Source organism: Mustela erminea, chromosome X (genome assembly GCF_009829155.1).
Source record: "Mustela erminea isolate mMusErm1 chromosome X, mMusErm1.Pri, whole genome shotgun sequence".
NCBI lineage: Eukaryota > Metazoa > Chordata > Mammalia > Carnivora > Mustelidae > Mustela > Mustela erminea.
In genome coordinates this window covers 45,790,296-45,846,507 of record NC_045635.1, presented here as the reverse complement: position 1 = coordinate 45,846,507, position 56,212 = coordinate 45,790,296, and the positions used below count along the sequence as shown (strand labels likewise).

The window sequence follows — 56,212 nt, the reverse complement described above, 5'->3', positions numbered from 1 at the left end:
AGGGTAGACAAGGGTGTGGAGGGAGGTATGTGAGTATGTGATTGTTAGTGGCATAGTGAGAAGGAATGGGAGAGGGAAGCCCAGGCGGCAGGCATGGCATATTCTCGAAGCCCAGAGGCTGGCAGGCAGTGTGCCCTCTTTCCTCTGTTGCCAACAGGTTTTTTTTCCCCCTAGTCTCCTGAGGACCTAAAGTATGACGTGGTGACACATTGAGCTACACAGCGTTCCCCACTGTAAAGTTACTGTTTTTCCCCTTATAATAAATGAGCATCTCATGGAGAGCAACATTGAGATTGTATAAATATCCCATTCTCCTCAAACTTTCACCCACCAGGATTCACTGATGCTTATCCAGATTGCCAAATGGTGATTTTCAATTCTTTTTAAAAAATATTTTATTTATTTATTTGACGGACAGAGATCACAAGTAGGCAGAGAGCCAGGCAGAGAAAGGGGAAGCAGGCTCTCTGCCGAGCAGAGAGCCTGATGCAGGGCTCTATCCCAGGACCTTGGGACCATGACCTGAGCCGAAGGCAGAGGCTTTAACCAACTGAGTCACCCAGGCGCCCCCAAATGGTGATTTTCAAATGCTATCATACTTTTGACATGGATTAGTTGACTTTCCACTGTAAGGGAGAGCTTTCCCCTCTTCTACAGGTATTTGTTTGTATCCTCATGGACTCTTGATTGTCTGTTGTATTTGATGGTTATAACACATTAGTATCATTCTTTATTATGGTGTTCAAAATGTCCCAGATTTGGCCAGCAGGAGGCTCTCTGGGAGCTGGCTTCTATGGCCTTTGGGCAAGTCTCCATTTTTTATTTTATTTTTTTTTTTTAATTTTTTTTTTATTTTAGCACTTCCTTGTTTTCTGGCACCACAAGATGCTCCAGGCCCATCATGCACTTTCTCTGCCCCAGACTTGGAATCAGCCACTTTTCCCAAGGACCCCTGGTTCTTTTTAGTAGAGAATAGCATTTAGGAAGCAAGATTTGGGCCAAAATTTCAGTGTTAGAGCTATGTTTTAAGAATTTACTTTTTTGCTTGGAAAAATTCTGAGCATCTGTTGATGATCATCTTACTCCATCCTTCCTTTAAGGACAACTTTCCCCTTTTCTCTCTTTTTATATATGTATATCAGTGTGGAGTCATGGATTTTTATTTCATTCTTCAATGAGTTAGAAATCCATTATAGTAATTCTTTTGGAATTATCGCTATTTTGAACATACTTTATTGTTCTGCATATAGATATATTCATGAATTCACACAGACACCTTGATACTTCGAAGAGGCTCTTTTAATAATCCAGGCTAGAGATAGTAAATGGCTCTCAGGGGAAGAGAAGATTAGAAAATGGTAGGGGGAGGAGGGGATGGATTTCAGAGCTATTCAGGAGTTAGAACTCACAGCTCATACTTACTTCAGAACTAGAGGGGACCCTATTTTGCAAATCAAAAAGTAAGGTACAGAGTCACTCTCATCCTGCCCGTTCAGAAGACATAGATGGGGGTGAATGTTGTGGAGAGGCCAGCTGAAGCTTCCAGTCACTGTTTTGCCTCGGCTCCATGCCAGACTCACTCTCCCAGGTGGGTGGGTGAAGCCAACCTAGCCCCCAGCCCATGGTGAGCTCCCTGGTGCTTTCCAATTCTTAACCAACCAACTGAGCCACCCAAGTGCCCCGGTGCTTTCCAATTCTTAACTCAGCAGTGCCCGGATCTAGGTTGATCTCCAGCAAGACCCAAGGGTTGGGAAAGGAGCCCGCTCCCTGAGCACCGCACTGGGGTTGGGGGGTGGGAGCGGGAAGCACCATCTGAGACTTTTACAGGCAGAATTGCGTAGCTGTCAGACAGACCTGGGTTTGAACTCCAGCTCTGCCCCTTACTAGCCATATGGTTCATACTTCTCTGAGCTTCAGTCCCCTTATGTGTAAAAGAGGGATAATCATACCTGTTTCATAGCTTTTGGTCCTTGATGAGTGGCAGTTATGGTTATCTCTAATCTTCATAACTACCCTGTAAGAAAGGGATTACAGAGCCTCTTTGGATAAATGAGAAAATCAAGGCTAAGGAAGAAGAGGTACTTGGCAGATCTCTGTTGGTGAATGTCAGCTTCAGGAAAGTGGGGACCATATCTGTCTTGGTCGCCATCATATTCCAGGGCTCAGAAAAGTGCCTGGTGCATAAGAGGAGTTTAATAAATATTTGTGAGTGAATGAATTAGATCTGACTGGCTTCAAAGACTCCGTGCAATTTACCTTTGCGCTTCCAAGATGGTGGGGCTGGTGTCTGGGCTAAGGCCATCAGAGAAGGCTATGGGATGTGTGGGCTGACCTGAGCCCCCAAACCTGGTCTTCTGACTCCTGATTCTTTGCTCTTCACTGAGCTGCATTTGATGGAGATGCTGAGCTGCCTTCAGCCTAGTATTTGGCAAATCTCCCACTTTCTGCATTCTCCTCACCCTTCTGCCTGGTCCTATTCCTGGTGAGAGCAAATGACAGGAAGAGCATTTGACCTGGAGGTAGCAACTTCCTGTGTAACAGTAGGGAAGTTGTTTAATCTTTCTATAATATAGTTCCTTGCCTACAGAATGGGTAAGTTAACCTACATCTTTCCTAAGACAAAGGTTAAGGGAAATTGCAAAGATTAATAAGGATTAAAGTAATTAGGCCTATCTGACACTAAGATGTGGGCTCCTACTGGTGTGTACTGCTCTATCAGATAAGATGTCTTCAGCTCCATCCCAAAGTAGGCAGAATGATGGACCTAACTGGGACATGTAGGTACAGTTATCTGTTCCTAATTCAAATGCACTCAAGCTTGTCACAGATGCTTAATATATACAGGAAGTATTTGCAAAATCAGATAGTGTATTTTCAGTCACTATATACTAAAGATGCTCAAAAATATACATTCATTTTTTCTTTTGTTTACTCAACATTTACTGCTTATGGTGACAAGTGCAAGGGATGTATAAAGCCACATGGTCCCTGCCCTTAAGGAATTCAGTCTGATGCACACAAAATAAGCATTTAATCAGCATGTATACATGTACTCTAATATGTGCACAGTAGGTGTTCAAATTGTATGCAATGGGCCCACAACCAAAGAATAACATCTTCGTCAAATGCTTCAGATGCCTGATGTCTGTGTGGGCAAAGTACTGGTCTGATACTCAAAGTAGTTGCAATAAAACTATTCAGAAACTGCTCAATGACCATACACACAATAGGAATAGATGTACACAAACTAGGTACTCAAATGCATATGACAGGGGTTATGCACAATAAATACAGCTCATGTACACATACGTTTTGTAAGTATGCTATAGGCTCACAAATGGTAGGTGTTTCATACAGTAGGCACTAGTAGGCAATAGGTAAATATGCTGTTGTTAAAACATCCAACAATCAAAATATATATACACTGAGGCCTGTTTTATAGGAGTCCGTTCTACAAATGTGCCCACAATAAAAGCTTCATACAGAAGAATTCAAAGTGTTCATTTTTTTAAAATGCTGACAATGACTTTTTGCGGAGTATGAATGGAAGCCCGACCTCTGAGAGGCCTCTACACATAACCTTGGATGAAATATGTATTTCCTTCTTCTCCTTGGGACCCAGAATTCTAAAAATCCATAATCCCCAGGGTTGGGGCAGCATCTTGCTTTCCTCCTTTCAAAGCCCCAGAGGTGTCAGCACCTAGAGCTGGGAGCTCCCTAAGTCTTTCCCAACATGCTTGCCAGCATAAGAGGTCCCTAGCAATCAGGCACCCAAAGCCATTTTTTGCATCCCACACCGGAAAGACCCAGAAGAAGAAAATGTTGGGGCGGGGCCCGCGCCAGAGCTGAGGTCATAGTGGGGGGAGCCAGTTTGGGCCCACCACCCACCAACGCCAGCTCCTCTTCCGGTCTGTCTTCATAACGCGCATGCGCACCACTGGCCTTTAAACGTGCGCCGCCGGTCCATCCGGAAAGAGGATCCGGCAGTTTAATTACAATTTTGCTCCTCCGCCGCCGAAGCGGACTATTTGCTCTCAGTCTGGGAGGTGCTTTTGAGTTCCCGCTTTCAAATAGGGAGCCTACACTTGCAGATTCAGCTCTCCCTACGGGATGAAAGTTTCCTAGGGCTTGGCCTCACGCAAGGTATACGACGCTCGGAGGGACACGCCGCGGAGGGATTCGGTTTGTTGTGGTGAGGGGAGGGGGGGGAGACGCTGACAAACCAAGATGGCGGCGGCGGCGATGAAGGCCGCGGCAGCTGGGAGGTAACTGGTGGTGGAGGCTGCGGTAGCTGGGAGGCAGCGGCAGAGTTTGGAAGAAACGGAGCAGGACGAAGAGGCGGTAGCAGTAGCGCCAGCCTGAGCCTTCCAGAGCGCGACAGCTACACGCCCCCCAAGGCCCTCGGCGGGCGGCGGCCGCCCCGCTTAGGGCCTAGTCCCCGAGCAGTGCCTCGGCTTCATACAGTGGCGTCCGCCATGAGTCCGTAAGGGTGGTCCGAGCCCTCCAGTCCTAGGGCCCACCATGGAGCCGGGGTCAGACGACTTCCTGCCGCCGCCGGAGTGCCCGGTGTTCGAGCCTAGCTGGGCCGAGTTTCGAGACCCTCTAGGCTACATCGCGAAAATCAGACCCATCGCTGAGAAGTCGGGCATTTGCAAGATCCGCCCACCCGCGGTAAGGCCCGGGGTTTGTGGTCTCCCCCGCGAGGCTGGGGATGAAGAAGTAGGGTAGCTGGCTGAGAGCTCTGGGGCGGAGGGCATCTCGAGGTGTGGGGAAATGGGGTGGCTGGGACCGCGGTGGATGTGTTGCGGGGTCGGAGAAAGGATGATGGGGCCAGGGGCCCTCGCGTGGTGTAAGGCCCCCTAGGCACTTGGGGGTCAAAGACCCACCCTCACTTCCATTCCGCCTTTTAGATTCATCCCTGGTAAGGTTCAAAACAGGGATGCCTGGTGGGCCTGGTTGAGTTTAGAGAGGTACCTGCACATCTCCTAGTTACTCCGGACCACCCAGGTCAAGGCTGCACTGAATAAGGCCATTTTTCCGTTTATTGTCATCACTTTCCTTAAGGCAGGCCATGTGGTGTAGTGGAAAGATCATAGCTGTAAAAGGAGACAGACTTGAGTTCAAAATTCCACTGTGCAGCTTACCACTTGTGTGACCTTGGACCAGTAACTTAATCTTTCTGAGCCTGTGAAATGAGTCCCATGAATGGTTATTTTGAGAATTGGATTAAACTAGGTAGAGTCTGTGTGTGGTAGGCGCTAGGTAAGTGGTAATTATTGTGACTGCGAAGGTGTTTGATGTGGTCATTGGTTTGCTTCTCTGTGGGTTGACTCATATTTACTCACACCCTGCCAGAACAATCCATCTATGATAATGTCATGGCAGATCAGTCAGGAAATCAGGCTCACAGGGAATGCTCTATCTGGCTCCCCTGAGATAGGTTTAGGGAATTGTCCCCTTCTTTTCCTAGTTGAAGGCAATATCTTTCCCTACAAATCACCCCTCAGACTTGACTTCTGTGGATAGGCTTAAGCCAGTCAGCTTGTCAGCGGGGTATGAGTCCTACTCAGAAGATTTGTACTGTGTTCTGTCCCAGGATGTAGCCGGTCCTGGAGGATAGGGGTTCTTGGACTCCCAGAAACAGAATGGAGCTATGGAAGTCTGTCTCCTTTAGAACACTTGATTCCCAGAGGTCAATGACAAAGGGCATATCTTTGTTCCTATGCCTGGCTTCAGGCCGCAGGAACTCCCCCCAAGGGCTAGGATAGGCTGCCACCTTGCTGGCATGGAGGAGAAATGATGATATGCGTTGTTCCGTCACCACTTGGGGTTCCAAAGGCAGGAATTGAGTTTGAAACAGGGTGTTTTTGAGTGGGTGTCTCCTGTCTGAAGAGGGATGGGAGGCCTTACTGCCACCTGAGGAGGGCACCGCAGGCCTCCTTTATCCAGCTTGGTGTTTTCCGGTGTTCAGTCACAGATGTAGGCTAGTTTCAAATGGATCTCCTCAGAGGTGTTGGGTAAGCTCATTTTTTCCTAGTTGGAGCCTGGCCACAAATTTCTGAGGTAACGTTGTTCATAATGAAGGAGTGAAATTAGGTAATGAGAAGTCAAGAAGGCTAGCAGAAAGGAGAGGCTGGAGTCCTGGGCAGCCTCAAGGAGGTACTCCCTGGAGTGGTCTAGGAGGCCTCTGGAACAGAAGTGTATCTGACATAGGGGGTGGCTGAGGCCTGTATTTCCATGTTTCTGTCTTGGACTTAATGGGCAGGCTTTGTGTAGGTGTTGTTACCCTTCCTTGTGGGACCAGGAAGGGGAACAGTGACATGTCCCAAGCACATGAGTGTGTGTGTGTGTGTGTGTGTGTGTGTGTGTGTGTGTGTTAGTGTTAGAGAGAGAGAGAGACCTGCAGGGGGCCATCTTTTGTTGTGCTTCTTGTCTCTACCTCAATAGTGTGCTTCCCTCCAATACAGGAGAGCTGGTCTCTGGTTTTGTTGTTTTTTTTCCTCCTGTAGGGCTGCTCCTACGCCACCTTTAGGCAGCCAGGCCTTCTAGCTGGAATTTGAAGCACTTGCCCAAATGATCCTTGGGCCCAGAATGGGAAAGTGTGTGTATGGGTGGGTGCTTGGAAATTGGAGGTTTGCCAGAGGAAGGTCGATTTGGGTTTTGAGTTGTTAGACGGTTTACTGCTAGTCTTGGAGAAAATGGGTGGGAGGAGAGTGTTGGTACCCTGGAGGAGACCCAGGGGATCTTGGAAGGGCCTTGCTTCAGGCATCAGGTAGCCAACTTTTTAAAATCACCATCCTGATAATACTGGTGTATTTGGCACACAGGTGTATGATGAGAGAGCTCGCAGGTCCTGGGGAGGTGTGCTGGACCTTCCCCAGCTATCTGTTGCACCCACAGCTCCTGCTCTAGGTTTTATTGTTTCTTGTCACATTGCTTGATGATATACTTATCTAGAACTTGATTCAGCAGGAAAGAAGGGTGCCTGGAATTTTGGGTTTGAGTACCTTTCCACCTGCACTAAGGGGTGTGCGCTACTCCTGGGTGGCAAGAGGGCACAGGGAGCTTGTCTGAGCTTGAGCCATACCATTTTAGTCTTTTCTCTCTCTCTCTCTCTCTCTCTCTCTCCTTTTTTTAATTTACCCGTGCTCCACTGAGCCTCAGGTGTTTGTTGCAAACCTGCTTCAGCTGGGGGTTAGCGGGGAGTATGTGTGCATGCAAGTATGAATCCTCTGGCCCTTTTCTAAAAGTGTGTGTGCAGAAGAGGCCAACAGCTTTTTCTTTTCTTTTATTACTGCCCGCTTCCATATGTATGCATGTGTGTGTGTATGAATACTGGTGTTGTGCAAAGAGCTTTGGACTGGAGGTCAGAAGACATGGGTTCTTGGCTGTGCCACTAAATCAGCATGTGATTTTAGAGAAATCACATTTCTTTGGGCCTCACTTTCCCCATTCGTAAAATGAGGGCATTGGTCTGGGTTACTCTAGGTTCTTTTTACCACTCCAGCAGGAACCGGGGCTCTGAGGAGGAGGGGACTGCATAGGAGGTTCTGGGGGAAAGGGCATCAGTGAGGGGCTCCCCACAGCCACCCTTTGGGTAGGACACAACAAGCGCCAACCTGGCAGAGCAGAGTCACCCCCCCCACTTCCATTATTTTTCCCTGACTTCCTTCCTCCTCCCCACATTCTCCCATTCTTTGCCACTACAGTTGGCTGTTCCATCACTAACCCTACCCCCACCCACCCCCACCTCTTCCTGTACTGGGCAGGTATTTGAGAGAGGAACCACAGGAAGCCTTCCAGACTGGGTGAGTGATGCAGATTCTTGCTTTTCCCTGCAGTGTTTATCTCTGGCCCTTTAAACTGAGAGAACAGACATTAAAGGCTCAAGCCTTTAAATCTTGTTGAAATCAGAGCCACCCAGTGTGTGCGGGGTCAGCTTAAGATACCAAGTCTTAAGGACAACTCCTTTGGATAGCATTTCCATTTGAAAACGAGTTTAATTTTTCATCTCAGTCTTATGAGGAGGAAGCTACAACAGGTGTTCATATTCCCACCTTACAGATGAGAGAACAAGCTTAGAAGGGTAAAAATCCCATAGCTCATAAGTAGCAGAGCTGGAACATGAACCAAAGTCGTCTTCTTTTTTTTTTTAAAGGTTTTATTTATTTATTTGACAGACAGAAATCACAAGTAGGCAGAGAGGCAGGCAGAGAGACGGGGGGAGGCAGGCTCCCTGCTGAGCAGAGAGCCCGATGCGGGGCTCGATCCCAGGACCCTGAGATCATGACCCGAGCCGAAGGCGGAGGCTTTAACCCACTGAACCACCCAGCCGCCCCAAACCAAAGTCTTCTGACTCCAGATCCTTTGTGCTTAACAGTACCTCCAGCCTGTGTCCTATAGCACATGCCTGGGGGACGAGGAATTAATGTGGATGTAGGGAGAGTTTGGAGCCAACTGTTTTGGGCTCCATACCTCTCTTTCTTGAAATCCTGGCACTGTACTGTTGGGAGGGACTTGGGAGAAATTTCCCAGGACATGTGCTTGTGGCATTGAGTGTGGGCTTGAGGGGCGGGTAGTGCCCTGTTGTGAGTTCTGGGGAGTGGGTAGTGCGTTGGGTGTTTGCCAGGTTAAAGGGTCTGAGGTGACCAGAGGTCTCATGGTCTGATGGGATGCTGAGCTGCTTGTGGTACCCTCAGGTCTTACACTGTGCTGGAATAACCCAACTCCCTCTCCCCTCTGTAACCTCCCAGGACTGGCAGCCACCATTTGCTGTAGAAGTGGACAACTTCAGGTTTACTCCCCGAATCCAGAGGCTGAATGAACTAGAGGTGAGAAGACTAGCAGCTAGTGGCGGGGTTGGGTGAATGGATACCTGAGCTCTGATCCCACTTCCCCATTCCTTCTCGGGCTAAGGTACTTTACCCAACCGATCTTTATTCTCTCTTCTGTGAAGTTGCATGGAGGTCATAGAGGAAGCTTTAGAGCTCTGAATATAACCCAAGAGCAGGAGCATTTAGCATCTCCAGTTTGATAGCTCAAAGACTGGGCATGTCCGTTTCCCTAAAGGTTTGTTACTTCTGAAGCTCTCCTGCCAGCTAACCTACTGTACCTGAGTCAACAAAGGGAAACAGGTTGGCTAGGCCTTTCTTGGCCAGCTGAATGTGGCCTCATGATCCATTTCATCCACAGCCCTGTGCTTCCTACCTTCCTTCTATGCGGCTTGATAAGGTGGGATGTGAGGTGGATGGGCAGGAACAACACAAGAACTGGTCTGTATGGAGGCTAAAATGGTTATAAATTTGAACCGGGGTCAGGCAGGTAGGCTTTTCCCTCTCCCTTTTGTTCTGTACAGGAAGTCCTGGCCCTTCGCATGGATAAATGAGGTTCTCCACTAAAGGCCTGAGAATGCTCTAGGGTCATAAGAGTGGGTCTTTTGAAGCCAATTCCAGGGAAGATCCTGGAGTTTCCTACAGAAGATGTAGTTTAGAAGTTTGCTTCCGCCTTTCTGCCTTATTGTTACATATCCACGAACCCTACCAGATGTCCTGGGGAGGGGGCATATTAGGCCAAACTGGAAACCCATGACCTTGAGGCTTACTTGTTTCTAGACCACTGTTCCTCAGCCTTGATACTATTGACATTTTGGCCCAGATAATTCTTTGTCATGGAGGGGCTGTCCTGTGCATTTTAGGATGTGTATCAGTATCCCTGGCTTCCTTCCACCTATTTGATGCCCGTAATACCTTTTCCCAGTAATGGCAACCAAAAATGTCTCCAGGCATTGCTAAATGCCCCTGTGGGGGTGGGGTGGGGTGGACACAATTGTTCCCCTCATTGAGAACCACTGTTTTAGAGTCAGTCTATGTGCTGCCCTGGTCAGAGCAAAAATCTTCTCATGAAGAGGGTATAAGTTTCTTGAAATGGATCTGACCAGATCTGTGGGGTTACAGCCAGTGCAAGATGTCACCTAGCATGGGACAAGAACAGGTTTTCTAGAGATACTGTGCTGGCTAATGATGGGGAAGAGCAGGGATGAGGCCGAGATTGGAAAGCTAAGGGGTTAAAGTAGAGGGAGTAGAGTTCTTGGCCTCTTCCAGGTTCTGACAGCTAAATAGCCATAGGTTGTTTTTTCTACATACAGACCTTAGTTTTCCCAATCTATGATCTAAAATTGTTTCTGTTCCTCTCATAGGATCTGAGCAAGGTAGTGAACGGTAATGACTTCCTCTCGTTCTTCCTAGAATCAGGCCCTCTGACCCGTGCAAGGTGGTTCTAGACTTGGGACCTTGGGGAGCCTTTCTTGGGTCAGTGAAGTTTGAGGGAAGCATGATACATGCCTTGTTCCCAGGATCCTCGGCCCACATTGGGTCCTGGGTTGGCCAGGTGCTAGTGCTGCTCTGGTACACTTATCTCTTAGTTCTTTAGTAGGTACTCAGCCTTCAGCTACCATGGGACAAGTTTCGTGGTGCGTAAGAAGAGGTAAATGTGCTTTTTTGGACCTTCAATCTCTGAAACATGCCTAGAGCTTAGATGCAGTTTTGGAGGTTCCAGAGGACCTTCACTGTCTCTCTTGTAAGTTCACCCTTCTGGAGTAAGCAGTTATTTCATTTCCTTTTTATAATCAGAAGATGGAGGTCCAGAGGCTGTACAGCAAATCAGTAGTAGGAAATAGCCAAAACTTAAGTTATTTGACATTCAGATCTCTTGGTATCTGCTCTGTGACTTAAGAAAGCAGAGGCTCTCTGTAAAAGAGATGATGATACTCATACAGCCCTGTCAGAGAGCTTGAGAGGGTGTGCATGTAAGGTCCCAACCTTCTCTGTGTTGGGACCTTGGGCTTATACTGTTGACTAGAAGGTGGCAGAGATGAGAGGTAGGCAGGCTAAGCACTGTCTAGAGTTTGGGACCCGTTTCACTGGGAGAGGCCCTGGATGGTGGGCTGCTCTGTACCCTTTCTCCTCTCCTAAGAATAGGCCAGAAGACAAGGGTTACGTGGAGGGGGAGGCCAGCATCTTTGAGCCATTTCTTTTCCAGGCCCAGACAAGAGTGAAGCTGAACTACTTGGACCAGATTGCCAAATTCTGGGAAATCCAGGGCTCCTCCTTAAAGATTCCCAATGTAGAACGACGGATCTTAGATCTCTACAGCCTCAGCAAAGTAAGAAAAGGCTTTTCTCAAGCCCCTCCCCACCCCTTAATGTGTTTTGTACTCTGGGGGCTCCCTTGGTTTGGATATTAGAGCTCTACACTGCAGTGGAAGGGGCACACACAGCCTCATAACACATGAGATGTCATCGGAACTTCTTGGCATCTCTTACTGCAGTGGTGGTGGTAGGAGGAGGGGATAGCCTCCAGTGAGGTGAGGGGCTGGAATTGTCCTCATCACCCTTTCCTCGGGCCTTCACCCTTACGTACATACACACAGCACATCCACATCCCTTCCTCCTTGTCCCTGCAGATCGTGGTGGAGGAAGGTGGCTATGAAGCCATCTGCAAAGACCGTCGGTGGGCCCGGGTAGCCCAGCGCCTCAACTACCCACCAGGCAAAAACATTGGCTCCCTGCTACGCTCCCACTATGAACGCATCGTTTACCCCTATGAGATGTACCAGTCTGGAGCCAACCTGGTGGTAAGGATGCCAGGCTGGGATGGAAGAAGGCTTTCCCCCAGACCAGATGCAGATCTCTCATACTTGCTCTTAATGGAACTGGTTCAGTGGGCCGGAGACCTGGGAGCTAGACTCTATCCTTTTCTAGTAGTGCTTATTCTCTTTCCATGCTGCCCAGGGTCAGAGGTCCTAGAGTTACCTGCAGGGCCAGCCTACTATCCAGTATGTGACAAGGTCATAACTGATAAGGAATTCCAAGGAGGGAGAGACATTCTGGGCTACAGAGGTCTGGAAAGAGATGGCATCTGATTTAGTTATGAAGATGCTTGGGAGGAGGTGGTTTGAAGGTGGAATGACATAAGCAAAGGCAAGAAGAATTCTCAAAGTGTGTGCTGGTATCCCTGGTAATGACCAGTGGAACAGGGCCTCTTGTTGTGGGTCAGGTGAGTGCAGCCACAGCTTTTTTTGCCATTGGTTAGGGTTAGAGGGATGGCATCGTTGGGGGCTGTGGCCCCATATCCTGAGCCTTACTCCTCACTTGTCTCCAGCAGTGCAACACGCGTCCATTTGATAATGAGGAAAAGGACAAGGAATACAAACCCCACAGTATCCCCCTTCGACAGTCTGTGCAGCCTTCCAAGTTCAATAGCTATGGCCGGCGGGCAAAGAGGCTGCAGCCTGATGTGAGTACTTCTTACTCAGAGCTTTGAGGGTGGGAGTCCACGAAGTTCTGACCAAAGTTCTTTAACCTGTTTCACTCTCCCTTCTGTTCTCTGAGTTCTGAGCAGTAGTGTGCCCCCTCTTGCTTCACTCTTGCTCTTTCCTTCACCCTCAGCTGAGTTTCTGAGTTGGATCTTGATCTGCTCATACAGTATCTTTTGTGTGTCTGCCCTTTTTTGCCTTTCTTGTTCTTTCTGGACTCACTCTGCTTCTGGGGTAGACCTCTTTCTCCCTATACCTATATCCTAACTTCAGGTAGAAGCTTATGTGCGAGGCATTGTTCTAGGCACTGGGGATGCAACAGAGAACAAGATAGACATTGTCCCTGGGCTCACCAAAGCATGTCATTTAGTAGATCGTATTAGTCACTGCCATTTATTGGTAGTGCCACACACTATTAGATGTCTTTCTATATGTTATTCCCAAAATGCTCTGTAAACTTTGTAAGGGAGGAGTTAATATTCTTATGTTACAGTTGGTAAAACTGAAATTCCACCTTAATTTCTTTCCAAGAGGGCTAATGGGGGAGCTCACTTAACCCTAATCTCCAAAAGGAGCTCTGAATTCTTGCCCAGGCCTGCCTCTGCCTCCTGGCATGAGCCCAAGTGGTATATAGTCCAAGCTATTGTTCTTTTAATATGGGGCAGTTTGCATCAGATAGCAGATTTGATTCATTTCCTTTTTCCCTCCCAGCCGGAACCCACGGAGGAAGACATTGAAAAGAATCCAGAGCTGAAGAAGCTGCAGATCTATGGGGCAGGCCCCAAGATGATGGGCCTGGGCCTCATGGCCAAGGATAAGACCCTGCGGAAGAAAGGTAAGGCCTGACAGGCTGGGGCAGTGTGAAGGATGGCCTCACCTGGGGAGAGGAGGCGGGGCCCTGACTGTTCTAGACCTGTGCTTTAGAGCCCCTCTTCCCTCTCCCAGATAAGGAAGGGCCTGAGTGTCCCCCCACCGTAGTGGTGAAGGAGGAGTCAGGCGGGGATGTGAAGGTGGAGTCAACCTCACCTAAGACCTTCCTGGAGAGCAAGGAGGAGCTGAGTCACAGCCCAGAGCCCTGCACCAAGATGACCATGAGACTGCGGAGGAACCACAGCAATGCCCAGTTTGTAAGGACCCAGCCCTGACTTCTTAATGCTCTGCTTCTCATCCCTTCAGCGAGCATTTCCCCAGCATGGCTCTGGACCAGGTTGCATTAAGCAGAAAAGTGGGCCTGCTGGGCCCTGCCCTCAGGTAGCTCACTTAATTGGGGAAACAAGGCCAACTCACAAGGAAAATGGAACAAAGGACAAGAAAGGGTGATCAAGTGCTGTCAACAGGAAGTGCTGGAAGGGTCCAGAGAAGGAGGCTCCCTCCATTGCTTCAGGATAAAGGCTAAGCTCCTCATTACCATGCATGATCCAGTCCCTGCTGACCTCTAGCCTCATTCCCCAGCACTGCCCACCTCACTCCTCTGCTATAGCCACACTGAACTACTTGTAGGTATGTTCATTTTTTCCCCTGAGATGCGCCATGCTCTTTCTTTCCCCAGTCCCTTTGCACCTGCTGTTTCTTCCACCTGGAAGACTTTTCCCAGTGCTCTGCCCCATTGCCAAACTCAGTTGGCCTTCAGATTCCAGTCAGTTTCAGATGTCATTGTCAAGTGTCAAATTTTCAGTGAAGTTCTTCCTCAAGGCTGTCCCTCCTTATCTCCAGCTGATTTGAGTGCTCTCTTCTCTAGGCTCCCCTAGTACCCTCTGCGAGCTGGTATTGGCAGTTTCCATGTTACCTTTTAATTTTTATGAATATGTATCTCTGGAGTACTTTGTGCTTTTTGAAGGCAGATGCGTCTTATTCATTGCTGTACTTCAGAGTCTAGCATAGCGTTGAACACATAAGTGCTCAGTGTTTATTGAATGAATAAAAATGGGAGATTTCATGACTGCATGATAAAGACTGCTCTCACAGCTCTACCAGTTTATTTGGGGAGATGGTACATGCATACAGTTAAGCTCCCGAAAAAGCACGACTCACCCATAATGGGGCTGTGAATGATCTAGCCAGCAAGCTTGATGGGTTTCTGACAGAAAGCTCTGTGGACTAGGGTACTGCTTGGAGGACAGTTTGAAGGCTGGACAGAGCTTCAGTTGATGAACTGTTGCCTCCTTTTCCTGGCAGATCGAGTCATATGTGTGCCGGATGTGTTCCCGAGGGGATGAAGATGACAAGCTTCTGCTGTGTGATGGCTGTGATGATAACTACCACATCTTCTGCCTGCTGCCTCCTTTGCCTGAGATTCCCAAGGGTGTCTGGCGGTGCCCGAAGTGTGTCATGGCGGTAAGCCCTTCCTAGCCCTAGTTCATGGCTACCTCAGAGGATATTCTTGCCTGCCTCCATGAGGCCTTACTGACAGCAACTTCCCAGCTCAGCCCTGGTTTATGTTTTGGGTCCCTGGAGTGGGGCTAGGCTAGGCAGAGTTTAGGGAGAAAGAATAGGAGACATAGCCTTTATTTATGTCCCCTGGGAGACCCCAGATTACCTGGGGAGGTGAGAGTCATTGAACAGATTGTATGCCGACGTGTAGTCAGATGCTAAATTATGTGTTAGAAATTCTGAGGCATAGAAGTTCAGAGGAGAGGAAAATGATTAAGGGTAGTAATCAGGGAAGGTGTCAGGAATGAGATTTGGAGGATTGGAATAGGGAGAAAAATCGTTCTTTTGATTTCCAAGTTTTTTATTCTTTGTTTTATTTAGAAAGCTTGGAAAAGAGACAAATCACCTATCATTTCATCACCTAGAGACAACTGTTGTTAATAGTCTGGTGTATTTTCTTCTCATCTTTTTGTTGTTGCATATATATAACAATCTTTAACCAGTTTAGGCTTTTACTTTGTATTTTCATTTGCTATTTTATAATTATTTTTGTCTATCATTGCATTTATTCATGGGTAGTGATTCGTTTTTCTTGGGGGGACTATCATACGAGTATAATACTTAGTTTTCCTTTTGTTTTGATTATTTGATTAAGTTTGCAGTGGTGCAGGCTTTAACTAGAAGAGTGGGCAGACCTTGTAACCTTGGGGATGGGGCATGCTGGAGCAGGGGTATTTTGGGAGGACATACTTAGGGCAAGAGGGGCAGTCGGGAGAGCATCTGAAGTTTCAACAGCGAGGGATAAGAGGCTCCGTAAGTCTGCCAGGTCCGATTCATGAGCTTCCTTCCCTCCTTCATCCAAATTCTGGTGCTCATTTGCATTTCTCTGGAGAACAGATGTTGATGGTCTCTTGTCTTATGTTAGGGACTCATCTGTGGTCCTAGAGACCAGCTGCGTGCACATGCGTGCACATGCACACACACACACACGGCTGAGGAAAGAGATCAGGGTGGTGCATAATGGCCTTGGAAGTGGTGGAAATCCCTTCAGGGAGGAGTGTGGACACTAACAGTATGATAGACAGTGAAGGCTGTCAGCTGTACTTGGCTCTCTGTAAGTGGTTGAGGGCCAGTGAACCAGATCGACATTGATTTTATTCAGACATGAGTGAGTCTGTCTAACTCTGGGATACATAAAGCTCTCCTCTAAAACCATGAACCTCAGTGTAGTCTCACATTCTGCCTTCCGAGACCATCTAAAGAACAGGAATAGTGTAGGATTTAACAGTGTAGAAGCTGATGCCTTTGACTACCATTCTCTGAGCTATTAGAATATTCAGTGCCATTTCCCCAGGCTTGTAGTTGCAGTCTGGGCATAAGAAAACTTTCTTAGGCATTTTAAACTTTTGGGGGCATAAGAAAACATTCCGTAGGCAGTTTAAACTCCCAGTTTTAGCTCAAGAGGAAACAACAGTGGCAGAAGAGCATAGCATAGCATATTTAAGTCAGAGGTCACGGTTTTGATAGTAAAGTCCTAAAGGAAGAGAAGAGCAAAAGAATGACAGCAGTGCATGTGGGGAATGAAAAGACTAATTAAGCTGAAGCGCTGGGAGAAAAAGGTGGAGCTATAGTGAGGCCTGCTTCCAGGGCCTTGAGTGCAGACCTTGGGCTGTTCTTCCTCCCCGCTTCCCCATATTCCAGCTTTGTTTTTAAGGATTCTCCACCTCTGTGCCCTCTGTCTTGGTGATGTGTTCTCCTTTGGGTTTCAGGAGTGTAAGCGGCCCCCTGAAGCCTTTGGCTTTGAGCAGGCTACCCGGGAATACACTCTGCAGAGCTTTGGCGAGATGGCTGACTCCTTTAAAGCTGATTACTTCAACATGCCCGTGCACGTAGGTGATGGAGGGCTGGGGTAGCATCAGGGCTAGGGTCATAGGTGTTGGTGCCTGATGGGCTTAGCTCTTCTGGGTCACTGGAGCCAGGATGTGATGGGCCACGGTCATCTGCTACCCCTGTTCCTCAGATGGTGCCTACAGAACTCGTGGAGAAGGAGTTCTGGCGGCTGGTGAACAGCATTGAGGAAGATGTGACTGTTGAATATGGGGCTGACATCCATTCTAAAGAATTTGGCAGTGGTTTCCCTGTCAGTGACAGTAAGCGGCACCTAACCCCCGAGGAGGAGGTGAGTGGATGATTCGTGGTTATATGTCAGCTGTGTGCACTTTGGCAGGTCATTTAGTATCTCTGTTGGGTTGGGGTAATTATGCCCTCTTCCCACAGCTGCTCTGAGATTTAGATAAGATGGTATATGTAAAAAAACACGGTCTGGTATCTGGCATGGCATCTCTAGCCACGAGATTGGCTATTTCTTTGTAGGGTGGGGTTAGTATCTACCTTACAAATTTGTTGTTAAGCGTTAAATGAGTAGGTGTATGAAATACTTGCCAGGGAGCCTGGTTTATTCATAAGAAGTAGACTAGTATTGTATGTGCAGGAAAAAATGAGGGTCCAGGCCTACCTCCAGAGAAGGGGGCATTTTGGTCCAGAGCAGGGCTTATAGCTTGCAGGTATTTTGGTGAGTTGAGATCTGTAAAACTCCCTAAAATTGAAGGGAATTGGAATTTTGTGTGTATGCATTTGGTGGGTGGGGGTGGGTAGGAGGTGGAGAACATCTGTAATATTTCTCAGATGTGTGAAAGGTCTGGGACCTCAAAATTAAGGTTCCCTGGGCCAAAGATCTCAGCTTCTTAACATAACCTTCATCCCCTTTCCACAAATACCCAACCTGACAGGAGTATGCCACCAGTGGTTGGAACCTGAATGTGATGCCAGTGTTGGAGCAGTCTGTACTGTGCCATATCAATGCGGATATTTCTGGCATGAAGGTGCCCTGGCTGTATGTGGGCATGGTGTTCTCAGCCTTTTGCTGGCATATTGAGGATCACTGGAGTTACTCCATTAACTACCTCCATTGGTGAGCGGGGCCCTGGGAAGCCAGGGAGGCAGGGTAGGCTCCCTCAGGGCCACATGTGTGACCACTCTGTATGTCCCCTTTCCACGTGGCCAGGGGTGAGCCGAAGACCTGGTATGGGGTACCCTCCCTTGCGGCAGAACATTTGGAAGAGGTGATGAAGAAGTTGACACCTGAGCTCTTTGATAGCCAGCCTGACCTCCTGCACCAACTTGTCACCCTCATGAATCCCAACACCCTCATGTCCCATGGTGTGCCGGTGAGTGCTCAGGAAATAGGGACAAAGGGTAGGAATGATGTAGCATGTCCTTTGTGCCGGTGGTTGTGGTGGTCATGGTCATTGTCATGGTGGTCATCATGTGGAATCTACTCCTGCCTCTTTCTCATTCCTGTTCCATTTTATTTTGACAACTGTAATAGAGACTCTCATAGTGGTTAGATACGCAATGTGATGGTGAGCCCACTAGGCCATGCATTTGAGGGTGACACCTCAGGATGGCTTCTTTTCATGTCTGTATTCTACCCAGTGGAAGAGGGAAATGGGAGAAGGACAGGGCAAGACAAGTCTCCTTATTTTTAAAGACCTACATCGTTTCCATTCATCTCCTGTTAGTCACAAGGCCACATCCAGCTGCAGAGAAGACTGGAAAATGTGATTCTTACCCTGGATGGTAATGTACCAGTTACAAATTCATACTGTTGTGAAAGAGGGTGAGAATGAATAATGGGTAATTAGCCCAGTCTGACTTGTTCTATATAGTAGCCCTTCTGGGAGTGATGGGTAGGTTTTTTACTTATGTAACAGATGGTAAGTTCTATGGTAGTAATTCTTCTGCAAAATGTAAGTGTATCAAGTCAACATGTTATACACTTACATAGTTGTATGTCATATTTCAAGTTTTAGGAGGTACATAATCTCTTTTTAAAAAGTGCTAATATCCATCAACATTTAAAATTTTAAAAGTTGAGGGGTGCCTGGGTGGTGCAGTCGTTAAGCATCTGCCTTTGGCTCAGGTCATAATCCCAGGACCCTGGGATCAAGCCCCACGTCAGGTTCCTAGCTCAGCAGGAAGCCTGCTTCTCCCTCTCCCCATGCTTGTATTCCCTCTCTCACTGTGTCTCCCTCTGTCAAATAAATAAAATCTTTAAATAAATAAAAATAAATAAACAAAGTTGAACCCAGAGTCCTAGACTGAACCTATTCTCCTCCTCTGTGGACTCCTCTCCCACTCCATAAAATGTTTCGTTGCTATACAGTCTGGCTTGCCTATAAGGGAATTTCTGGCGTTAGCTGATCAGCCAGTTTTCTGGTGTGGATCTTAAGACAGCCTGATCAGTTCTTTAGGAACAGTAGTTAGTACATCCTCCACCTGTGTTTTGAGTCTTATTGTGTGCTGCTCCTCCTCCCCACTTCCTTCGACTCCCCTCCCCATGTGTCCCCCCGCCGCTACCACCTTGGCTGCCCTGTCATTTAGTCTAATGGACACGATATGGCAGGCAGTCACTACATACTGAATTAATATCTCCTTGAGATCCCCAATCATCTGTACAGTAGAGCTTTGGACTAGGTCAGTAGTTCTCACCCACACTTCTTCTTGCCTTCAACCTGTTTTGATATACTACATACCCTACAGTATTTTTTATTGTATACTTTAGTGATACTTAACTAATCATTGAGGGATCTAGGGAATTAGAGGAAGTGTATCCCACAGCAGTTCAGGCAGCCTTCCTCTACTGGAGGCAGTGGGGGCTAGGGTATCCTTTTCCCTCACAGCCTCACTCCGTTTAAGAACGACTGGACTCGAGACGTAGAGGTGATCAAGGGCCCTTCCACTTCTGCTCTTCATAAGTAGGTGTCAGGTCTGAGTTTTCCTCACATTCCTTTCTTCCTGACCCACAGCACAGCCTTAGTCCTTGCCTACAGTGTCAAGAAAAATTACAAGAGTGGAAGAGGATCGTTAAGGATTTAGGCAGCTAAGATATATAGCTGTTTAATTCTTCCTCTTTTTAAGAAAACTTTAATACAGATTTTTTAAACATGTGCTCTTTGCTTCCACCTCCACAGCATTTGTCCTGGTCATGGCTCACCAGCTTTTCTGGCCAGCTGCTGCTTCACCCCCCACCCCCACCCCCGGCCTTGCCCCCCCTGTAGGTGGTTCCCACCAGCTCCAGGCTCTCTGGACTTGGCAGTATCCCTTCAATCCAAGGCATTTGATTTTCATATTCTCATGCTGGCAGGCTGTAGTTGGGCCAGCTGAAGCTCCCCAAGGAGCTATCTTTAGTCCACTCCCTCCCCCTTTCCCCTAGGGTGGAAGGCAGCCATTTCTTTTTATAGCTATATAGAGTAAGTATTATTTTCATTATAAAAGAAATCTGTTCCCTTTCCAGAAAATGGAAATTTAGAGTGGTCATCCCTATTTCCTCCACACTTCATTATGTTTCTGTTATTTTTCTACATGAATTTTGACATAACAATAATCAGTGTATGGATATTGTCATTTCTTTTTAAGTCTAAATGATCTAGAACAGCACTGTCCAATTTGGTAGCCACTAGCCACATGTGGCTGCTGAGCACTTGAAACATGGCTAATCTCATTTGAAGTGTGCTGAAAGTATAAAACACATGTTGGATGTCAAGGCTTAGTATGAAAATATCTCACTATTAGTACTTTTATATACCATTTACACATTGAAATGGTAATATTATAGATATATTAAAATACATTGAAGTTAGTTTCACCTGTTTCTACTTTTTTAATGTGGCTACTAGAGTATTTAAAATATATATATGGTTGGCGTTATATTTCTATTGGATCATGCTGGTCTAGAATGATTTTTGCTTCCTTACTGTGAACTCTGTAACCGTCTTTAAAAAAAAAAAAAACAACACTGCAACTTTAGTGCAATATAATTTACATACCATAAAATTCACCCATTTTAAGTGCACATAGTTCATTGAATTTATAGAGTTGTGCTACCATCACCACAATCCAGTTTTAGAACATTTGTCACCCCAGAAAGATCCTTTGTGCCCTTTTGTAGTCAGTCTCCATTCCAATCCCTAGTCCCAGGCAACCACTCATCTGCCTTCTGTCTCTAGAGATTTTCCTTTTCTAGACAGTTCACATACACAGGATAATATGTAGTCTTTCGCATGAAACTTACTTCAGTTCGCATATGTTTTCGAGGTTCATCCATGTTGTAGCATGTGTCAGAACTTTGTTCCTAAATTTATGATTGAATACTACATTTTATGGAAGTACCACATTTTGTTTATCCATTCACCATTCGATGGACATTGGGTCATTTTTAATGACTGCAGAATGTAAGGAGAGCCTTTTTAGATAACTGCATAGGAAATAGTAAAGGGACATGGCCAAAGTGAGGGTGGAAGAGTTAGGAGCCTTAAATTCTATTTCTGGCTCTGCTGCTTAAAGCTTCTCTGAGACTCAGCTTTCGCATCTATAAAATTAACTGGGTCTAGATAGTTCAGCAAGTATTGCTACAACTCCCCCTCTGTGTACAAAGCCTCTGGCCAACACCTTGAAGACAAATAAACTGGTCCCTGCCTTTGGGTATGTGCAGTTGAGTGGAGAATAAAGGTGAGTAAATGTTAGAGGTGCTTCAAAAGGACAACAGACTGGGTCATTAGAAACCAGGGGGTCAGGAAAGCATTTGTAGAAGTGGTGATCCTTGAGGGAAGATAAGAGTTTGCCTGTTGGAACCTTGGAGCCTTGGCTACATCATGTGGACATGGGGTTTCAAGTAAGGGGTTCTCAGCCATGGGCTTGCCGGTCAGATTTGCGTTTTTTGGAAGATCATTCTAGTGCTTAGTAATGGGAACCAGTTCAATAATCCGAGCAGAAATTCTGGTGTTGCCTGCCCTTAAGTAGGGATAGATTTGCAAAGAAGAAAATGTATTGGAGGTGGGAACTGATGTATGACCTGAATAATGTGGAGATGTGTTCATGAATGGGCAGATTCAGTATTGTGAGGATGTTAATTCTCTCCATAGTAATCTAGAATCCTCACAGAGGAATTGTTGGGTTGAAGGGTATAAACATTTTAGGTTCTTGATCTGTATCAACAATTTGGTTTTCCAGAGAGTAGAAGTTACTGGTACCATTACCAGCAGTATACCTATTTCACTGTGTATTCATCAGCACCAAATGTTCATCCTAAAAACCTTTGTGGGATTCCTCCTATAGACTGCAAATTAAACATGCATGTGGCTGCTTCCATTCCTTTCTGAAACTCTGCTCAAATGACACGAGGTTTTTTGGGGTTTTTTGTTCGTTTGTTTGTTATTTTAAGGTTTAAAAAATGACTAAAATGGAGAAAACGAGAGGATACAGCGATAAAATTCTTGAAGCTAGAAAATAAATGAGGTAACTGAGTCTTAGGCCAGTATTGAGACATCTGAGAACCAACCAACCTGATTTATACCTCAGGAATCCTCTAAAGGTTCAGTAGTCAGTGACACCAGGCATTCTGGGAAGAAAGATAGATGAAAATAAGGATTGGTTCATGTCTATATAGGAAGCTATGAGGTCCCCTTCCACACTGGGCAGCTGGAAGTGTGACCATCCCACACTAAAGAAAAAGACTTTACTTTTGAAGAGATTATAATAAAAGATCTCTGGACTGAGGTCTTCTAGGTACAGTTGAGGGTGGAGGTAATAGTGACAAAAGTAGGATTCATCATTGTGTATGTAGTGGATGCCAAGGTTCCCAGCTGTCTTCTTCCACTTGGCTCTTAGAACACTGGCAGACAGATCTTCCTTCAGGCCAAAAATGAGAGAGTTTTCTCTGGAGAATATGAGTGGCCCAAAAAGAAAAACCCAGTGGCACTTCCAGATTACCTTACAGTGAAGCTCACAGTTGACACACTTCACCAGTATACTCGGAACTCCCATTCAGCTTTTCCATTTCTAACTCTTAAAGTTGACAGTCACAGATTAACAGCTGAGGAAACTCTAGAACAATCAAACAAAGCAACTTGGATAAACAGGTGTTAGGCAGGCAGAGAAATAAACTTCAAAAAGGGAAAGAAACCTCATGAAGCTCTTCAGAGATAGTATATAGTGCCAACTGAAGAAAGAACAGGATACTATTTGAAAACATTCTGAGAACAAAAAAGAGGTCTTGGAAATTAAAACTGTGATAGTAAAAGGGGAAGAAAAAAGTTTAGAAGATAAATATTTAAGGAAATCCCTCAGAAAATAGAATAAAAAATAAAGATGGGGAAATGGTAAAGTTGAAAGGAGATTTTGCTCAGAAGGTTCAATGTGCAAATAATGAGTTCTGAAAAGAGAATAGATGAAAACAAAGAAATTATTAATGAAATTATTTAAGAAAATTTCCCTGAACCAAAAGACTGAGTTTTCAGAGTCAAAGGGCCTATCTAGTACATGAATGAAAATAGATGCACACCAAGGTGTAGCTGGTGAATTTTTAATTCAAAGCATTAGAAACCAGAATGGCTTAAGACTTTTCAAAAGCAGCACCAGAATCTAGAAGACTAGCACCATGCCTTCAAAATGGTTTTCAGTTTAGAATTCTACATGGTCAAATTATGAAGTACAAGAGTAGAGACAATTGAAAAAAAAAAAAAAATTCTTTATACCACTTCCTGGGAAGCTATTGGAGAATGTGCTCAAGTATAGCCAAAGAGTAAACACCGAGAAAGAGGAAGACCTGGGTTCTAGGGAGCAGGAGAGATCATCACGGGAGAGGGACGGTCTGGGGAAGACAGCTGGTTCAGGTTGGAACAGATCATAGGGCTCTGCTGCAGAAAGGTGAAAACTGACAGGCAAGAGCAGGGTTGGACACTTGTCTTAAAGGTTGGGATTAAATTGCTAAGACATGTGCAGAAAACTATGCAAACTGAGAAATTATAGAAGGTTATCTTTAAAGTCTAGAGGCAGGTTATATAGGGCTGTTAAGGTAAATGCCAGAATAATCAGAAGAGGTGAAAGTCATTGGCTCTGGGGAGTGGAGAATGGCAGGGACTACTGATTTTAAAACATATCTTGTAGACCATTTGGCTCTTAGAACTGCCTATGTGACTAATAAAAGTAATTATTAATGAAAAAGCCATTGCCAGCTTAATGAAAAGTGGTATTTTAAATTTTATATAAAAGTAGAAAAGTTGAGATGTTTTGGTATGTACATTTCCTACTTTTGACTCAAATCTTCCTGTTGCTGGCAACATAAATCTCAACTTTGAGAGCCGAGGCCAGTGGTCCTTTCTTTTTGGAGGAACTGAGAATCTGTTGTCACACTGTTCCTTCAGGCTCTCCTCTCTCCTTTGTTTCCTTAAGGATCCTGCTCTTAAATCAAGTTTCTCCTGACTCTGGAAAACCTATCTCAGTGACCTTGGCCTTCTTCTTCCTCAGGTTGTCCGCACAAACCAGTGTGCAGGAGAATTCGTCATTACCTTCCCTCGTGCTTACCACAGTGGCTTCAACCAAGGCTACAACTTTGCAGAGGCTGTCAACTTTTGCACTGCTGACTGGGTGAGTCGGGGGTGTGGTGGGCTGGCAGGGAAAAGCAGGAGGCTTGTGGAGAAGCTGAGGCACCACAGCCTTCAGACTTGGCCACACTCAGCCTTGAATCTGTCCACAGTTGCCAGCTGGGCGCCAGTGCATTGAGCACTATCGCCGGCTCCGAAGATACTGCGTCTTCTCCCATGAGGAGCTCATCTGTAAGATGGCCGCCTGCCCAGAGAAGCTGGACCTGAACCTGGCAGCAGCTGTGCATAAGGAAATGTTCATCATGGTGCAGGAGGAACGGCGTCTACGAAAGGCCCTGCTTGAGAAGGTAGGGTGGAAGAAGAGGGCCCTGAATTAGGCATGCTATCCTGGTAAAAGTGGGGGAAGGCAAAAGTAGACGTAGCTTCTATTCTTGGGGTATAGTAAAAAGAACTAGATCCATCTGGATTGGAAATCACATTCCAGGGCTCCTGGGTGGCTCAGCTGGTTAAGGGTCTGACTTGGGCCCAGGTCATGATCCCAGGCTGGGATCAAGTCCCACGTTGCATTCCCTGCTCAGCAGGGAGTGTGCTCGTCTCTTTCCCTCTGTTCCTCCCGCTGCTTGTGCTCTTTCTGGCTCACGCTCTCTCTCTCAAATAAGTAAAATCTTCAAAAAAAAAATCACATTCCATTCTCTGCTCTGCCATTTATCAACAACTATGAGCAAGTTAATTTACTTCACTGTCAGTATCCGCCTCTGAAAAATGGGGATTATGATGTTTGTCTTTTGGGATAGTTGATAGATTAAAGATTATGTTTATTAAGTAATTGACACATAGCAAGTGCTGTTGTCACTGCTGTTTGTCATTGTTTAATTAACCCAACAGGACAGGCTGGCATATGAAACTATAACTGCTGATTTAGCTGGGTGGCTTAATTTCAGGTTATTTAACCTCTGATAGTCTCACTTTCCCACTCTGTAAAATGAGAATAAATACCTAACTTGCAAGGGAATTATAAAGCTTGAGGAAGGTGATTTATGTCAATGCATTTACTAATTGGCCTTGCATTTTAATAGCTGCTATTATTGGTAATATTAATACATGAAGAAAATGATTGAAATATGGAACATTTCTTAGGAAGTGCCCGTTATATTACATTCAGATGATTTAGTAGTTCATACTGGGGTGATACTTCCAAATACAAGGCAGTCCTCCTTTACTTTTTTTATTTTTTTAAAAAAGATTTTATTTATTTATTTGACAGAGATCACAGGTAGGCAGAGAAGCAGGCAGAGAGAGAGGAAGAAGCAGGCTCCCTGCCGAGCAGAGAGCCTGATGCGGGGCTCAGTCCCAGGACCCTGGGATCATGACCTGACCCGAAGGCAGAGGCTTTAACTCACTGAGCCACCCAGGCGCCCGTATTTTATTTTTTTAAGGTAGTCCTCCTTTATTCTCTCATAAGCGTGTGGTCAGTTGTGTTTATAGTTGAGTGGGACTGCTACTCGTATAGTTCAGCTGCCTTCCTAAAGCCGCACACTTGCCCAATTAGGAAGTAACTTGGTAAGAGTCCTCTGTAGTATTACAAAGGAATGCTGGTCCTGAGGGACCCCTTGATGCCCATTTAGGGTAACACTTTCTTATTTTAAAGCTCATTTATAACTTTCCCGTGAGTATGGGCTATAAGGAGAACTTGAACTGTGGTAATGTTGGAAGTTTATGTTGTTAGTTGGTAACCCCCTGGGCTTTCCCAGGCATCATTTTCTCTCTCCCTTCAATACTGTTATTAAATGACCCTGGGGTTGTTCCAGACTATAAGAAGGGAGTCAAAGCAAGGTGGGAAGACTAGGTATTCTCATCCTGACATTGAGAAGTATTTATACTTGGCTCTTACTTTAGAGAAGGGTTCTGGACCACCCCTCACAGTCTTAAAATCTGTAAAAGGGGTGGGTGTGTGTGTGTGTGTGTGTGTATTTGAATAATTTTATAGGGAGAGTGCTCCTAGCTCACATCCAGTTCTCAGAGGAATCTGTGATCCAAAAATGCCTAGAGGTTGCATCAGAACTTAGAGCATTCTCTGGCTTTAAAGTTAAAATACACTGTAGTCAGATTCTTATTTTGAGCAGGTTACAGACCCTCTTTCTGAGACTTAGTTTCCTCCTTAGTAAAATGGGATAGGCCTATGAAATAGGTATCCTTAATATGAAAATTAGAGCTAATAATAGTAAATATTTGGTTTCCGCAAACTTCTAACTGGAATATGGCCTTGACCAACATCTCTTCATTTCCCACACTCCCCAGCCCTTGAAAACTACCATGCTACTCTTGTTTCTGTGAGTTTGGCTTTTTTAGATTCCACATATAAGTGACATTTTATAGTCTTTTGTCTTTCTGTGTCTGACTTAGTATAATGCTCTCAGGGTCCATCCATGTTGTTAAAATTGGCAGTATTTCCTCCTTTCTCATGGCTGGATAATAGTCCGTTGTATGTCTATATTGTGTCTTCTTGATCTGTTCATCCACTGATGGACTCTCAGGTTGTTTCTGTATCTTGGCTGTTGTGAAAAATTCTGCAGTGACCATGGGAGTGCAAGTACCTCTTTTGAGATTCTGATTTCATTTCCTTTGGATATATATCCAGAAGTAAGATTGCTAGATTATAGGGTAGTTCTGTTTTGAATTTTTTTGAGGAACCTCCATCATGTTTTCCAGGTAGTGTTATCAATTTACATTCCCACCAACAGTGCATGAGGGTTCCTTTTGCTTCATATCCCTTGCTAACAGTTATTATCTCTTGTCTTTTTAGTAATAGCCATTCTGACAAGTGTAAGGTGATACTTTGATTTGCATTTCCCTGATGATGATGATTGTCACATTGAGCATCTTTTCATGTACTTCTTGGCCATTTGTATCTCTTTGGAAAATGTCTGTTCACGTTCTCTGCCTATTTTTAATCAGATTGTTTGTGGGGGTTTTTTGCTATTGACATTGGATGAGTTCCTTATATATCCCTTTATCAAAAAGATGGTTTACAAATAGTTCTCCCATTCCATAGGTTTCCTTTTCATTTTGTTGATGATTTCTTTTGCTGTGCAGATGCTTTATAGCTTAATGTAGTCCCACTTATTTCTGCTTTTGTTGCTTGTGCTTTAGATATCCTATCCAAGAAGTCATTGCCAACCAGTGTCAAGGAACTTTACCACTATGTTTTCTTCTAGGAGCTTTGCAGTTTTAGGTATCATGTTTAAATCTTTAATCAATTTCAAGTTCATTTTCGTGAGTGGTATAAGGACCCACATTTGTTCTTCTGCTCATTGTTACTCAGTTTTCTCAGTGCCACTTATTGAAGAGACTATCCTTTCCTTGTTGAGTATTTTTGGCTCTCTTACCAAGTGTTAGCTGACTGTATATGCAAGGGTTTATTTCTGGGGCTTAATTCTGTTCCACTGGTCTGTGTCATTTTTTATTTTAATTTTTACAGCTTTGTAGTGTAGTTTGAAATCAGGAAGTATGATACCTCCAGCTTTATTCTTCTTTCTCAAGATTGTTTTGGCTGTTATGGGTCTTTGGTGATTCCACTTATTCTAAATGTTAACGATACTTTTCTAAGTCCTTAGTTGCTGTACCTTTGTTAATCTTCATGACAACACAATGAAGATGGTGCCATTATCTCCCATTTTATAAGATGGGGAAATAGAAACCTAGAGAGGTGTAAATTTAATTTACTCCATGTCACACAGCTAGTAAGTGGCAGAGTGGGATTTGTAATGTACAACAGACTCCTATCTGATGCAGAGGTTAGGTGTTATAGTCAGTATAGAACAAAAACTGTTAGTCAAGAATTTCCCTTTAAAAATCCCTAAAATTGGCCATAATCCATAGCATCATATTGTCTTTCAGTTACTTCAGCATAGCTGTCTTTTCCTCCATTTTTGGAACAGGATTCTTTTTCTTCATCTGAGTAACAGATGAAGTCATTGGCATAGGTTTGGAAGCCGTGTTGTTGGAAAAAAAAAAAATAGTATCTTTAAACACTGGACACAAGCACAGAATTTTATTTCTGTGAGTTCTATATGTGCTTTGCAGTGTGTCCTGCCTGCCAAGCTGCCACCGCGGTGCCTGGAACACAGTGGGTGCTGAGTGACTACAAGCCAGCACAGCCTTGTTCACAGCCTTTTCCTTGGCCACTCCCACACAGTTCCACCTCTCTGGTGCCTTGGCCCACCACTTTCCTCATCTTCCCTCACCCTACAGGCCTTTTCTGTTGATCTGAATCGTGCCTGATTTTTTTTTTTTCCTCTCAGCCCACACTGATCTTGCCCTGGTTCATCTGATTTCCCCGTTTCAAGAGCTTGAACTTCACAGAGGCAGTATATTCTGTGGAGTTTGCTCTCCAGAACTCTCAGCACAGATTGGAGTCTGACTAAAGTGGGGTTCAGTCGTGGTAGAGATAGGGCCTATCTGCAGCCCTGTTCTGGTTCAATATAATGTGCATGGGTTGAATGCCCCCAGGGCATCACGGAAGCTGAGCGAGAGGCTTTTGAGCTGCTCCCAGATGATGAGCGCCAGTGCATCAAGTGCAAGACCACGTGCTTCCTATCAGCCCTGGCCTGCTATGACTGCCCAGATGGCCTTGTCTGCCTTTCCCACATCAATGACCTCTGCAAGTGCTCCAGTAGCCGGCAGTACCTGCGGTGAGCAGGGGACCTACTGAGGGAAGTGGTCTGAGCAGGGGGCTGCGGAGCTGGGCCAGACGTGTGCTTCCCTGCCATCCTCTTCCAGGTATCGATACACCTTGGATGAGCTCCCTGCCATGCTGCATAAGCTGAAGGTTCGGGCTGAGTCCTTTGACACCTGGGCCAACAAAGTTCGAGTGGCCCTGGAGGTGGAGGATGGGCGGAAGCGCAGTGAGTGATGGGGGGACGGAGGGACTCCACAGGCAAGTTCTCTTCCCTTTTCTTCTGTACTCCCCCACCCCCTTCCTTGGCCTTTACTCAATACTGCCTACTCCTTGCTGCTTTCATTCTCTCTCCAGGCCTTGAAGAGCTGAGGGCGCTAGAGTCCGAGGCCCGTGAACGGAGGTTCCCGAACAGTGAGCTATTGCAGCGACTGAAGAACTGCCTGAGCGAGGCAGAGGCTTGCGTGTCCCGGGCTCTGGGACTCGTCAGCGGCCAAGAAGCTGGGTATGGCAGTGGGAAGTGGCAGGCTCAGATTCTGCCTGCTGTGGACTCTGAGTGCCACTTAGGCAGATGACGTCAGCAGGAAGCTGACAAGTACGGTGGCGCAAGGTGGCCTAAGAGGTATTGGGAGGGCAAGGAGATCAGGCAACTAGAATGGAGAAGAGTGCTAAAAAAGCTAGAAAAGGTTCTTTTTATCAGTACCTGGAGATTTCCAGCGGGCTTAGGGATTTTATGGGCAAAGAGGAGTTGTGGAAAGCTTAGGGACAGGAAGAGAAGCATCAGCCTGATCAGAGAGTTCAGAATAGAGGATGAGTTGAAAAGTCCAGCTTCTATTACCGTCATTTAATTTCTAAGCTACCCCCCACCCAATATATCCTGTATTCCCCTCTTCTCATTCTTTGCTTTCATCATATGAATGTGTTGGTTTCTTACACCCCCTCCCCCCCCCAATCTGGACAGTTGATGGGCACTGTGGAGTAGGAAAGATCAAGGTGGGCAGGTATGAGGAAAAGCATTGGGTCTGAGCACAGAGATGGAGGGAGGGGACTGGGTTTGGACCTGAAACCCCACATGTGAAACTCCATAGGCCCCACAGGGCGGCTGGTCTACAGATGACCCTGGCTGAGCTCCGGGCCTTTCTGGACCAGATGAACAACCTGCCTTGTGCCATGCACCAGATTGGGGATGTCAAGGTGAGGAGGAGTGCACTCAGAGTGCTGATGAGGGTTCAGGGGGATTGGGAGACCTGAGCAGCAGGCCACTCTTGTCTTCCTTAAATGTTAAATGTTAGGGCAAGACAGGATGCCCCTGTGAGAGTAACGGGAGCTGGGAGACAAGGAAGGCATAAGGGGCAGGTGATGTAAGTATGGGATGTGGAATCAAGAGGTAGAGATGTAAGAGGAGAAAGGAACAAGGTTGTTTGTGGGCCTGGAAAGCTGAGTCAAGTTGAGGAAGGGAGAGGAGAGGTGGGACAAAGGGCAGTAGACACCAGTGTGAGCGTAGGGGTTTGTGAGGAGGCCACGCATAGCAGAGTGTCTTTAGGGCAGAGGGTCTCCTGGTGTATACATCAGAATGCTCTAGGAATTTAAAGCATAGACTTCTGACCAAACCCTATTAAGACTCTCTAGAGGTGGGGCCCAGGAATCTGTGTTTTAACAAGTTCCCCACGGTATTCTAACGGGAAGGGAACCTTAGGGCATGGCAGAGGAGAGCACAGTCCATGTTAGGCTCTCTTCCCAAATACTGGAGGGTAAGTAGGTAGGTGGGGCAAGGTTTTGGTGGTGGGACCTCTGATGGGCCCAGCTGAGGAGTTTGTTCTTCCTCTGTATCCTGGTAGGGTATTCTGGAACAGGTGGAGGCCTACCAGGCTGAGGTCCGTGAGGCCCTGGCCTCATTGCCCTCCAGTCCAGGGCTCCTGCAGTCCCTGTTGGAGAGGGGGCAGCAGCTGGGGGTGGAGGTTCCTGAGGCCCAGCAGCTCCAGCGGCAGGTGGAACAGGCGCGATGGCTGGATGAGGTGAAACGCACATTGGCCCCTTCAGCCCGAAGGGGCACCCTGGCTGTCATGCGTGGACTGTTGGTCGCGGGTGCTAGCGTGGCCCCTAGCCCTGCTGTCGATAAGGCCCGGGCTGAGCTGCAGGAGCTGCTGACCATTGCTGAACGCTGGGAGGAGAAAGCCCACCTCTGCCTGGAGGCCAGGTAGGTTAACCACCCTTCCACCTATGCCCCAACCTTCACAGTTTAGTGGAAAAGCCAACAGTGATTCCCATGGGTGGGCTTGAGGACCAGACTCTGGTGTTGGTGTATTGACTTTCTTCCCTTATTTTGTTCCCTAGCTTTTTTTTTTTCTTTTTTTTTTTTTTTTAAATCTCCATGTATACCTAGAGGCAGAAATAGGCTTACGGGGAAGCAGAGATGGACAGATACAGAGATGCATAGAGGACTAGCTCCACAGGCTAATGTGGGCACACGCACAGGAGCAAAAGAACTAACAGGCAGATGGACAGATGTCAGGAAAAGCCACACACGGGGCAACCTGACAGACTACAACACCAGATGAATATCACCAGTCGTGTACGCAGTGCGAACAGGCTGGCAGACTGGCAGACAAGCAGAGGCTATGGTGGAAGTTGGGTGGGTGTGTGCGGTCTGGAACGGGCAGGACTGGCAGACCCCTGTAGGCAGAGTACTAGCTAGCGAGCAGGCCTAAGTGGCAGTTCCAGGGGCCCCTGCTGATACATCCGGTGGTCAGGCCAGGCTGCTTGTTAGGCAGGTCACTCGAGACTGAGGCCTCTATTTCCCCCTGTCTTTAGGCAGAAGCATCCACCAGCCACGCTTGAGGCCATAATCCACGAGGCAGAAAACATCCCTGTTCACCTGCCCAACATCCAGGCTCTCAAGGAGGCTCTCGCTAAGGCCCGGGCCTGGATTGCCGATGTGGACGAGATCCAGGTAAGGACCTTGTTGCCCCCTGGCCCTCCACCCTAGAGCTTCAGTCCAGCCAGGAGAACTGGCATATGTTGGGTTGTGCTGGGTTGGGTTGCCTTGAGAAGCAGGCACAGTACATTGAGAGGAGGGAAAATGCTTGGTGGTAAGCCATGTGATGCGGGCTCACAAGGCCAGCCTGAGGGTGGAGAGGTTGCAGAAAGGGTCAGAATGGTAGAGGCAGGGGAGGGTGTAAGGGGCAGACCACAACAAAGTGATGAGTCTGATGGTCATGGGGACTCACTGGATTATCTGCAGGCTGACCCAGTGGGTGCGGGAGTTGTAGGGTGCTTCCCTTAGCATGATCCCTCTTCTGTTCTGCCCGAAGACTGCAAGTCTAGTGCCTCTTCCCAGCTCAGGACCGGGCACAGAGAAACTTCAGTAGAGGATAGCAAGTTGACTTGAACTTTCTTTTGTCCCTGTCCCAGAATGGTGACCACTACCCCTGCTTGGATGACTTAGAGGGCCTGGTGGCTGTGGGCCGGGACCTACCCGTGGGGTTGGAGGAGCTGAGACAGCTAGAGCTGCAGGTACTGACAGCGCACTCCTGGAGGGAGAAGGCCTCCAAGACCTTCCTCAAGAAGAATTCTTGCTACACACTGCTGGAGGTGAGGCCTGGACCCTGATCCCCAGCCTCTCCTGCCTCCAGTCCTGCTGTTGTGAGATGGCTCAGAGGAGGATGTCGGGGTCGGGCAGGACTGGGAGTGGGAGGTAGGGGAAGCCTACTCATCTGCACCCTGTCTGCCTGCCTTAGGTGCTCTGCCCGTGTGCAGACGCCGGCTCCGACAGCACCAAGCGCAGCCGATGGATGGAGAAGGAGCTGGGCTTGTACAAATCTGACACAGAGCTGCTGGGACTGTCTGCACAGGACCTCAGGGACCCAGGCTCTGTGGTAAGGAGCTGGGGCCCACAGTGAGAGGAGAGCCTGGCAGTGATAAGTGTCTGAGGGGAGCAACTCTGGGCAGACTGCTTGCTCCCTGGGCCTTGCTTCTCCTAGTTCGGGAGTAGGATGTTAATGGTGTCAGAGCGGGGAGGGGATAGGCTGCTGATCTCTTCTCCTGCTGTCCTGGGCATGCCAGATCGTGGCCTTCAAGGAGGGGGAACAGAAGGAGAAGGAGGGTATCCTGCAGCTGCGTCGCACCAACTCCGCCAAGCCCAGTCCACTGGCGTCATCGGCCACGGCTTCCTCTGCAACCTCTGTCTGTGTGTGTGGGCAGGTGCCAGCTGGGGTGGGAGCTCTGCAGTGTGACCTGTGCCAGGACTGGTTCCATGGGCGATGTGTGTCGGTACCCCGCCTCCTCAGCTCCCCAAGGCCCAGTCTCACCACCTCCCCACTGCTGGCCTGGTGGGAGTGGGACACCAAATTCTTGTGTCCGCTGTGCATGCGCTCACGGCGCCCGCGCCTGGAGACCATCCTGGCACTGCTGGTGGCCCTGCAGAGACTGCCTGTGCGGCTGCCTGAGGGCGAGGCCCTGCAGTGTCTCACAGAGAGGGCCATCAGCTGGCAAGGCCGCGCCAGGCAGGCTTTGGCCTCTGAGGATGTGACTGCTCTGTTGGGACGGCTGGCTGAGCTTCGCCAGCGGCTGCAGGCTGAACCCAAGCCTGAGGAGCCCCCTACCTACCCTTCAGCCCCTGCCTCTGACCCTCTCAGAGAAGGCAGTGGCAAGGATATGCCCAAGGTGAGCTGCCCGACCCAGCTCTTGCCCTCACATTCCTATCTCCTAGCCCCTGCCCCCGTGTAGGCTCCAGCCCTGTCTCTGTTCTCTGACTTTGATCTCTCTTGGCCTGGCCTCCCTGCCCCATTCTACATTCTGTCCAGATCCTCAGACTGCTCCCTGCCGCAGTCTGTCTGCTCTCCTCCTCCAGGAGGCGCAGCTTCCCAAATCTGGGTTCGGTGGGGAATAGGACCTCGTTCTCCAATTACCACCATCCATCCTTGCTCTCCTTGGCAGGTCCCGGGCTTGCTGGAGAACGGAGACAATGTGACCAGTCCTGAGAAGGTAGCCCCTGGGGAGGGCTCAGGTAAGAGAGGTAGGTCTAGGTGTGGGTAGGCTGTTTTTTTGCATATCCCCAGTGACCCCTGTGTTCCTCAGCTCTGTGGTGGTGGTGGTGGGGATACAACCAGGAGCAGCCTCTAACCCAGCCTGTCCCTGCAACCCACCAGACCTGGAGCTGCTGTCCTCACTGTTGCCACAGTTGACTGGCCCCGCATTAGAGCTGCCTGAAGCAACCCGGGCCCCTCTGGAGGAGCTCATGTTAGAAGGGGACCTGCTTGAGGTGACCCTGGATGAAAACCACAGCATCTGGCAGCTACTGCGGGCTGGGCAGCCTCCAGATGTAGAGCGGATCCGCACGCTTCTGGAGGTGAGGACAGGGATCGTGGACAGGGCCAGGAGGTCAGGCCAAGGAGGCAGAGATCCCCGGCCTGACCACTGGCCCGCGCCTCTTTCTGCCTGTCTGATACACAGCTGGAGAAGGCAGAGCGCCATGGGAGCCGGGCACGGGGCCGGGCATTGGAGAGGCGGCGACGGCGGAAGGTGGATCGGGGTGGGGAGGGCGATGACCCAGCCCGAGAGGAGCTAGAGCCAAAGAGGGTACGGAGCTCAGGGCCAGAGGCCGAGGAGGCCCAGGAGGAGGAGGAGCTGGAGGAGGAGACTGGGGGTGAGGGCCCCCCCCAACCCCTGCCCACCACTGGCAGCCCCAGCACCCAGGAGAACCAGAATGGCTTGGAGCCGGCGCTAGGGGCCACTTCAGGCCCCGCGGCCCCTTTCTCTACTCTGACTCCTCGGCTGCATGTGCCCTGCCCACAGCAGCCACCTCAGCAACAGTTGTGACAGTGGCTGAGCCTAGCACAGACCCCCAACAAAGACCCCCCCTTGGCCTCAAGGATCCTCTTTCTGACCATCAAGCCTGCTTCTTGGGAGGTGGGCAAGAAGGGGGGATGGCCACCCCCCCCCCCAGCCCACCCCTGAGTCCCTTGACTTTTATATTCTGACTCCAAGGTATTGTTCAGACCTCAGCTCCTGGGGGCCGGCCCCTGGAGTCCCCCTCCCTGGTAGCCTCTAACCAGCATTCCCAGACACCTGAGGCAGATAGATGGATGGGCAGGTGGGCAGGGGGGTGGCTGGGGCTGGGCCAGTACCATTCCAGAGACAAGGCCAGTGCGTATGCAAACTGGGGGAAACTCCTCTCCCTTCGCTCCCCAGTTCTGGCCCTGGCCAGGCCATGCTACACTAACCTCACCTCCCTCTCCCTCTCACTCTTTCTCCTCCTTCCCCTTTCCTGCCTCCCCACCCCGCCCACTTGCTCTCCCCTTCCCTCTCCTCTCCTCTCTTCCCTCCCCCCTTCCCCTGACTGTTCTACCCAGGAGGAGGAAACTTCACATAGCTGTGCCCACAGTTTTTATTTTAAATGAATTTGGTTGGGAGCTGAGCTGGCTCCCTGTTATCTGAAGAAAGCTTTTGGTGCTTGTCCTCACAATCACCTTGACCTTCTCTCCCTGTCCTACCCTGTCTCCTTTCCTCCTCCTGGGTTCATGTTGTAATAAAAGAAGATTGTTGGTGTGTAATTAATTTGTTCAAAAAAAAAAAAAAAGCAAAACAAGAAACTTGGTTCCAACTGAAGCCTATTTTAATTTTATTTTATTATTTTCCTCTTGTTAGAAATAAAACCCTTAGCAACATTTTTTTGAAATATGTTTCTGAAGTGCATTTCTCTTTGAAGGGGGAGAACAGTGCCTCCATCACCTGTCAGCGGAGCAGCTGCAGTGCTGGCGGGAGCACTAGGGCTGAAGTCTGGGAGCTCTGGGTTCTGAAAACAAGTTCTACCGGGTTCTCCTTACCTGTGGGCAAGACATCCTGAGTCTCCCCCCTACCCCATCCCCAGACCAGTTTTCCCCATCTCCCAACAGGTGGGCCTGACACCTCTCACCTAAACTTCTGCCACAGTCCCCTCCAACCTTACACCCTCCAGTCCATCTTCCTCAAGCCCCCCAGAGGCATTTTTGGTTTTGGCTTTATTGAGATATAATTTATACATCGTAAAGTTTACCTGTTTTAAATGTAAAATCCAGTGATTTAGAGCGATGTTTCTAAAGTACAGATCTGATCATGTCACTGTTACTGCTTAAAACCATCCATGATGCTTTATTGCCCTTAAGATCAAGGTTATATTTATAATCTCATTCTTTCTGGAATGCTTTCCTGTCCAACCCATATGCCATGTTCAGGGATGCTTCCCTGACTTTTCTTTACCCTAAAGGGTTTCTTCTGCCCCTGTGAATGGAGACTAAAGCTCAGATGTGTGGTCATTTGCAGCCCAAGTTCACTTTTACAGCTTTATTGTGATATAATTTATACATCGTACAGTTTACCCACTTAAAGTATACAATTCAGTGGCTTTTAGTATATTCTAGTTGTGCAACTGTCACTGCAAAATATTTTAGAATGTTTTTTCATCATTCCAAAATGAAACCACACTCCTTAGGCATTACCCCTGTCCCCCCAGCCCCCAGCCCCCACCCCCCTGGCCCTTCAACCCTAGGCTACTACTAATCTATATGGATTTGCCTATTTTGGACATTTTATATAAATGGAATCATACAATTTGTGATCCTTTGTGACTGTGTTCTTTCACTTAGCGTGATGGTTTCAAGCTGAGTTTGCTTTTAAATGTAGATATGAATGGTTCCTTTATATTGGACAGAGTCCCCCCACCCCTTTCTGGGCCCCAGAATTTTGTTTTGCTTTTCAGATTTCATTTATTTAGAGAGAGAATGAGTGTGTGTGTGAGCGGGAGAGAGGGGCAGAGGGAGAGAGTCTCAAGCAGACTCCTTACTGAGTGCAGAGCTCAACCTGGGGCCTGATCTAACGACCCTGAGCATGACCTGATCTGAAACCAAGAGTTGGATGCTCAACCAACTGAGCCACCCAGCACCCCCAGAGTCATGAAAATGAGGGTGTTGGATGAGAACAGGGACTGTCACTAGTCCACCCTTTCTCATCGTGGGTGATCTCTCAGTGGGTTCATTTGGTTCCATTTCTCCCTCTTCCGAGATTTCCAGTTGATAAGAACCTAGTGATGAGTGAGAAAGCCCACCCTCTTCTGGTAGCTTTGATTGGTGGGAGGGACTGGCTTAGCCCTGCCTCTAGTCTTCTGGTCAGAAGGCCTGGGCTATACAAGTTAAGGGGAAGCAGAAGCCAGTGGACACCCAGCTGTTGGACCCAGTTCAACCCCAGCCCTCCATCGAGGGGAAAAGGCCGGCCTTATGTCTGTGCACCTATTCAGAATTGATCATGAAAGGAGGGTTGGAAGAGACCTCTTAGAAGAGACGGGCTTGCGAGCTATGACAGACGGGAGGGGGCTTAGGCTCAGCACTTCACTACCATTCCCACTCAAGGCAGTCTGCCCCTTGGAAGCAGACCAACAGGAGAGGAAAAGGGGCACCTGTGACCTCCAGCAGCTCCCAGGCCAGCAAACTGCTGGGCCTAGGCTGGGGTCCTCCGGGCTATGGCCCAGCCCTCAGCAGTTTGCAGACAACCTTTTCCATCTTGGCACAGTCCTGCCCCATTCCTCACAGTGGACGTGCGTCCTGTGAGTTCTGCAAGAGAGGCCCTAGCTCTGATCCTGTAAGACTGGTCAAACATGGCCTCTTCAGAGAGTTTGCTCTGGTGGCACAAATGTCCCCCTTCCCAGGCACTCACCTAGAAAAGGAGGAGTGACTGGCAGTGAGTGGGGCAGGGTGGGGGGATGGCAGGGAGAGATGAGTGGGGGATGGGGAAAAAGAGGAACCCTAAAGAAGAGATAAAGGGCTGATACCCAAGATCTATAAAGAATGCAAACTCAACACCCAAAAAATAAGTCAGAAAGTGGGCAGAAGACCTCAACAGACACTTCTCCAAAGAAGACATACAAATGACTAAAAGACACATGAGAAAATGTCCAACATCATTAGCCATTAGGGAAATTCACATAAAAACCACATTGGGATACCACCTTATACCAGTTAGAATGCCAAAAATTGACAAAGCAAGAAACAACAAGAGAGATTGTGGAGAAAGGGGAACCCTCTTATCCACCCTGTTGGTGGGAATGCAAGGTGGTACAGCCACTTTGGAAAAAAGTGTGTGTGGGGGGGTTCCTTAAAAAGGTAAAATTGGGCTACCCTATGACCCAGCAATTGCACTACTGGGTATATACCCCAAAGATACAGAAGTGAAAAGAAGGGGCACATGCACTCCAATGTTAATTGCACCCATGTCCACAAGAGCCAGACTGTGGAAGGAGCAGGATTGCACTTCAACAGACGAATGGATAAAGATGTGGTCCATATATACAATGGAAAATCACTCAGCCATCAGAAAGGATGAATACCCCTTTTGCATCAACATGGACAGGACAGGAGGAAATTATACTGAGTGAAATAAGTCAAGCAGAGAAAAGTCAATTATCATATGGTTTCACTAATTTGAGGAACATAAGGAATAGCATGGAGGACATTAGGAGAAGGAAGGGAAAAATGAAGGGGGGAAATCAGTGGGGGAGATGAACCGTGAGAGAGTGTGGACTCTGAGAAACAAACAGAGTTTTAGAGGGGAGAGGGCTGAGGGGAGGAGTGAGCCCGGTGATGGGTATTAAGGAGGGCACAGATTGCATGGAGCACTGGGTGTTACACACAAACAATTACTCATGTAACAGCACATCAATAACTAGGGGCGCCTGGTGGCTCAGTCAGTAAAGCGTCTGCCTTCGGCTCGGGTCTTGATCCCAGGGTCCTGGGATCGAGACCCGCACTGGGCTCCCTGCTCGGTGGAGAGCCTGCTTCTCCCTCTCTCTCTGCCTGCCGCTCTGCCTACTTGTACTCTGTCAAATAAATAAATAAAATCTTAAAAAAAAAAAAAAAAACTAATGAAGCACTGTATGGTGACTAACACAGCATAATTAAAAAAAAAAAAAAAAGACTATCTTCACCTAGAAGTCATTTTCTATAGAGACACCTCCTTGCTGCTGCAGCTGCATCCTCCCAGAGGTTACCACGTCGCTCAAGATGGCTCCTGAGTCTGCAGGTGGCAAGGATGGGAAGAGAGCACCTCCACCGAGGGCCCACCCCCAACTCGTTCTCTGGAGCCCAACTGACAGCTTCCCTCCTGCTAGTGTTTCCACGGTGCGTTACATGGTGTCTGAAACACTCTAGGATTAATGGGTCTGTTTCTCCCACCATTCTGGGAGCTCCTGGAGGGAAGGCAAGGCCCAGACCCAAATCCTCTGTCCCTACTTCTAGTCAGGGTCCTGCACAGTCAGGGCTCAGAAGGAGGGAGGACAGGAGCAGCATTTGGAGCCCCACTGCATATGAACTCTTTTCCCTTTGCACTACATAAATCTCATTGGTAAAGGTGTTAACCTATGAAAGTGAGGTCTGGGGCCCAGGTCCAGGGTCACCAGGGAGGGGTCTGAAGAAGCAGACACAGATCATGCTTCTCAGATGTCCTGAAATTGTGGTGGTGGGAGAAGAGGGATATCAAGGCAGATAGGTCCTCTGCCCCTGGGGCACTCTTAGGAAAGGGAAGGGAGCAGTTCTTTTTTTTTTTTTTTAATATTTTATTCATTTCATTTGACAGACAGAGATTATGGGAGACATTTCACAAAGTTCCTGTTGGACATGTGGGAAGCAGACCTCTCAAAAAATAGGCCTGGTCTAGGTATATCAGCTTGGCAGAGCTGGGATTTGCACCAAGTCTGAACCTACAGCTCTGTAAGGCATGATGGAAGGGGACCGAAGTAATCAGCCTGCACCCAGAGAATATTTCATAGCGGGGGCTCATTATTGATCTCTGCCACTGGCAGGTGGGAACTCAGCAATGCTACAACCAGATTGGCCTTGGTAGGTAGAAGTCTATATTGCAGAACTTGTGCATAACCTATACATGCCTGTATTCATTATTGTTGAGTAATTAATTACTCCAAAAACTTAGGGGCTTAAAAACATATTTATCTCATAAGTCCTGTAGGTCAGGAATCTGGGCACGACTTAGCTGGGTTTCAACTTTGAGGTCTCACAGGCTGCAGTCAAGGTGTTAGGTAAGGCTACAGTCATCTCAACACATAACTGGGGAAGGATCTTCTTCCAAGCTCACTCACACGAGTGTGGGCAGAATTCAATTCCTTGAGGGTTGTTGGCCTAGGGCCTCAGTTCCTCACTGGCTGTTGGTTGTCCTAAGTTCCTTGTCATGTGGGCTTCACCACAGGGCAGGGCAGCTCATAACATGGCCACTTGCTTCACCAGACCAGTCAAGTGAGATGAGACCGAGAGAGAGAGAGAGAGAGAGAATTGCATGAGTGCAAGATGGAAGTCAGTCTTCTTGACCCAATCTCTGAAGTGACATCCCACCACTTTCGCAATATTCTCCTCAGTAGGAGTAAGTCACAAGGTTCAGGTCACACTCGAGGGAAGGGGATGACAAAAGGGCGTAAATACCAGGAGGTGAAGATCATTGGTGCCATCTTGGCAACTGACTAGTTAATTAATGATTTATATCCCTTCCACTTGCAGAATACATTTACCCATTCCCACTCCATTTAGGCATCACCTCCAAGTCCACAATCTCATCTAAATCAGGACCAGGTGTGAACGTGGCCCCTTGGGTGTATTCCTGAAGTATGTCTCCTTAAGTACTATTTATCTCGGCCTGTAGATCTGTCAAACTTACAAGTCACCTGTCCCCAACACACCCACCATGCAAAGGTGGAACAGGCGCAGGATAACCACTACAGACATTCCAGTTCGAAAAGGGGGAAAGTGGGAGACACAAAGGAGTCTCTGGTCTATAGCAAGTCTGAAATCCAGCTGGGCAAATGGAAGTTCCTTGATTAGGTCATACACAACTGCCAGGAACATTGGAAAATGTAGTCTGAATTTGTCCTGAAAAGGAAGAGGAAACAGGCTTAACGACCACCTAGCTAGTCTCTGCCACACCTCATAATGTATTTCTCAAAGCCCTTGTGAAAGGACTGTCCACGTGGCCAGAGGGTGAGTTAAATGGATTACACCTGGCATTTAGTGATTCCTCCCTCGACATTGAATATCTGGCATCTTAACCTCATTTAACACAGACTGCTATTGAGTACAGGTTTCAGTCGATCAATAGAACAAATCTTACAAATGCTCCTAGCTGCTTCCACTAACACGGTACATCCAGGATTGCTGATAAGGGCATCTATATTGAAAAGTTTGACTCTACCAATCAAAAAAGCTCCCCAAAAGTAAAAGTCCAGGGCCAGAGGGTTCCACAGGCAAATTCTACAAAAGAAGAATTAACACCTATTCTTCTCAAATTGTTCCCAAAAATAGAAGAGGAAAGAAAGCTTCTAAATTCATTCTCTGAGGCCAGTATCATCCTGTTACCAAAACTGGATAAGGACACCACAAAAGAAGAGAACCACAGGCCAATATCTCTCATGAGTATAGTTGCAAAAATTCTCAACAAAATATTAGTAAACCCAATCCAAATATACATTAAAAAAATCATTCACCAAGATCAAATGGGATTTATTCCCAGAAGGCAATGGTGTTTCAATATTCACAAATCAATTAACATGATACAACCACATTATTAAAAGAAAGGATAAGAACCGTATGATCATTTCAATAGATGCAGAAAAAGCATTTGGCAAAGTACAGCAACCACTCATGAAGAAAACCCTCTGCAAAGGTGGTCTAGAGGGAACATATCTCAACATAGTAAAGGCTTTATATGAAAAATCCATAGCCAACATCATACTCAATGATGAAAACCTAAGTGTTTTTCCCCTAAGATCAGGAACAAGACAAGGATGTCCACTCTCACCACCTTTATTCAACATAGTACTGGAAGTCCAAGCCACAGCCATTAAACAACATAAAAAAAATAAAAGGCAGCCAAATTGCTAAGGAATAAGTAAAACTTTCACTATTTGCAGATGACATGATACTATATAGAGAAAACCGTAAAAGACTCCACCAAGTAACTACTGAATTCACTAAAGTCGTGGAATACAACATCGATGTCCAGAAATCTGTTGCATTTACATGCACTAATAATGAAGCAGCAAAAATTGAAATTAAGAAAATCCCATGTATAATTGCACCAAAACAATAAAATACCTAGGAATAAACTTAACTGAAGAGGTGAAAGACCTGTGCTCTGAAAAGTATAAAACAGTGATGAAAGAAATTCAGGACAATGCGAAGAAATGGAAAAACATTCTGTGCTCATGGGTTGGAAAAACAAATATTGTTAAAATGTCTACACTACCTAAAGCAATCTTGCAGATTTAATGTGATCCCTATCAAAATACCTACAGCATTTTTCACAGAACTCAAACAATCTTAAAATTTGTATGGAACCACAAAAGACCTCAAATAGGCAAAACAATCTTGAAAAAGAAAAACCAAACTGGAGGCATCACAATTTCAGGGTTCAAGTTATATTACAAAGCAGTAGTTACTAAAACAGTATGATACTAGCATAAAAATAGACACATAGATCAATGGAATAGGAGAGGAAACCCACAAATAAACCATGATCATATGGATAATTCATCTGTGACAAAGGAGGAATGGCTATCCAGTGGGGGAAAATTGTCTTCAACAAATGGTGTTGGGGGCACCTGGGTGGCTCAGTGGGTTAAGCCTCTGCCTTCGGCTCAGGTCATGATTTCAGGGTCCTGGGATTGAGACCCGCCTCGGGCTCTCTGCTCAGCAGGGAGCCTGCTTCCCCCTCTTTCTCTGCCTGCCTCTCTGCCTACTTGTGATCTCTCTCTCTCTCTGTCAAATAAATAAATAAATAAAATCTTTAAAAAAATGGTGTTGGGAAAATTAGACGGTTATCTATAAAAAAGTGAAATCACTTTTTTTTTAAGATTTTATTTATTTATTTGACAGAGAGAGATCACAAGTAGGCAGAGAGGCAGGCAGAGAGAGAGAGAGGAGGAAGCAGGTTCCCTGCCGAGCAGAGAGCCCGATGCGGGACTCGATCCCAGGACCCTGAGATCATGACCTGAGCCGAAGGCAGCGGCTCAACCCACTGAGCCACCCAGGCGCCCGTGAAATCACTTTCTTAAACCATACACAATAATAAATTCAAAATGGATTAAAGACCTAAATGTGAGAAAGGAAACCATAAAATCCTAGAAGACAGCACAGGGAGTAATTTCTGTAACATCAGTAGGAGCACCATTTTTCTAGATATGTCTTCTAGGGTAAGGGAAATAAAAGCAAAACCAAGCTATTGAGACTATATCAAAATAAAATGCTTCTGCACAGCAAAGGAAACAATGGAAAAAACTGAAAGCCAACGTGCTGAATGGGAGATGATATTTGCAAATGACATACTGGATAAAGGGTTAGTATGCAAAAATAGATAAAGAACTTTCACAATTCAATACCAAACCCCCGCTCTGGAATATTCTAATTAAAAAATGGGCTGAAGACATGAGCAGACATTTCTCCGAAGAAGACATATAGGTGGCCAACAGACACATGAAAAGATGTTCATCATCACTTATCATCAAGAAAATGCAAATCAAAACCACAAAACCTATTGAAAGGGCTAAAATTTAAAAAAAAAACCACACACAAGAAAGAAGTGTTGGCAAGGATGTCAAGAAAAAGGAACTCTCTTGCACTGTCAGTCGGGATGCAAACTGATGCAGCTGCTGTGGAGAACAGTATGGAGGTTCCTCAACATTTAAAAGTAGAACTACCCTATGAGCCAGTAATCGCAGTACTGGATATTTACCCCCAAAATACAAAAACATTAACTCAAAGGGGTACAGGCACCCCTATGTTTATAACAGCATTATTTACAATAGCCAAGATATGGAAGCAGCCCAAGTGGTGTCCACCAACAGACGAATAGATGGAGAAGTGAGAAACACACACACACACACACACACACACACACACACACACACAGGAACATTATTCAGCCATAAAAAGGAATGAAATCTTGCCATTTTCAACAACATGGATAGAGCTAGGGAGTATAATGCTAAGTGAAATAAGTCAGTCAGAAAAAGACAAATACCATATGGTTTCACTCATACGTGGAATTTAACAAAACAAACAAGCAAAAGGGGATAAAGGGGAGAAAGAGAGAGAGGCAAACCATGAAACACACTCTTAACTACAGAAACAGACTGATGGTTACCAGAGGGGAAGTGGGTGGGGGAATGGAAAAAAAAGAAAAGTTTGACCCTACCAAAATTAGATAAAGACATCATGAGAGGGGCGCCTGGGTGGCTCAGTGGGTTAAAGCCTCTGCCTTCGGCTCAAGTCATGATCTCAGGGTCCTGGGATCAAGCCTCACATCAGGCTCTCTGCTCAGCGGGGAGCCTGCCTCCCCCCCCCCCCCCGCCCTCTGCCTGCCTCTCTGCCTACTTGTGATTTCTGTATGTCAAATAATTAAAATCTTAAAAAAAAAGACAATCACGAGAAAAGACAATTATAGGCCAATTTCCCTTATGAATATAGACACTAAAATCCTCTACAAAATACTGGCAAAACCAACCCAACAGTGTATTAAAAAGATTATACACTATGATCAGTGGGATTTATCCCAGGAATGCAAGACTGATTCAACATCAGAAAACTGATTAATGTTATACATTACAATAATAGAACAAAGGGGAAAGCCTACATGATCATCTCAACTGATGCATAAAAGGCTAATAAATTCAGCAAAGTTGCACTGCACAAGATCAACACATAAAAATCAGTTGTGCTTTTATATATTAGCAATGAACAATACAAAATGAAATTAAGAAAGCAATTCCATTTACAATAGCATCTAAAAGAAATACCTAAAAATAAATGTAACCAAGGAGGCCAAAGACTTGCATATGGAACACTTGTATAAGACTTGTATACAAAGACTTGTATACTGGAAAACATTGTTGAAAGAACTTAAGCGAGACATTCTATGCTCATGGACTGGGAGGCTGTATATTGTTAAGATGTCAGTACTACCCAAAGTAATGTGCAGATTCAACACAATTGCTATCAAAAGTCCAACAGCCTTTTTGCAGAAACATGGAAATGCCAATCTTAAAATTCATATGGAATTTTAATATAATTTTAATAAATTTTATTATTTTAATAAATTAATAAAAATAAAATAAAATTTAAAATAAAAATTTAATAATTTTTAAAAGATTTTATTTATTTATTTGACAGAGATCACAAGTAGGCAGAGTGGCAGGCAGAAAGAGAGAGAGAGGAGGAAGCAGGTCCCCTGAGGAGCAGAGAGCCTGATGCAGGGTTCGATCCCACGACTCTGGGATCATGACCTGAGCCGAAGGCAGCGGCTCAACCCACTGAGCCACCCAGGCGCCCGTGAAATCACTTTCTTAAACCATACACAATAATAAATTCAAAATGGATTAAAGACCTAAATGTGAGAAAGGAAACCATAAAATCCTAGAAGACAGCACAGGGAGTAATTTCTGTAACATCAGTAGGAGCACCATTTTTCTAGATATGTCTTCTAGGGTAAGGGAAATAAAAGCAAAACCAAGCTATTGAGACTATATCAAAATAAAATGCTTCTGCACAGCAAAGGAAACAATGGAAAAAACTGAAAGCCAACGTGCTGAATGGGAGATGATATTTGCAAATGACATACTGGATAAAGGGTTAGTATGCAAAAATAGATAAAGAACTTTCACAATTCAATACCAAACCCCCGCTCTGGAATATTCTAATTAAAAAATGGGCTGAAGACATGAGCAGACATTTCTCCGAAGAAGACATATAGGTGGCCAACAGACACATGAAAAGATGTTCATCATCACTTATCATCAAGAAAATGCAAATCAAAACCACAAAACCTATTGAAAGGGCTAAAATTTAAAAAAAAAAACCACACACAAGAAAGAAGTGTTGGCAAGGATGTCAAGAAAAAGGAACTCTCTTGCACTGTCAGTCGGGATGCAAACTGATGCAGCTGCTGTGGAGAACAGTATGGAGGTTCCTCAACATTTAAAAGTAGAACTACCCTATGAGCCAGTAATCGCAGTACTGGATATTTACCCCCAAAATACAAAAACATTAACTCAAAGGGGTACAGGCACCCCTATGTTTATAACAGCATTATTTACAATAGCCAAGATATGGAAGCAGCCCAAGTGGTGTCCACCAACAGACGAATAGATGGAGAAGTGAGAAACACACACACACACACACACACACACACACACACACACAGGAACATTATTCAGCCATAAAAAGGAATGAAATCTTGCCATTTTCAACAACATGGATAGAGCTAGGGAGTATAATGCTAAGTGAAATAAGTCAGTCAGAAAAAGACAAATACCATATGGTTTCACTCATACGTGGAATTTAACAAAACAAACAAGCAAAAGGGGATAAAGGGGAGAAAGAGAGAGAGGCAAACCATGAAACACACTCTTAACTACAGAAACAGACTGATGGTTACCAGAGGGGAAGTGGGTGGGGGAATGGAAAAAAAAGAAAAGTTTGACCCTACCAAAATTAGATAAAGACATCATGAGAGGGGCGCCTGGGTGGCTCAGTGGGTTAAAGCCTCTGCCTTCGGCTCAAGTCATGATCTCAGGGTCCTGGGATCAAGCCTCACATCAGGCTCTCTGCTCAGCGGGGAGCCTGCCTCCCCCCCCCCCCCGCCCTCTGCCTGCCTCTCTGCCTACTTGTGATTTCTGTATGTCAAATAATTAAAATCTTAAAAAAAAAGACAATCACGAGAAAAGACAATTATAGGCCAATTTCCCTTATGAATATAGACACTAAAATCCTCTACAAAATACTGGCAAAACCAACCCAACAGTGTATTAAAAAGATTATACACTATGATCAGTGGGATTTATCCCAGGAATGCAAGACTGATTCAACATCAGAAAACTGATTAATGTTATACATTACAATAATAGAACAAAGGGGAAAGCCTACATGATCATCTCAACTGATGCATAAAAGGCTAATAAATTCAGCAAAGTTGCACTGCACAAGATCAACACATAAAAATCAGTTGTGCTTTTATATATTAGCAATGAACAATACAAAATGAAATTAAGAAAGCAATTCCATTTACAATAGCATCTAAAAGAAATACCTAAAAATAAATGTAACCAAGGAGGCCAAAGACTTGCATATGGAACACTTGTATAAGACTTGTATACAAAGACTTGTATACTGGAAAACATTGTTGAAAGAACTTAAGCGAGACATTCTATGCTCATGGACTGGGAGGCTGTATATTGTTAAGATGTCAGTACTACCCAAAGTAATGTGCAGATTCAACACAATTGCTATCAAAAGTCCAACAGCCTTTTTGCAGAAACATGGAAATGCCAATCTTAAAATTCATATGGAATTTTAATACAATTTTAATAAATTTTATTATTTTAATAAATTAATAAAAATAAAATAAAATTTAAAATAAAAATTTAATAATTTTTAAAAGATTTTATTTATTTATTTGACAGAGATCACAAGTAGGCAGAGTGGCAGGCAGAAAGAGAGAGGGGGAAGCAGGCTCCTTGCCAAGCAGGGAGCCCGATGTGGGGCTCCATCCCAGGACCCTGGGATCATGACATGAGCTGAAGGCAGAGGCTTTAACCCACTGAGCCACCCAGGTGCCCCCAAATTTTAATAATTTTAATAAAAATTTAATAAAAAATTTAAATTTTAAATAAAATTTTAATAAAATTAATATGGAATTCAAGGGGTCCTGAAGAGCCAAAACAATCTTGAAAAAGAAGAACAAAGTCAAATGGCTGCGTTGTTTTCTTTTTTTAAATTGAAATATAATTAGCATATAGTGTTACATTAGCTTTTGGCATACAATATAATGATTCAACAATTCTATAAATTAACGCAGATCCCAACAAGACTTGTATAATGGCAAAGAAGTAGAAGCAATCTGGGTGTCCATCCCTGGCAAGTAGACAGGAAAAATCAGGCATAGGAGGTAGTTGAGGTTGATAGAAAATCTACACACAGCCTATCGAATAAATCTTCCAATATATTGTCGACATTTTTCATCAGAGGCAAAAAAAATGGAAAAAAAACAAATGTCCATAACTGATGAATATACAAATAAAATGGGGTCTATCCATACAATAGAATATTATTTGGCAATAAAAATGTGTGAAGTACTGACCCATGCTCTATAATGGGATGAGCCTGGAAGACATTTTGCTAAATGAGAGAAGCCAGGCACAAAAGATACATATTGCATCTTTATGAAATGTTCAGAATAGGAAAATCTATAGAAATATAAAAGAGATTAGTGGTTGCCTTGGGAGGCAGTGGGTGGAGGTTGGAGGGAAATAGGGAATGACTACTAATGGGTACACCTCTTCCTGAGGTGATGAAAATATTTTATACTTACATTGCGAGGATGGTCAAACAATGCTGTGAATATGCTAAAAGACACTGAATCGTACACTTTAAGTGGGTGAATTGAATGATGTATGCATTACACTTCAGTAAAGGTTTTATATGTACCATGTACATTTTAGAGGTAATTATATCCCAATAAAGGTGATACATATATAAACATATTTCTAATACATAAAATATCTATATCATCTATCTATCTATCTATCTAAACATATTATTGCCCCTTGGGAGAAATGGTTGATTCCAGGGCTGGGACTAGAGAACAAAGAAGGGTTTTAAAAAAATGAAAGAAACATCAGAAGCACAAAGAAGCCAACTTAAAGGATCTCCTAATTGTCCAAATCAGGGACAATATGAGCAACAAAATAAATAATGGATGAATGAATTATAATCCATAAAATAAAACTTCATGAGTCTGTATAAAAATAAACACATAGGGGTGCCTGTGTGGCTCAGTTGGTTGAGCATCTGACTCTTGCCATAATCTCAAGGTTGTGAGATCGAGCTCCATGTCAGGCTCTGTCCATGCTGGGGGCGGAGCATGCTTACGATTCTCTCCCTCTTCCCCTCCCCCCTTTTCCTCTCTAAAAATGGAAGAAACAAACAAATGACCAAATAAATGAATGAATGGCAAACTCAACCCAAAAAACAAATAATCCAATCAAGAAATGGGCAGAGGACATGAACAGACATTTCTGCAAAGAAGACATCCAGATGGCCAACAGACACATGAAAAAGTGCTCCCTATCACTTGGCATCAGGGAAATACAAATCAAAACCACAATGAGATATCACCTCACACCAGTCAGAATGGCTAAAATCAACAAGTCAGGAAATGACAGATGCTGGCGAGGATGCGGAGAAAGGGGAACCCTCCTACACTGTTGGTGGGAATGCAAGCTGGTGCAACCACTCTGGAAAACAGCATGGAGGTTCCTCAAAATGTTGAAAATAGAACTGCCCTATGACCCAGCAATTGCACTACTGGGTATTTACCCTAAAGATACAAACGTAGTGATCCGAAGGGGCACGTGCACCCGAATGTTTATAGCAGCAATGTCCACAATAGCCAAACTATGGAAAGAACCTAGATGTCCATCAACAGATGAATGGATCAAGAAGATGTGGTATATATACACAATGGAATACTATGCAGCCATCAAAAGAAATGAAATCTTGCCATTTGCGACAACATGGATGGAACTAGAGCATATCATGCTTAGCGAAATAAGTCAAGCGGAGAAAGACAACTGTCATATGATCTCCCTGATATGAGGAAGTGGTGATGCAACATGGGGGCTTAAGTGGGTAGGAGAAGAATAAATGAAACAAGATGGGATTGGGAGGGAGACAAACCATAAGTGACTCTTAATCTCACAAAACAAACTGAGGGCTGCTGAGGGGAGGAGGGTTGGGAGAAGGGGGGTGGGGTTATGGACATTGGGGAGGGTATGTGCTTTGGTGAGTGCTGTGAAGTGTGTAAACCTGGCGATTCATAGACCTGTACCCCTGGGGATAAAAATATATGTTTATAAAAAATAATAAATAAATAAATAAAGAGGGGAGAAGCCAACATCTTCACCACAGTAGAAGTCTCATAAAGTCTTAATAAATGTAGAAGGAATGATTGAAATAGAAACTCCCTACCTATCTGGCAAATGCCACAGTAACAATTGTGTCAGGCACAGATCATCAGTGGATGCTAAAATTAGTGGGTGAAAGCTTGATGAAAAACAGGATATTTACATAAATAATTTGAGTGTCTTCTCACGTGTTAGTTACTAATTACTACTTCACAGTGGTGAACACCACCTTAACCAAGTGTTAAAGTTTAACATCACCAAAAATAAGACATATAGATGTTATATACCTCCTGTTCTGATGGACTAAGGGTGAATCCCTTTTGTGGTATTCATTTTTCCCCCAAGTTCTTATTTAAATTCCAGTTAGTTAAGATACAGTGTAATATTAGTTTCAGGTGTAGAATTTAGTGATTCAACACCACATACAACACCTGGTGCTCATCACAACAAGTGTATTCCTCAATCCCTATGACCCACTTGGCCCGTCCCCTCCCCACCTCCCTTCTGGGAACCATCAGTTTGTTCTCTATAGTTAACAGTCTGTTTCTTGGTTTTCCTTTCTTTTTCCCCCCATGTTCATTTGTTTTGTTTCATGAATTCCACAAATGAGTGAAATCATATGGTGTGTGCCTTTCTTTGACTTACTTTGCTTAGCATAATACTCTCTAACTCCATGTTGTTGCAAATGGCAAGATTTCATTCTTTTTGATGACAGAGTAATACACACACACACACACACACACCACACCACACACCGTATCTTTTTTTGTCCATTCATCAGTCGATGGACACTTGGGCTCTCTCCATAGTTTGGCTATTGTTGACAATGCTGCTATAAACACTGGGGTGCATGTACCCCTTCAAATTAGTATTTTTGTATCCTTTGGGTAAATACCTAGTAGTGCAGTTGCTGGCTTATAGGATAGTTCAACTTTTAATTTTTGAGGAACCTCCATACTGTTTTCCAGAGTGGCTGCACCAGTTTGCATTCCTACCAAAAGTGTTCTCAAGAAAAAAAAAATCATAACCTCTATCTAATCATGAAAGAACATCAGAAAAACCCAATTGAGGGATAGCCTCAAAACAACTGACCAATACTCTTCAAAAGTGTTAAGGTCATGAAAGATAAGGAAAGACTGAGGAACTGTCACAGACAGGAGGAGACTAAGGAGACATGATAACTAATTGTAAGGGAGGAATCCTAGAATAGAAAAAAAGACAATTGAGGGAAAACTGATAAACTCCAAAAGTGAAATTTGAAGAGATTAATTTGATCGTATTGTATCAATGTTAATTTCCTGGTTTCAATAATTCTACTGTGATCCTGTAAAATGGTAACATTTGTGGAAGCTGGGTAAAAGATATATGAGAACTCTTTGCACTAGTTTAATAAATTTTTTTTAGAGAAAAAGTGGGGTCAGAGGACAAGGGAGAGAAAGAAACTTAAGCAGTCTCCATGCCCAGTACGGAGCCCAACACGGGGCTCAATTTTACAACCCGGAGATCACGCATGACCTGAGCCGCAATCGAGTTAGACTCATAACTGACTGAGCCACCCAGGCGCCCGCAGTTTTGTAACTTTTTATGTCAGAAATTATTACAAAAGAAAAAGTTAAAAAAAATTAAAAGACACATATCACTATGTAAACAAGTAGGAAACAGAATAAAATATATGACATAAGAGCATTAGAGACTGTTTACTGAAAACAGCCAGTTATTTTACCAGCAAGATGGGTTTATTCAGGAATAACAGAATTGCCGTTTGGGACATGCAAGCTACAGAAAACTATAGGCAAGTCCAATAAATAGAGGAGTTATTTTATGGAGAAGAAGGAAGAAGTCAGAAGGCGTTGTTTTTGTTTGTATGTTTGTTCTTGTTTTTTAAATTCCAGTGGAAGGGGCCATTTTCAATGAAAGGCCACTGGAGAAAAGCAAGAGTTCAAGGTGCTGACAGTTTCTCATTGGCTGGGCTGTAGGGGTAGTCAGTTTCTTGCAGGACATGCAATGTACATCTTTTCCATTGGGGCCTATAACTGATGTTTCTTTTCTGTTAACAATTCTTCTGTTGGGGTCCGTAATTGACTGTTCTTCTTATGAATGATGTTGAATAGAATGGCTCCCCCTTCTAGCTTTCCAATTCCACTTTAGTGAGGCTTCCCTTTATTAATTTTCACAATACATTACAAATACATGCAAATAGAACAGTATACTTTACCAGGACACACACAAACAAAAGGTTTTACATTGAGGGGCGCCTGGGTGGCTCAGTGGGTTAAAGCCTCTGCCTTCGGCTCAGGTCATGATCCCACGGTCCTGGGATCGAGCCCCACATCGGCCTTTCTGCTTAGCCGGGAGCCTGCTTCCCTTCCTGTCTCTGCCTGTCTCTCTGCCTACTTGTGATCTCTGTCTGTCAAATAACTAAATAAAATCTTTAAAAAAGGGTTTTACATTGAAATATTAGTTTGACTCCCTGAGAATGGTGAATGGGAAAAGGGGGAATCATTCACTCAGTTTATCAAGAGATGAAATTTAATTTATACACTAGAAGGTTTCCTAGAGGGTGTAGGATTAGATCCAGATCTCGCAGGAATTATGTAGGGACCTGGGAGAGTTAAGGGGTGGTCTGAGGTCACGGTAGTGGCAATATGTGGGAAACGGAGCTAGATGGGGCTTGGGTGGGGCCAAGAGTCTGCATTGTTCTGAGAGGAAGGACCAGGTTTAGAGGGATTGGGAGCTAAAGCTGGCTAGAGGGGCTCAAGCTCCAAAGATGACTTCTGGGCTGGTGTCCTCTGTGGTGCTGTCAACTCCTCAGCTAGTGCCCTGAGGTGCTGCTGGGACTGAACCCTTTCCTGTCTTTTACCTGGTATTCAGGGCTCATTCTCTTCCAAGGACCTCCCTTCTAGCACCTTCCTGCCTGCACTTCCCCCTGCCCCGCCCTGGTAATGTTATCCATTTTGCTGTCCTTTGATCAGGTCCAGACAGGGGAATACGTAAAAGGCCAGACCTTTCCTCTAGACCAGGGATTAGGATCAGTTGGACTAGGGGCTGGTGCCTCATTACTCCTTGCTTCCCCTAACTATAGACCTCAGAGTGCCCAGCTCAGCCTGTCCTGCTGTGTGGCTTATGTGGTCATCTGTTCAACCTGTAGCTTGGCCTGGGACCGTCCCAATATAGGCTCCACTCACCACCAAGCATGCAGATGAAAAGTTGAGGCTCAAAGGGGGCATAAAGGGGCCCAGAAGAGCAGGCATATAATGGAGTACTCAGAGGAGGAGCCACACATACCACCTCCCCGACCCCACCCTCAGGAGCTGCTGAACTGCCTGACTGCAAATCTTGCCTCCATCGATTACTGGTTATGTGATTTTCTTGGCAAATGGCTTAATCTCGTATGGTCTCAGTTCCCACATTTATATGAAGAGGAATAGTAGAATAATAGTACCTATCACAGAAGGTTATTGTGAGAAGGAAATGAGACTATGTATTTAGTGTCTGGCATAAATCAAGTCCCCAGTAAATGTTAGCTGTCATTATTATTATCTGATGTTCTTCCACAGTCCTGGTCCTTGGGCTCCCATAGCTGCAGTGAGACATCACCCTGGCTGTGGCTATGGCTCTACTTCAGAGGAGGTAGGGGGTACTAAGAAAGGGATGGGGAGTGGGCTTGATGAAAACATGTACTCCTTTGTATTTATTTTATATAGTTGTGACAAGGGGCACCTGGGTGGCGCAGTTGGTTAAGCATCTGATTCTTGGTATTGGCTCAGTTCATGATCTCAGGGTCGTTCAGCTCTGAGTCTGCTAAAGTTTCTCTCTCCTCTCCTTCTACCCCTCCCTGCCGCATGCTCTCTTTCTCTCAAATAAATAAATAAATGACTACAGCTTTGTAATAGAGCTTGAAGTCAGGGATTATTATGCCACCAGCTTTGGTTTTCTTTTTCAACATTCCTCAGGCCTTTTAGGGTCTTTTCTTGTTCCATATAAATTTTAGGGTTATTTGTTCCATTTCTGTAAAAAAAAAGTTATTAGTATTTTGATAGGGATTGCCTTCAACGTGTAGATTGCTTTGGGTAGTACAGACATTTTAACGGTATTTGTTCTTTGAATCCATGAGCATGGAATGTTTTTCCATTTTTTGTGTGTGTCTTCCTCAATTTCTTTCATAAGTGTTCTGTAGTTTTCAGAGTTTCAAAGCTTCCCTCTTTGGTTAGGTTTATTTCTAGGTATCTTATTGGTTTTGGTGCAATTGTAAGTGGGATTGGTTCCTTAATTTCTCTTTCTTCTGTCTCAAGACTGTATGGTACTAGCACAAAAATAGACACACAGATCAATGGAATAGAATAGAGAACCTGGAAATGAACCCTCAACTTCATAGTCAACTAATCTTCAACAAAGCAGTGAAGAATGTCCAATGGAAAAAAGATAGTCTCTTCAACAAACGGTCTTGGGAAAATTAGACAACCACATGCAGAAGTATGAAACTGGACCATTTTCTTACACCATACACAAAGATAAACTCAAAATGGATGAAAGACCTAAATGTGAGACAGGAATCCATCAGAATCCTAGAGGAGAACACAAGCAGCAACCTCTTCGACCACAGCCACAGCAACTTCCTGCTAGACACGTCTCCAAAGGAAAGGGAAGGAAAAGCAACAATGAGCTATTGGGACTTCATCAAGATAAAAAGCTTTTGTGCAGCAAAGGAAACAGTCAACAAAACCAAAAGGCAACCTTCAGAATGGGAGAAGATATTTGCAAATGTCTTATCATATATAGGGCTAGTATCCAAAATCTATAAAGGACCTATCAAACTCAACACCCCCCAAAACACAAACAAACAAACAAACAAAAGGGTAGAAAACATGAATAGATATTTCTCCAAAGAAGATATCTAAATGGCCAACAGACCCATGAAAAAGTGCTCAACATCACTCTGCATCAGGGAAATACAAATCAAAACCACAGTGAGATACCACCTCACACCAGTCAGAATGGCAAAAATTAACCAGTCAGGAAATGACAGATGTTGGTGAGATGTGGAGAAAGAGGAACCCTTTTACATTGTTGGTGAGAAGGCAAGCTGGTGCTGCAACTCTGGAAAACAGTATGGGGGTTCCTCAAGAAGTTAAAAATAGAGCTAGCCTATGACCTAGCAATTATACTACTAGGTATTTACCCCAAAGATAAATGTAATGATTCAAAGGGGCACCTGCACCCCAGTGTTCATAGCAGCAATGTCCACCATAGCCAAACTATGGAAAGAGCCTGGATGTTCATCGACAGATGAATGGATAAAGTAGAATTTTTATATATGTATATAAAATGGAATATTACTCAGTCAGCAAAAAGAATAAAATCTTACCATTTACATCATCGATGTGAATGAAACTGGAGGGTATTATGCTGAGCAAAATTATCATATGGTTTTGCTCACATGTAGAATTTAAGAAACAAAACAGGATCATAGGGAAGAAAAAGGAAAAATGAAATAAGATTAAATTAGAGAGGGAGACAAACAGTAAGAAACTCTTAACTATAGGAAACAAACTAAGGGTTGCTGGAGGTGGGAGGATGGAGTAACTGGTGGGAGGATGGGGTAACTGGTGGGGGGATGGGGTAACTGGGGGATGGGCATTAAGAAGGACACTTGTTGGAATGAGCACTGGGTGTTATATGCAACTATGAATAACTGAACTCTACCACTTTTTCAAAAAATATATATTTATTTACTTATTTGTCAGAGAGATAGAACATAAGTGGGGGAGCAGCAGGCAGAGGGAGGAGCAGGCAGAGGGGGAAGCAAGCTCCAAGCTGAGCAGGGAGCCCAATGCGGGACTCGATCCCAGGAACCTGAGATCATGACCTGAGCCGAAGGCAGATGTTTAACCGACTAAGCCACTCAGGTGGCCCTGATCTCTACCTCTGAAACCGATCATACATTATATATTAACTAACTGAATTAAAATAAAGTAAGTTTTAAAAAAGAGGAACAAATAAATCTTTAAATGAGTAAACATATATATCGTTATGACAAAAAAGAAAATACACAGTATTAGAGAAGATAGTAAATCTTTAATTTATACAAATATCTAAGTATTTTCATTCTTTTTAAAAAAAATATTTTATTTATTTATTTGACAGAGAGAAAGAGATCACGAGTAGGCAGAGAGGCAGGCAGAGAGAGAGGGAGAAGCAGGCTCCCCACTGAGCAGAGAGAGCCAGACTCCGGGCTGGATCCCAGGACCCTGAGACTATGACCTGAGCCGAAGGCCGAGGCTTAACCCACTGAGCTACCCAGGTGCCCTGTATTTTCAGATTCTTAATGATATAATCTAGGTCTTCTGTGAATATGCATTTTACACAAGGTTTTATGCTCTAATATGTACACAATTCCTGATCAGGACTTTTTGCTAATGACCTTTAAAT

At 45.3% G+C, this 56,212-nt stretch overlaps 1 protein-coding gene across 7 annotated transcripts; it reads left to right on the top strand.

Moving 5' to 3' along the window:
- The first annotated feature begins 4,015 nt into the window (after positions 1–4,015).
- Positions 4,016–36,391, top strand: KDM5C (lysine demethylase 5C). Of its 7 annotated transcripts, XM_032329683.1 has the most exons (27): positions 4,017–4,671; positions 8,754–8,831; positions 11,038–11,160; positions 11,461–11,631; positions 12,159–12,293; positions 13,024–13,147; positions 13,258–13,439; positions 14,488–14,646; positions 16,452–16,571; positions 16,703–16,861; positions 17,472–17,653; positions 17,747–17,909; positions 24,049–24,168; positions 24,278–24,472; positions 28,635–28,816; positions 28,905–29,029; positions 29,158–29,305; positions 29,889–29,994; positions 30,639–30,997; positions 31,612–31,750; positions 32,212–32,391; positions 32,538–32,675; positions 32,863–33,462; positions 33,736–33,814; positions 33,948–34,147; positions 34,252–34,377; positions 35,507–36,391. In XM_032329683.1, the coding sequence occupies exons 1-27, from the start codon at positions 4,522–4,524 to the stop codon at positions 35,642–35,644; spliced, it is 4,581 nt and encodes a 1,526-aa protein (XP_032185574.1). In that variant the 5' UTR covers positions 4,017–4,521; the 3' UTR covers positions 35,645–36,391. The 7 variants fall into 7 exon arrangements, with proteins under 7 accessions (XP_032185571.1, XP_032185575.1, XP_032185574.1 ...); XM_032329680.1 differs by lacking the exon at positions 35,507–36,391 and having other exon boundaries at positions 4,016–4,671; positions 12,162–12,293; positions 34,252–35,377; XM_032329682.1 differs by lacking the exon at positions 35,507–36,391 and having other exon boundaries at positions 12,162–12,293; positions 33,736–33,805; positions 34,252–35,377.
- Positions 36,392–56,212: the final 19,821 nt, after the last annotated feature.

Bases quoted from the DNA above. Each gene is read 5' to 3' on its own strand.
- KDM5C (XM_032329679.1), top strand. From the start codon at position 4,522: ATGGAGCCGGGGTCAGACGACTTCCTGCCGCCGCCGGAGTGCCCGGTG. The intron at 28,817-28,904 runs GTGAGCAGGGGA...ATCCTCTTCCAG, and splicing joins AGTAGCCGGCAGTACCTGCG to GTATCGATACACCTTGGATG. The intron at 33,815-33,947 runs GTAGGTCTAGGT...GCAACCCACCAG, and splicing joins GGAGGGCTCAGGTAAGAGAG to ACCTGGAGCTGCTGTCCTCA.